Raw genomic sequence first — 72089 nt, 5'->3', positions numbered from 1 at the left:
CTCTAATTCATGCACAAACTTTAAAAGCGGATTATTTCTTGTAGTAACATTGCAATTCACTTATATACCAGATGTTTACATTGAATGGAGAAAAAAAAAAAAGGTGCTGGATGCCTGAAAACGTATCCAAAGGACAGCTGAAGGTCAGTCTGGACAGTCTTTATGTTGCATTAATTTTCAATCATTGCCTTATCTTACATACAGGGTGTATCATAGGAGAAATATTTGACTGTGGGGGATATGTTTTTCTGCATTTGTGATCATTTTGTGACACGCAATTTGTGTGTCAAATATGTGCCATAATAAAAAAAAAAAAACAGAACTTGTAGCTCAAAGGAATGTTGCTAGTAAACATACTCCTTTCTAAAGCCTTCCAGTAAAGATACATAAATCAACAGGAGAAAAAGGGTTTACAAAAGATAGGAATGAGCTCCAAACCATAGGTTTTACTGAGGAAAATATTAGGAAAATAAAATATGATTGTAGTCTTAGAGACAATAATACTGCTTTTTATGTTTCACAACTCTATTTTTAGACAGCCAAAAGCTCTGGTGTGTTAAAAAGCTATTCCTCATGAATTATACATTTGTTCTTTTTCATTTGGCTACAGTGACTTTGTCATATGAGTCCTGAAGATACTGAAGATGTATGTATGTATGGTATGCTGAAATTTTCTGTTGGCAGTATGCACAGTTGTCTGTTCGAGCTTTTTGACTTGCTTTGTATATTTATATGTTAACTAGATTATACAATTCTTTGTGACAGTGATATGTTTTTTAACTGTATTTTCAGATAGATTTAGTGCATTCCTTCTGCCTGGACTTTTTGTGGTTTTTGGGTTTTTTTTTTTTAATTAAGAGTTCAGGAAGGTAGGAATCATACTTTTTAAATTTTTCCTTTAATTTTTAAGGACTGGTAGGACAAAAGTGTTCTTCAATTAGCTTCCTGGCTGCCCTTGAGACTTACAGAGATATAAGAGAAACCATTCAGTTTTTGTCAGGCTAAACCTGTTGATCAGATCGTGTTGTAAAGTATTTTAGGCAACCATCTCAACTCCCAATTTCATGAAAAAGAATACAGCCTGCTTATGCCTGCTGGAAAGAATTCATTTCCCACTTGGTGTTTTGTTCCTGAGATTGTGTTACCGAAGCTGTACATCTTGTCCTGGTATATGAAGATGTGCACTGTAACCTCAGCTGTTCACCAGAGCGAGTACCTTACCCTGCCAGGGACAGCCCCCTCCCCAAACTGTCCTGCATGCTAAGGAGATGTTTGGTGTACTAAAAAAACAAAGAGAGAGGCAAGTAACCTCCAAAGCTGCTGATCTATTTCTCATTATGGTGTATGTAACTGGTGGCATAATTTGCTTTGAAAGGATGGCTTTGCAGCGGTCAGTAACTTAATCTAGGTAGTGGGCTTCAGTTTGTGTTTTACCAGGGATGATTTGTGTCACATCTATCAGTAATTTAGTTGCTCTGTCTTCTCTATCTGCCCTATTTCACTAAATATTCTGGAGGTAAATAGATCATCCTCTAGCATTCAGAGCCCACCTCATGGAATTCAGATAAGGATCAATCAGACATCAATGAATTACATAAAATTATGTTTTCTGCTATTGAGAGGACAAGTGAACATAGTTGTTTCTCATTTTACAGAAGAACATTTATTTTAGTGTTGAAGGGAAGGCACTATCTCACTCAAAGTTCTCCCCCAGCCTCAGCTTCCTTTTTTCCTTAGCTATTTCCGTCTTCCAGATGCCAAAGATTCCTTTTCACAGTCACTTGTCATCTGTAACCCTGAGTATTTTGCATCTGCCTTTCTTGGTCCTGGCAAAGCTACAGATTAGAAATAAAGTCAATTCTCTTGCTTTCCAAGTTCAGTTCATGCTCACTATTTCTGCTTAACCAGGTCAAAAAAGGTGAAGCTCCTCTCAGATGGGGATTGTCTGATTTGGTGGTTTGGGTTTTGGTTTTGGTTTTTTTGGGTTTTTTTTTGGTTTTTTTTTTTTCCTAATTTGATTGTGGCTTTTGTTGGTTTGTTTTGTTGGTTTGTTTGGTGATATGACATAAATTTAAATTGTGAGCTTGTGTAGAATGACTAATATTCAACAAAATGAGTGAATACAAGTTAACAGTCTCATGGATGGGGAAATTTCACCCATGTTACAGTAGTTCTGGTTTCTTCTGTCAAAATATCTGTCTCTGATTTATTGCAATTTTAAACACGCAGGAGCTGTAAATTACTATTACTTTGACATCTTTTTCTTAGCCTTTTTCTTCTTTAATTCAGTGGCTATTTAGAGTAACTAGTCTTTTTTTTTTCTGAACCATACTTCTGTTTGGACTCATATTTGCCATATTGCTAAAATCTGGAGTAGAATTTCTTTGGGTCTTGCATGAGCTTTAGAAGGAAAACGAGCTGAAGTGGAGGGCAGCTGTTCCCCTGCTGCTGGGCTGTGAACTCCGGGACAGGGGACTCCTGGGGGGGTACCACAGGAACAGGAGAGGCTCTGTTCCTCCTCTATTCCTCCTCTTGGCCCCAAGCACCAGGGGACTGAGCCTGGGGTGCAAAATCAAGTGTAACATTGCCAATACAGCTTTCAACTGCACGTGAGCCCCTGCAGGGTGTACCCCGGAGTCCCTGGGAAGGGGAAAAGGACTTTACACCTTCCACTGGCCTCAGGGATCCCTAAGGACCACTAAAATTACTGCCACTCTTAGTAGAAAGAAACTTTATGCATTTTTTATACAGCAGGAGAAGAATGTAAAAGGACAAATTATTCAAGGAGATGGGTAGAAATTCTTGCAGATTCTTACTTTACTGAGCAATTTAAAATTATATATAACATTAGGAAACCATGACCTTCATCTATCTTTATTTTCTTTGTAATAAACTGAGGACAATTTTAATATGTGTTCAGTTACTCATAGCGGTTTTAACATGACAGAAGTTCTGTAATTAAAAAAGTGATAACAGAGCAAACTATAATGATATTTTAGAATGTACTTGTGGCAGCCCCCTGGTAGGCTACAGCTTGTCTAAATATAGGAACTAACAGAAGAGGTTTCCATGCTCTATGTCAATGACATTATTGCACTGCTGATTTCATAAAAATAAATCACAATTGTGCCTCTTTCAAATCCTCAGCACAAATGGCTTGTGTTTATACCACATAGTTTAAATTTTGACTTCTTGTTTTGTTTTTTAAAATAATGTTACCTTTTTTCATTTTTCAGACATGCTTATGCAGTAGAACTTCCCCTAAACTGAAATTTTGAGTGATGTTTTGAATATGTACCAGAGCTAAATTTTTACTTGATACACTATGGTGCTCTGAATTCTGCATTCTGGCCTTTTTTGTATGGCCAAAAATAAAAGGAAAAGGAAAAAAATGTATGAAAATAAGCGGAATATGTCTTTGTCTTACATTGAGAAATTGACCTGCAAAGCCTCCTAACCTGTGACAGGGTAAGGATGATGTAAACTAAGGTATTTTCTTTATGTGCTTTATTTTTAAATACTTAGTGTTCAACTCAAAAAGCTGACTGAAAAGCATTCAGTCCCTGTATTGTATCTTATCGGTAATTTGGTTGAGTTAGAAATAAAATCTAGGTGGTATGTGGACAGTGCTAAGTTAATTCAATAAATTGACTAGAGAGTATTTCCATAAAGTGGGGAAGACATAACTCTGGAGACCAAAAACTTACGAATGTTACTATGTACTTCTGACATTTTATTTTTATCTCAGCGGCTATGATTTTGTTTTCTTCCATGTCCTGAGTTTGACACCATGAATAACTTTGTACATATTTATAGGATTTTTTTAGCCTAAACAGAAGATGCTGGATCTCTTTTCCACCACAAATTGGCAATAGTAGAGGGGCACATGGCTGTCACGGCAGTGTTCAAGCAGCAGTACCAGAAAACTTTCGCTAATTTGTCAGATGTTGTTTGCACCATTAGGGGCTGCAGATCAGGGGTCAGCAGGGAGGAACCTGTCCCTGGGAAAGGACGGGGAGGGAAGGGCAGGTGAGGCCGAGGGGAGGGAGGGCGGCACAGCGCGCTCCGAGATGCTGCCGTGCGGGGCCGTGGCGGTGACACTGACACTGATCCTTCCTGAGGGGCTGGCCGGGCTGCCCTCCCCCACCTCGGGTTATGTGTGAAGCTGTCTGAGAACAGCCCTGGAGAGGAAAAGAACCGCTGAGGGCTCTGTTCCCCCTGCAGTCAGGTTTCAAGCGCCAGTACCCCAGAGTTAGAGGAAGCGCTCTGAGGGCCAGCCGTGCTGCTGCTGGTTTCCTGCAGCTGTGCCAGCCCAGCCACAGGCCGGGCCGGCAGTGCCCTGCCGCTCTCTGTACGTGCGGTAGGAGCCCGCAGTACCGGGAGCTCTGTCCGGGAATGCTGCAGGAACCCCCGCCTGCCGGGCCAGCGCACAAGGGCGCTGCAGTGGGGTGGCTGGAGCAGCTGGGGAAGGCTGACGGTGTTGCAGCGTGCTGCTGCTGCTCTGAGCAGCCATCCCCGGTGTAAGAGCTGTTGCCGAGGCCATCCCTGGCAAGTCATCCCGGGCAAGTCCATTCCCGGCAGGCCATCCCTGGCAGGTCACTGCTGTGGGCAGCGGGACCTGGGAGTGCGCACAGGCTGCTGCAGTGAGCACAACACCACGTTAATTAACTCTAGAAGGCCTTTCTTGCTTTCAACAAGGAAACAGAACAATAAGACAGCAACATTTTTCACCCGCACCTTTTTTTTTTTTTTTTTTTTTTTTTTAAACTTGGGAAAAAATGTCCCAGAAGCTTTCAGACCACTGGAGGTAGTTTTGACAGCTTTACGATACCAGCAGATTGCATTGTATACTTCTTCTAAATAAAAAATGAGGACAGAACACTAGCTATGTTCTAGGCATAGGATTTTAAAATTAACTGTTAAAAAACCCCAAGTTTGGCTGAACTTAGATCTTGTTTTCATTTATCTTTGCTATGGAGAGACCTGAAAATATTTTTTTATTATTATTATTAATGTAAAGAATGCAGTAAATAATATGAAAAAGTCAATGCTGTATAGCTTCCCTAAGAATTTTAGGATGCAGGCTTGACCAAAGTGTTACTGTAGTTTTTTTGCACATAGCTGTACCAATCTATTCTGGCAAGTTTGTATTGCTCTCGCCAGCAGGGTTTGGAAGGGAGCAAATCCCCCTTACAGGGGTGAAGTGGAAGGAAATGCCATTCAAGCCTCCGTGCAATCAACCCAGAATTGTTTGCATGGTGCAAATTGAATTGCTCTTAACCCTGCAATATGCAGGGACTGTGCAAAAAAGGCTTGTCTGTTATGAAAATTAAAAATCCAAAACTTGAAAAGCAGTTTTGCAGTTGGACTTTCAAAGTAACCCAGAAAGTTTCAGACACTATCTGGAAAACTCTTTGAAAGTGTTCTTAGATAAAGCTGGGTTGGGGTTTTTGGGGAGGAGTTTTTTTAAGTGATTTGTTTTGTTTTGCTGCCTTCTTAAAAAAAAAAAAATCAAACCAAAACAAAAAAGTTGACATCGTTAAAAGCAAAGCCATTAGGAAGTGGGTCAGTTATTTGGATAGCATCACTGAAGTGATGTCCCAAGTGCATTGAAGAAGTATTTTTTTCTCATAGACTTTCTGGAAAATAAATGCAGAAGTCACTGAAGGAGATAAAGCTTTTTTATTGCCAAAAAAAAAAAAAAAAAGGAGAGAAATTAGGAGGGACTCACAAAAGAGTCTGAATATAGATTTTTAAGATCATAATAAATCTAAAACTGCAGGATTCATTGACCAAGATACAAGGACATGGTTCCCTCTCATTTTATAAACATGTTATCTGTAATGCCAGAATGATTATTAGCTGAAAGTCAATGTTCTTTCCTTGACCACAGATTGGATTAATGGTTGTTCTGGAATGATCAGTGCTTTGCATTCTGGCACATACTGAGAACAGCAGAATTTTCTAACATTTAAATAAAATTGAGCTGCAGAAATGCAATACTCAGAACAGACAGGTTAGATGGATGTTTGCTACAGCATTTGTTGTTCTGTCCATCTGCTTGAAAATAATCAGCTATATTAAATTTACAGCAGACATGTCTTACTCTCATTCCATGCTGGCTTGCTGGCAATGTGGAAATAATTTATAGAAGTATAGGTAGCATCTTTTGTAATAAAATTATTGCTCATCTACTACTACCTTAGGGAAAATCATGAAAATGGCAGGCTTAAAAATAAACTAAAGTAAATAAAAGGCTAGGTATGAGTTGCATAAGATACATACAAGTTTATTTATACTGCAGAAAAGACTCAGATTTAGTTCTCACTGTTGTAAGCAGTAAGTGAAAATATGACAACACTTGAAATAATGAATTCTCTGTACAGGACTATATTATTTTACCTCATTAACAAAACCCAAACAAACACAAACCCAAAAAAACAAGCCACTATGACCTAAGGTTGTGGCATGCAAATGAAGAGAAAGATGGGGACGGAAATAGGGGATTATCTTTCTGAAAGATTTTTAAATGTTTCTTAGTTTTTAAAAAAAAAAAAACCAAATCCTTTACTTCTGAAACCCATGAAGTGAGTGCAGATGCACTGTCTCTTAAACAGTTTTAAATAAGGATATTAATAATATAAATGAGTGACTCTGAGATGAGAAGAGGACAAAAAGCCAAACATTTATTTCCTCTTTCTTTCATCGCTTTCCTGGAAGGCATTACATCAGCTTTTCTTCCTCACGCTCTCACTTCAATACCTCTGCTGGCAGAAGGCAGCCTGAACTTGCAATGTCTGGGAGGAGAGTGGCCACAGCAGTGTGCGACCCAGCTGCCCCGCTGCCAGCTGCTGTGACACACTGCAGGGTGTGTCCCTGTGTCCCGGTGCCAGGGAGCAGCACAGCGCTGTGCCATGGGATCAGGCCCGTGTGGGGCTGCTGGGCGCAGCGGGAGTGGCAGCTTCTCTGGAGAGCCTCCCAGTGCAGCCTGTGAGTCCAGTGCAGAAACAGCCTCAGTTCTGTAAAATCAGACAGAAAGAGTCGGGTGAGAGCTGTTGAGAGAGAATGTGGTGCTTTTTTGAGGGAAGGAAGACTCTAAGGAGCGTTAAAAGTGATTGTTAAGGCAAAGTAAAATGGGAAGCAGCTTGATAGTACACAGGGGATTGTTTATTGCAACTTGCTAATTCAGGTTGGTATTTAAATATCTTAGAATTGTTGGAGGGGTTAAAAAAATCATAATGGACAGAGCAGCCGAGGCTGTACAATTGCATGAAAACCCAGTTACACCAAGAAGAAGCTGCTCTCAATGCCAAGCCTGCCATAGCCTAATTTGCAGTGCTGGTTAGAAGCTGTGGGGCTGCGGTTTGCATGCCGACTGTCTGGGCATCAGTGATTTTTTCTTATTCTGTGCTGTGATAGCACCTAATAAATGGATTATTTTCTTAGCAGTCTTTAAGTTTGGTTATTGGGATGCTGAAGGCAGACGGTTCTTGGAGGAAATCTGTCAGCCCCAGAATTTGTTTCCCTGTTGGTTTGTCAGAGCTATTCTTTTGACCTTCAAGGTGCAGAATAGGGTTCATCTATTCACTCAAGCTTTTGCCTGAGGAGAGGAGACTGAGGGAAATCAAGCCTGTTCTTGGATCACAGTCTATTTGGCTTGACGTTGTCAGTAAGTGTTATATATCACTGTAAATGTTTACTTAGCCTGTTGGTGAAGCACACTTTATAAGATGAAGGATATATAAAAGCAGTGAGGATATGTGTAAAGAGGGAGACAGTTAAATGGCACTAGGGCAGAACAAAGAAAGGAAATAAATTAAATGCATTGGGGTGGATTACAGTGAAATATATCTGCACTGAGGTGGACATTGGCAATTATTTTCTATGATTTTTGCAGGCTAAAATGCGTCTGCTAAAACAGAAGACTCTAGGTTTTCATTAAATTGTGTTCTACATCTGGATGAAAATATGTATTTTGATTTAAAATAGAACACTGAAAGTTGCATGGTAGGAGTGATATCTACAAAATGTGGATCTGCTAACCCTTGATATGTAGACTGCTTGAAAGGACAAGCTGAGTGTGGAAATGAGGAAAGCCCTAGAGGGACAGTGGGTCTCTGAATTCCAGGCTGTTCATGTTATGTCCATGCTGCTCAGTGGAGCTTCTGAAACCTCTGCATGGCAGGGCTGACTCCAGTTTCCCTGCACAAAGTGCTCCCTCTGCATTCCCCGTGAGACTATTGGGAGCCCAAGATTTTTTGGTTAAGAAGCTGTTATCAACGTTATGTCAGATAAAAAGTCGTCTGCCCCATGGGCATTTATTTGCGTGGATGGATATTCATATTTTAAAAGTTTTAAATAAGTAGCTTTTACAGATCTGGTAGGTGGTCATGTTTATAATTCTCAAATTATCTTCAAATTTCTAGGTGTCTGAAATGTCTTGCCTGAAAAATTTGTGCCAACAAAAGTTGGAGTTTAAATCAAAACCAGTTTTGTCTCTTTTTTTTTTTTTAGATGGGAATTTTCTTTAATTGTGACTTTTGTTCTGTTTCTGCTTGGAAAGGAAATGTTAAAGGGCTAGATCAAAATTAACCAAAAATTTCCTGAGAAAAAAAATTTTTAATACTCCCATTTTTGTTCAGGAGGAGTTGCATTTTTTGGCGAAATTTTCCTACAAATATTTTATAAATCCAAAATTATGTATTGTGGAATTAAAGAAGGAAAATAAGTATTTCCCTGCTGTTACAGAATACATTGAAAAAGTAACGTCTTACTCCATGGTGTTTTCCCTGATCCACGTGCAGCAGGGGCAGAAGAGCCAGGCTGTGCTGCAGCCCCAGCAGCAGCGCTCGGAGCTGCCCAGGGGCTCCGAGCCGTGCCGAGCCCACGGGGCGATGCCTGGGACCACTCCTGGGCTGGGCTGGGCTGGAAAAGCCTTCCTGCACTCTCTGGGCCCTGGAGAACCTCGCCCTGGTCCTGTGCAAGCCCAAGCAGTGGCAGCTGTGTGATCACAGCCAGCAGCGAGCCATGCAAATGCTCCTGTCCTTTTACTGTCCCTCTGTAAAAATAGAGCAGGGCTGGAGCAGCCTCCTGGCTACACCAGCTGAGTGTGCATGAGAGGGAAGGAGAGAAATTTTGTGAGTTTAGGTTTGGTTTTTTAAATAATAATTTCTAAAAACTATGGAAATCAGCTTATATATCAAATTTCAGAGAACTTATTTTTTTTAATAAATCTGATCAATATAAACTTTGTACCCATCCCCCATCTGACACACTTGGTGCAAAACCTCATCTCTGAACATGCCTTCAAATGTTCTGAAAGTGCAGATCTGAGCATCCTGGTTATTGCTAACATATAATGTTGCTTTAAAAAAATAATTTGCCATGAAATTCTGTAGGCAATGTGTTAGGAAAGGAATTAGAAAATACAGTGAGTAAGAAATAGATTAGCTTGGGCTATTATAACCAACCTAAATTTTTTAAATGGCTGTCCAGTTTATCTCTCCTGCAGCTGCATCAAACCTTGTAATGGGATTAGGCTTTTCCTTAAAATATTTTTTTTTTTTTTCCAGAGCCATATATTTCTGGCAGGGAATAGTATTCCAGTTATCTCTCCCAAAGAGATGATGCACTTTAATATAAAAGCAAAGAGGGGGAACCTATAAAAACTGAGTCTGAGTGTGAACTCATTTCAGCATGGTGGGAAATGGTGCACAGTGTCTGCCTTGCACAACAGGGTGGTCCTCATTTTGTTTAGAGACAAACGCTGTTACTGGAATAACTTTGTGGCTTAGTATTGCCCTGGATGAATGCTACAGAAATCCCATCTCCTAACTAAAAGAGGAGAAGGAATTCACTGTCCAAAAAAAAAAAAAAAATCCTGTGCTTTGTCAGCTCTGACCTGAATAAGGACATGAACTGACCACAAATGTCCAGTAAACTGCAAGTGTTAAGATGTTCCCAGAAGGATGGAATTCCTATAGTTCAGCTTTTCAGTGATCTCAGCTGTAAAGTGACTGCCACACTCTATTTGTAAATTTTCCCAGTAAATGGAGCATCCTGATTGCAGAACATCCTGACACAGCTGGCACCCAGAGTCAGGGGATCAGCTGCTAATAAACAACTGCTAACACTAGTAATGAAAAAGCAGAAAGAGGGGTAGGCTCTGTAAGTAAGCAACAGTTGCTGATGCCCTTGAGGGTATCTCCAGAGAGAACTTCTCTATCTAGCATATGGAATATATCTGGGATACAGTCAACTTGGTGTAGTAAGTTAGTTCTTTGAGAAAGTCAACTCGATACATCTGTGATAGCTGTCCATACCATGGTTTGCATCCTGGATCCATAGAAAGCACACAGGACTCTGGGCACTCATCATGCTCCTTTAGTGGATGCAGAGGCCTTTCCTGTACTCCCAAAGGAATCTGCCTGGGTCACATACAGAGCGCTGAGAACACTGCTGTCATTGCTCTTAGTGACTTATTTTGCTCCTGATTTAAGCAGGATTATGAATTGAGGTTAAATTGTACATCTCTTTAATCCCTATTGTGGGTAGTTTCAGGACAGATATGCATGTGTCAGGAATTCTTAGCAGAGTCTGTGTTTAACATGGATGAGAGCAGAGAGGGCTGCGCTGCACAACCTGCTCCAAAGACAAATTGAGAAGGGTCGAGTGAGCTTGTTCTGGCATGACCTGGGTAATCCTCTGTAGGTGTGGCACAGTTTGTCCTGCCAGCCCAGCATGACTTTGGGAGGCCATCCTCAAGTATAATCAGAAAAATCATTTTGCTGTGTTGTGCCATTTCTCAGTGTGTCTGCCCAAAATGTGAGCAGGATTTGAAGCAAATCCTATTAAGAAAGAGGGTTTTAATCCATATCTTACAACGCTTTAAATACATATTAATAATTAATATATGGAATACATATGTGTATGCATCCACACACTGCAATGTGTGTATTTGTCCCTGCTGTTACGGCCACTCCAGTTCCAGGTGTGACATCTGCCGAGGGCCACAGCCTGGCTGTGGCAGCTGGGGTGACTCTAAGTGACTGTGACTGGCACAAGTCAGGGTGGCAGTAGGGCAGGTGTTTTTATGGGGTAGGGTAGCACAAGATCGCAGTGGGCCATAGCAAACAAGGCTACAGTATAATTACCTCTGACTCTAACTCCTTTGTGTTATGTGTTGAAACTAGGCATGGAGTGTGCTTTGGAAATTCTTTTGTTTTTGTTGAACACAGCAATATGCAGGGCCTTATGCATTAAGCATGACAATCTGGTTTTCAAATAGATGCTGTCCTGAATTTGTAAGTCCCAATCATCCTTCATCCCTACACATATGTGTAGAAAACACTGCTATTGAGTAAGGTAGAGCCCCTGATTTATGGCTTATCTTTTTTTTTTTTTTTTTCGTGTTACTTGGCTGATTCCTGTGTAAAATAGTTGCATTGAGTAAACATGATGCTGAGTATGCCCCAGGTCACCTAAACTCTGCTAAGACATCAAACTAAACTTCCGTGAACAACACTTCCATTGGGTTGGGTTGCTTCCAGTAGAAAAAGGACTGATAATGTAGGTTTCCAGTCTCCTGGGAGTTCATTTTATGACCTGTCTTTCTACAAGCTAAGAGGTGTTTGTCTTGTGTCCATATGATTATAAATGAAAAAGCATACTCTGTGCTCTGCTCCAGCCATATAAACAGAAACACAGACACAAGTCTTTATTGAGCTACAGTGAGCTGTTCAGCACAAAATTGAACTCCAGCCAACTCCACCTCTCAACACTGTATTAAAAACAGCTCAGATCCGGTTTTACATTTCCCTATTAGACTTGTGTTGGGATTACACAGGCTAAAAGTAAATGGAAGGGAAAAAAAACTCACCTTGAGGTTCAGACTTTCAGTTAGCCAATAAAAAATTGGGAGGCACCTAGGCAGGGAAAAGACATCCACAGGAATCTCCTGCTGGAAAAAGGTTAAAAACTGAGAGTAAGAGAATTTGAGTGGTCAGTGTGAATAGGAAGCAAATAAAGTACAGTGGATTGCAGAACAGGGAAAATATGATAGTGAAAACTGAAATCCTTCAAGAGTCTCTAAGGAGCTGCTGCCAAAGAGCTACAGGGACTGTGAAGAAAAGAGTAAGTCACATAGACTAAGTCACATGGTTTGCTTGAGCTGTGCCCATTTGCTGCCAAACCTTTCCATCCTCTTGTGCTCCCTGAACAGGCAAGTGCTCCAGGAGAGGAGAAATTTTTGATATGACAACCTCAGTCAATAAACTGTTCAGGAGACAGGACTCAGGGACATGGTTGACTCCCCCATGAGGCTCTCTCCAACTGTTTAATAAATTGTAATGTGTTCTGGCAAGTTCTGGTGGCCTGGACCACAAAGCATGTCACCTTGTTGAGTTGGCTTGTAAAAAATGGTAACCTGGCTTGGATGAAACAGGGCTCTTGACCCATGCTTTGATTTTAAATGGTTTTGCTAGTAGGAGCAAGGTGAGAGGAGAGGAAGGATGGAAACAGCATTTTTAATACTTTTACTTATTTGGGTTTCGTGTTATTTTTCAATTTCCAGTAAATAGATAAAAGTACTAGTTACAAAGAGTAGTGACTGTTCTTGGTTTTTTAGGCCAGAAGGGAAGACATTAGTAAAAATGCAAGAAAGCTCATTCTTGGGAGAGATGTGACATAAATTTTAGGCTTAAGTGCAAGATGTTAAAAAAAAATAGGCAGGTAAATTTTTGAATTCTAATTACCATCCTTACTTTCAAAACAAGTAAGCACCAGGTATTCTCATAGTGATCTGTTGTTTTAAAATTAAGCTACCTGAATAATCAAATTAGAGTCTAACATTAGGTTTTCATATAAAATCAACAAAGAAAGCCTGTTCTGGAGACTCAGTTAAATGTCTGGCTTCTTGAGGGCAATTATCCTAAACAATTTTCCAAGTTATCTGAAACTACACTGCCATAATTTACAGGAATTCAAACATATTTCAGAAATTCTCAGGTATCGTCCAAATGGAATTAATCTCTTACTGGATGAGGGTCTCTGTAAACAAAGTTGTCAAAGCCAAGGACTTTCAAAGGTTCTTTTAGGGAAGCAGGACATGCCAGAAGTTCAAAAGCTGCTCAGGTTAGAGGCTGTATAAAAAAAGAGTTCTTTTCCTGCACTCATTTCTCTATTTATATTTAGAATATACTTGACATCAATAATTAACAAAGGTTAACACAGGATTAAAACAGGATTACTCCTCTTACTGATATTCACAATAGTCCACATTGCATTTGAAAATTTGATTTGGTTTGAATATTGTCAGGGTTCTACACAGAGCTACAGCACAGCTTTGTTCCTTTAAATATCATTAAAGAGCACTTGTTGAGACTGTAATATTTATTAAACAGTTTAAATCCTCCCATTTCCTAAACAAATGCTCTGGCATCCTTTTTCATTTGGGTGTAGAAGCTGCTCGTATGCAATTGTTAATTGAAATCACTTTGCTTAGTGACCCCCAGGCAGCTTTGATGCACTGCATCCCTGATTTCTGATTGTGAGACCAGAAGTCAAAAGCAACAAAAGATAATTATTTTATTTCTAGTCTTTGTTTTAATTTGTAATTTTGAACTTAAGTGCTTCCAAAGTTGCCAGACAACAGTGCTATTTCCTTTTTAATTGCCTAATGTGAGAAATGTTTGCCAATTGCTTTGGTAACAAAAGAAATACTGCAATTTACTGATTATAAAAGCCTTCTGTAATTTAGCTTTATTTACCATGCTGACTTTCAGTCACCCAAGGAAAATGTCCTTTGACATGGCCTCCCTTGCAATCCTCGATCATTTCAACACAGCTATTTATCTGCATTTCAGATCTATTTAGGAACAAATAAATGCTTTAACAACAACAAAAAACATAAAAAAACCCTATATAAGCAATATGCACAAATTCCATGGATCTTCTGCATGACTTGAACTGCCTAATTGTACAGTTAGTTCTAAAAATGGATGACTTACACAAGGGAACACTAGCCTGCAGCCATGGTTGAAAGTGCATATTTTTGTGAAACATTCAAATGTGAACCTCAGTTCCCAGAGTTAAAATGAAGATTTACATATTTGATAAGGTCTGGAATTGCTGTATGTCTTGCAGCAGACCTAGATGTCATATGGGTCACTGGAAAGTACACAGATTACAGCAATAAAATGAATATAATTCAGCAGCAAGAGTAACACAACAAAGACTGTCATTGGAAATCATTCCCCTTTATTTGGGTTTAGTTACAAATGAGGAATGTTCAAAATGTTGAGATCTTTAATTTGGATGAGTCTTTGTAAAGGAGAGCCCTTATAAAAATTTCCTTTTTCTAAAACCAGTTGCAATTGACTTTAAAAGCCATTCTGGTTGGGATGGAAAAGAATGGTCCACTTAATCTGATGTCTGCAATCAAGTTGAACAGGAAATTACTGAAATGATCACTTATGCTTATCCATCACTTTGGTTTCACAGAAAATAACAAATTTTACAGGAAAATGTTTTTGCATGGATGGGTTAACCAAAATCCAGCAAAGCTAATGACCAAATTTTTCAGTGTTTTGGGCAGCTGCAACTGCTGGTGAAATTATTTTAATTCTCATTCTAATAGTTTTTCTAACAAATTTTCAGTAATTTACCTGTTCTGTGCAATTGAGAAAAGGAGGGCAGTTACATACAACAGAAGACTTTTTGAAGGGAACCTGCCTAGGGGGTATGAGAGATTTTATTTTATTTTATTTATTTATGTTCAAAGTATTGGGAGCAAAACTGTTTAAGGCATCGTGATGTGAGAAGCAATTCTTTGTTATGGGTTTGGGTAATAACACGATTTGGAATCTGTCATTGGTGAGCATATGTTCAGATTTGTTTGCTAGTATGTAAATCTGTATGTTCAGAACTTGCTACTTGGCAGAGGGGTCCAAATTCCTCAGTAGCTGGAAAATACATTCCTAAGCATAGATTAGTTGTCCAAGTACTCTTGCTGGCAGCATGCAGAAGGTTTGGGGACCTGTGGCAAGAACCAACATAAATAAAGAGCATGCCTAGAAAAACCTGCCTGTGAGCATAGTATAACATTTGACTGGATGGTCACGGACCTTCAGACACAAACCTCTCTGCCAGAGAATGCTGGAATTTCTTTCAAAATTGTAAATTATAAATATCCATTTCCTGTCATGATAAGCATTTCATCTTCCATGGGAAATCCATAGTAATCCTCATCTTAATGCTTATGTAGGAACTGATCTTGGAACTGAATATTGGTCGTTGTCCTGATTATGAAATGATTAGTTGAGATATATATGAGTATAATAAAATCCCACCTAATACTCATAAATCTGTAATTGATTATGAGTTCAGTCATAAGGGAAAAATATAAATATTGATTATACTTGGGTAGTAGTTGGCAAGATTTTACTTTTCTATCCCTAAACTCAAAACCTCAAATCTAGGAAAGAAAACCTTATACTGATTGAAAAAGAAACATATGGGGTAGGAGGGAAGTATTTAAATCCAGAAGAAGGATAATTCAGCAAGTGAAACTGAAAAAAAGTAGGACTAATAGAAGGTTTATAAGGGAGGAAAAAAACTAGAAAAAGTCTATAGTAATTAGAAAAGGGTAATATATTAAAATTAATAAATCAATTATATACAATTACTAGATGAACAGGTAATGGGAGAAGTAGGTGTTTTCCATAAATATTTCAATTCTATAAGGAGGAAAGCACTAGATTGTATATTAACAGGATAGGTTAATTAAATATTTTCCATTTTTTAAGTTATTCAGGAGAATTTTTAAACAACACCCAAGTCAACATTCAACAGAAATTTCCCCCCAAGTATTTCAGGAGATGTGTCTCATAGAGTATTTTTGACTGCTAGTATTTATTTTCAACAAATCTTGGAAAACTGAAGAAGTTTTAGAAGCCTGGAGGGGGAAAATATCTCACATCCCAGTGTTTAAAATGTTAAATGGGATAAGTCAAGTAATTATAAGTGTTTTTCACCTGACTTCAGGCATGGGAAAAGTCATGGAATGGCCTTTAATACAGGTTGAAACAATGGTACTGTAAATAATATTGCTCAACAGAGGATAAGAGAAGTAAGTTTTTGTCAGATCAGTTTATTTGCAAGACTGTAATAAAAATAGTGCTAATAGTGCTTTATAAAGCTTTCAACTTAGAATGGTGCAAAAGTTTGAGAAATCACGTTGCCATGGCACATACTGAATGAGTTAAAATGAATGACAAAACAGAAGTCTAACCAGGGACTTGTCGCAATGTTTTTCTCCAGCATGCCCCACTGAACATCTGAACTTCAGAGTCCCACTTCCTATTTCATCCAAATCCAGGTATCATGGTTAAAAATATATCAATACATTCTGAATCCGAAAGAAGATTAGGATGTTGCTAAATCTGAAAGGCTCAAAAGGACAAGTTATTCAGTATCAGATGGATTAATTAAGATTCTTATCAATGATGAGTCTTTTCACGTGCCTTCTGGAGGGAGGCTTCCATGAGCATGTAGAGGATTTTTCAAAGTACATCAGCCAGTGTTAGTACACCCACCAGCTGGCCAGCACAGCCCTCAGTCAGCCCTCTTACCTCTCACAGCTTTCACCTGTACAGATGCTAACTCTGAACTCTGTAAATGTCTTGCAAATATCACCACCATCAGGCAATTACTTCACTTTTACTTGGCAGTCCTTAGAACAAGTTTGTATGCCACGCTGCAATAATTAAAAAAAAAAAAAAGATGAATATTATTATGCTGGTCAGGAGCTGACACCTGATTTTTCATTTCAGTGATCAAGCCCAAAACAGCTCTTAAATCCTACTTAAACTGGATAATTTCTAAGAGAGATTTTGTGTAAAACAAATAAAACCCTAACTGTCCATGGCAAGCATGGTGAAGATGATCATGCACCCTGTGGAGGATACTTCTTACATTTTCTTGGACTGATTTATAAAAGGTTGAAACACTCTACAAGGCGTTTAGATCATAGAGATAAAATTATGTAAATATGAGTTGAACTACTTTCTTGCCTTCTTGCCCCTAAGTGATGCAGTGCAGTTTTGAAGACCACAGATTCTAGAACATCTTTCTGTATCTAAAAGTTCAGTGAGAGAAAATTTGAACTTGAATACACTATGCTATAAAAAAACACCACAAAAAAATGGCTTCATGCATAGTAAGCGTTGGAAAGCTTCACAGATATTTTTGTCCTTTCTGTTCCATCTGGGATGTGCTACTTTAGATTGGGTTTATAGTATTGTTACAGTTTCCTTAGTTATGAAAACATAGATACAATAGTATAGTTCTGTGCTTCATATACTGCAGTGTTTGTTAGGAGTTTGTTTATTGACTATGGGAAGTGTAGAAATTAATTCAAGATGGAGAAATGTACAGTAAAAGACACGTTGTCTTGTTACACAAAGGCATTGTAGTCTTAAATCTTGAAAAAAATGCATTCCAACTGAAGTAAGAGTTTTCCTCTTTGTATTTGAGGAGCACAACACAACCAAACCACTCTTGAGCATCGGATTTCATTTGGAGAAAGAACCATGATTCTCTTGTAGATAACTGACATAATTTATATTATATATATTATATAAATATATATAATATAAACAAGCTGCTTTCTTAGAGGCATCTATTTGCCTCAAAATGCTTGTCTCACCTAATAGTTTAGAAATTCCCAGGACAGCGGGCATCATTTTCCAGCTGACTTCAGTTTCTGAACTGAACTCTCTGATCCTTTTTTGAAATATTTAATTTATACTTTCTGTCCATCCATGCATAATGATAGCATTTTGACATGTCTTATATAAAATGCACTTGTAACAAACCCTGCATTCACTGTAATGTTTATGAGCATCACAGATTCTCTGTGGAACAACTTCCAATGAAGCCAGTGCCTAGAGACCACCTAACTGTTCCTGGTCAGGTTTTCCTGGCCTCACTCTGTAGTTCAGCTTAAGAATTGTGCTTTGGTGCAAGGGGTTTTTTTCAGCCTAGAGTGAGCTCTGTTTTTTCCTCTGGAGGAACAAATATGAAATTGGTGACTGGAGCTTGGTGTCTCTGGCTTAGCAACCAGAATAGGTAAACACAGCTTATACTGAAGCTCCAACTGCCTCAGTTCTGACAGACTGGAAGTTGAGCCTGTGTGGTTGAAGCCTCGATCTCGCAGTAACACTCGGGGTTATGGTGCTAGACTCTGCATGCAGCTCTGAGAGCATCACTGAGGCTGCACTACAGCTTGTGCTACACTTCTGTAGCCACCAGCCATGTGCTTGGGAGGGCACAGTAAAGAAAGCATTGCCTTCTAGCATGTCCTAGCACTGCCGGGTACATGCAGGCTTAACCTGCTGAAGCCACCCAGAAAATGTCCCTTGCATTTAACCGGACCAGGGTTTCATCTCGTGCATGCTTTCAGTTTTTTGTGTAAGTACTTATTAGCCATTTTGTCTGGCCTGTAACACATGCCACTAAGGCTGGAGACACATCAAGGCTCTTAGGTTATCCACTCTGTATGTGGATATATATATATCCACATATATATATATATAGGTATGTCTGCAGGTTGTGTGCCTTTCTCAGGTAGTTGCAGGTAAAGGTGTAGCCCACTTACATGTCCTCGTTTGAAACTGTAAAATTGTGTTGTTCTTTGCTCTGAATTTTTAAAATTCCTCATGAAGGATTTGGTGTAAAATAGAGGATTAGACAAAAATAATGTACTTAGTCTCAAAGCAGGAAAATGCAATTTATGCCCCTGCAGTAGTTAGCTTGTCAAATTGAAGATGCTGAATATATGTGACATACGAGTTCTTGTTGCTGTAACACATTTAAAAGATTATGTTGAAATGGAACAAGATACTTTAAAAAATCAGGTTAAACAAGATTTTCAAATGTACATACATTCAGGGCATATGAGTCTAGCTAACAAATAAACCCTATTTATCTAACTACATTTCATCCAAAATTAAATTTTTTCTATAAAGTTTGAAACAACTTCCATATTTGACTGAATTCTTTTTAGTATTTATGTTCCTGGGCAAATTTTGTGCTGTCTAGTACTGCTCATAAAGCTATTATGAGCTGCAGGATTTTGTAGGATTGTGCAGTCCAAATTTGGCTTGCTATAAGCCAGATTCATCAGTTTAATACTGATGTACCACAAGTCATTTATGACTTGTGCTCATGTTGTTCTGAGTGTTTTTCTTAAAGGCAGCAAGTATGATTTTTCCTGCTGCTTTCTGTCTCCTCAGAGGTCAGTTATGTACTACAGTGTGATGTGTAAAATAACCTCAAGCATTTGCACATAAATGCTAATGCCTGCAGACATTATATACTCTAAACTGTTCTCACTAATAATCGCGTTTACTAATAATGATATGGATTTCCATTACAAAAAACCTTGAAGCTGAAACTTTACTATACATTTTGCATTGCAGCTTGAACAGTTGTTATACCTCAGGAAATTCAGAAGTATGAGTTATCTGAATTTTGTCCTTTTCTGTCAGGAGCTTATCACTGTGGTGTGATCTGACATGATCGGTTATTCTGATGTCTGCTCTTGCAGTGCCCTGTAGTTAGAGCTGCTCTATTCCATGACAGGAATTAAGTACTTAAATACTGAGTGCTCAGTGCTGAATGTGTCTGCTTTTTGGCTAGCATGTGACAATTTTATATGTGCAAGATAATTCTTACTCTATGAAGGTTTATAATTGTACAGTCAGGTTGACTGCACTATCTCATGCTGTATTTTACTGTCAGTGCAGTATCAGTATGTACTTCAGGTTTGTGTGCTTCACACATATTCAAAAGAATATGCTAAGATGAAGCCTCTCTTGGAAAAAAAAATGTGCAGGATGGATTTGCTGGTTATGTGTCCAGTATTTTCCTGTAAATTGAATATTTCCTGTGTAGGCGATGCAATGTCGATACAGGTTCTACATTTGCTGGAGTTGTGTCCCTTTCTGTATGGCAAATCCCACATTAAGCTAAAAAGAAAGGAAGAATAGGAATTCAGATATGTAAGTAACTTTTTTTAGTATTTTGCAGTCTTTGGAACAGTTTGGAAAAAAGATTAAATTTAGGCCAATGTCTAGTCAAAAATCCGTGTTTTAATGTGGAATGTTATCCAGCCAGGCTTCAACACCAAAAGTGTTCTACTGACATCACTGGAAAAATCTTGCTAATCTACATGTTTTATAATCTCAACAACTGGCTCTGCCAGTGCAGCCACTTGTGCCAGAAGCCCCAGCTGGACTAATTGTGCAGATGCAGTAGAGCTCTGCACAGGTGTAAGGGGGCTGGAGCAAGGATTTCCTGGCTTCCAGCAGCCCAGACCATAAGATTTCCGAAATTAAAGAGGCCCCAGATTAGGAGAACAGATTAGAGCAGTGATTGCAATGATTACTTTATGATATAGGTGTGGACAAGGAAGTTTGTAACACATGAATGGCATTGATATAAATATAGGAAGAATTACAAGTATTTGTGCTAATCCTTTAATAAAATAACGTAATTGGACCTAATTTAGATTAGGTGATTGAAGTTATTCTTGATTGAAGATTGAAGTCAGCCTGCTAAGAAAAACTAGAAACTTTAGAATTCAGATTGAAATAAATTATTAATTCTGTCAAGAAGCTGTTGCATCTCATAGCTAAAAATAATATTTTGGGAAAAAAAACCACCTTAGACTGCCTTTCCAATAATGTGTTCATATTAGGCTTCAGTTCTACCTCATTGATATCTAATGGGCAGTCACATAGACATTATTGGGAAAATTGTCAGGGTTCTAGTGAAGGTGTTGAGAGAGAATAAAAGCAACTCACTCTCCCTCTTAATGTTTCCTCTGTAGCTTTTACATTACAACACCGTAGCATTAAACACCTCCCAGATGGAGAATGAGAGAACCAAGCTGTCTTTCAGATGACCAAATCACTTAAAGTTGGGCCTATGGGATAAGCATTAACTAACTCCACAGGGAGGAAGTCATTAATTTCTGATTTTAACTTCTGTTACCATGTCTGTTCTGGGCATGCTCAAAATTCCAAGTAACAAAGAGCCAGGTATGCAGAATATGATAATCACAAAACCAGACAAAATCAAAATGAAATTGTAAATGCTCTGTGTGCCCACAATCTTCTCTTCTCATATCCAGGCACTACTAGCCTCTTCTCGAGTAAAAGCTTACTTAGATTAAAAACTACTTGGAGAATCACTTGTAATACTTCATTGGAAGACAGTCTTGAGAATTCTTCTGAAACGCAGAGTGCTTAATAACCTCGACTGTGAATGCTGTCAAATATTTATGCTTCCTTCCTTCCAATGTTTATTCAGAATGCATTTTTGTACAGCTGGGAAGGTTGTTAGGAGCTGATGACTGGGACTGCAGAATGACAGATATTCTTAAAGGGGAAGAAATGAAAACTTTCCATCCAGAAGATGCAGATGTTGATGTAGCCTGTGATGTGTGGCGTGAATTAGTGATGAGTAAAGCAGCATCCAGGCAAGATGAAAGACTAAATCAGAGTGAAGAGGATTCCTCAGTAAATGAATCCCTTGAAAGGAAAGCACCACTTAGCAGCCCAGATTTAACCAACTTGAAACACAGACACAGAAAGAATTAAATTATTAAGTAGCTTATGAAGATGTGGCGTGGAATAAGGGGGAACTTTTGAAAGTACACTGCTAACTTTTTAATGATTTTCTCAATGGATTGAGTACACTTCAGTGACAACTACAGTCAGGTGTCTTTTTTCATGTAAATTGTTCCGATCTGTTCTAACAGACTAAAATAATTTTAATTAGCAAATAGATAAATAGTGTAGATTAATGTAGTTAAAGATGCTCTCCAAAATAATTTTCTTTAGAATTTGTCATTCTCATTTTCTTTAGAGAGGATAAGTCTTTGCTCTCAGCAATTATACTGCATAATTCACAGTACTTCTTATTTTAAATAGCTGTGCAAACATTACGTCATCTCCCAACATGCCTGTGAGCTAGATAATGGAGTCTTTCTCATTTATGGATGGTGTGATCAGGACTTCAGCAGTGAATGCTCTCTGTACACTAACCCAAATCACAGCCAACCCTGCCACTCTGCACCACGTGTTCTCAGCTATTTCGTGTCAGTCAAACAGACACTGCTCTGCATGCCATCCAATTCCAAACAAGTACAGAGGGAAGCCCACGATATTATTTCTATTTCAAAGTGAGACCTTCTCTAATCTACCTCCTGCATGTACTGCATGGTAATTTCAGACTGGCTCAATGAAATAGAAAAATACTTTAGAATCACACTGTAGATCTTGGCAAACATCTCTCCTAAAAATAAATGTTAAAAATTAGGCTGACCTTTAAGTGCATTCATGGTTCAGAAAAGCTGTCCTGCTCTGCACTAGACCAAAACAAAACGACCTTCAGATCCATCAGCCTCTTGCCTTTCTCTTTACCCTTTTTGCAATTTTTTACAGCAGATGAATGAGGGTATATTGTGCATTAGCAAGGTGAACTGAAGGCTGTGCTGCCACCTTCCTAAAGTGCCTCCCCAGCTCACGCCAGTGAGGGTGTGTTTGGCAGAGGCCTTGCAAACTAACAAAGGCCTGACAAAAACAAGGCATCTCATGCCAAAAGGGAAAGCTGAGCTTTTCAAACAGAAAAAAATTAGTAAAATCAGGGGCCTGGAATTTGAGTACCTGTTAGCTGGGAGGAAATTATTTTGAGCAATGAAAATCCAAATGCAAACAGATAATACAATACAAGGAGATTAAAAAATGAGGTATGGCTAGGAGCAAGAATAATCTGGTTTGAACCATTACTGTGGAGAGGTTTCTCTTTACGTTTTCTGTGTGCAGCACAGCTCTGGTTCTCTCTGCACTGAGTATCCCAAGTAGTAAGTGAGTGACACAGTAGAGCATCTCATCTTTTCCTTAATGTAGCACTAAGTCTATCAAGCTTACATAAAATAAATTCAGAGAAAAGTAACAACCCATTTTTTTTACATGTGAGGCCTTAGAATCTTTATTTCATTTTTAGGTATTTCAACATAAAGGCAATCAAGCACCAATATTTTTCACCTAAATCATGTCTGATTTTATTTTAGACCATTTTGTCTTTTACGTTCAAGAGTCTGAAAACATTAAATGTGTTCTTTTGGCTCCACTTATTTAAGTAACAATCATAAAGTAATTTAAGAGATGGATTTTCTGGCTTGGCTGTATACCAGAAGTAGCCTAGCACACATGTTGCACACTTTGCTATATAGTTCCACCTTTGTGTACTTAAGGGGGAAGTCTTACCTCTGCTTTGCAGTGCAGAGGTGACGTAGAGCACTTGATCCTGCCAGATGGCTTTACATGTAGGATGGGACTCAGGCAGGCTCCTGTGGCAGAAGCAATGCCTTCCACGTAGAAGAGCTGAAGTTTTGCATGTGTGAATCTGTATCTGAGTGTTCCTTGCACCTTAATGAGTGTGAGGTGTACAATTTGGCATGCAGCTGGAAGTCTGCTGATCCAAAAATCATCACAACTGTTTGTGTCACCTTTTCTTTGCTGTACTGATGTTGATATAATACTGATGCTTATGCTGATAAGTAGTGTTCAGAATGCCTGCTCATTTTCCTAGGAGGAAATAATTAAATTGTTTTAGGGTAGACTATTTGCTAAATTAGATTTATAAGTTTTAATGTTAGTTTTAAATCCACTGGAAAGTGGCACTGAGCCTAGAAAGGGAAAATAATTCTAAAAAATATTTAAATTATTTACAAGATATTATAGAATTGCACTAGATTGCACTTGCAAAAGGGCCTCTGACCTCGATCACTGGTGATGAATAACCATAAAGGACAAACTGGGAGAAATTCTCTGTTATATAAGAAAGTGAGCTGATGCCATTGTGGTCTGGATTCTATGGATGTCAGGAGAAAAAGAAAAAAAAAAGATCCCAAACAGATAAATCCTTAATGCAAAAGTGGCCCAGGAAAATGATAAAATTACTAAAAACTGTAAACTTACATTATACCTTTTTGAAATCAGACAGAAAATTGTTCTTGCACAGCAGGAAAAAAACAGATTCTCAACTAACTGGCAATGTGATTTTTGGAAGAACAGCTTTTAAGTTAAAGTAAAATCCCTTCTTGACGCTGGTAAAATTTCACGTTATTTACCTTTGCCTGCAATGAAATTTATTATAAATCATTTTATACAAATCATACAATCACTGAAAAAGAATATGTGATTTAGATTATAACTTTTCCAGCAGTTGGATGTGCACATGAGGACTGTGACACTATGAGTCCAGCTAGAATCCTCACCACTGCAGGCATCTTGGGAGAAAATATGGATTCTTAAAGTGAACATCCTTACCCTCCAGTGAAATTACAGCAACACTGGGGCCTTGTCATCCAGTGCAGCACCGGTACCACTATAGCTCCTGTGAGTGCACATGTGGTGCATCTCACATGGAGTGTTAAGGTGGGGTATGAGCTTGTCTTAAAAATAGCAGAGGCACAGTAAATAGAAAGTGTCAGGGGTTGTGTAATATGCAAAATCCAGGTACGATTTTTTTTTTTTTTTTTTTTTTGGTTTGCAACTATAAAGAAAACAGACATGCTGAAAACCCTCAGTGAGGCACTTGCCTTAATCTTTCTCATGCCCTTAGCTTCCCCTTATTTCAGTACACCCCTCCTCCCACAGCACATTAAACAGCCTTCATGGACCACGAGGGGAACAACAGGGGAAACAATAGCTCATACTGCAGTGGTCTGAATTCAAACCCTTCTGAATACTCTGAGGAGCACTAGTGGCACTGGTGACCTCTTGCTCTGCAGTTTCCCACTCCTACTGCCTTGCACAGCTGCAGAGTATGACGGCAAATTTCAGAGGAGCATCGAGGCCTAGCTCTTGTTTTCACTAACTTCGTTTTGCACCACTGTAGAAAAATAAATACTCCTACAATATATAGCCCCCTGGAGAATTAGAGAGTGAAGTTTGTGGGCGTGGAGGGTTTAGTATCCAAGAATTTCTGAAACTCTAACTCTACATGTGTGTTGTGTGTGTATATTGGTATAAGCAGTGCTGGTAAGGAAAAATTTTGACTAGTATTTCTGGTGAATTAGATAACTAAGAAGGGGTGGATCTTGGCAGTCTCAAAATGGACGTATCATTGCAGTTTTGCTGCTGCTTATTTTCATAGAATCAAATTGCTTTTTGGCAGTTCTTTTAGTTTCATTCTCTCTGTCATTCTTTAAAGCTGAGATGTTTGATCTGCAGCAGTAGAAAGAGCTGACTTTCTCAATGTCCAAAAAAAGTCTTTTTTTTTTTTTTTTTCTTCTGTCATGGCATTGGAATGTGATCTTCTGATGTCAGACTCCTCCTTAATTAGCTGAGAACTCAGTCCTGTAACTGGCTATATTTTTTAACGTGGTTGGGTTTGGGATTTTATTTGATTCCTCATTCTAACACTCAGATTCCTTTCAAAAGTATTTCCAAATACTTTTGGAATGAGAAGTAAAGGAATTTATTTTCACATTTGAATGCAGTATTTGTTTCTATAGCAGGAACCCTTCTGGGGAAGAAATTGCTGCTTTCATTCATTTCTAAATTCATTCATTTCATTACTAAAGTAATTAAATGATGGTTTGATCTTTTATGATAATCTCCTGCCTTTAGTGGATAGTTTTACTCCATCTTGTTCTCTGATTCAGACTTTGCTGTTATTATTTCTTAGTCACTATGTTGATAACAGAGCTTAATTTCTGTGTGCTCTACAGAAAGCAATTAATGCCAAGTTCTAATGAAGCATGAGCTGTGAGCTTTCACCATGTCTGACAACTGATTCACTGTCCACCACAGTAGAATTCCCTTTCAGTAAGGCTTGGCAGGAAACACCATCCATCTCTGGAGAAGATTGCCTTCCTCAGCACCTCCCAAAGATGGTAGCATTCGGGGACTGGGACGAGCAGAATTTCTTCTCTGTCCACTCCCTTCATGGGTCTCATGGATCACCACCAACACATACAACAATTGCTGTTCAACTTCTTCTCTGAGGAGGGAGGAGTAGGAAGGGGAGCCCCGGGCAGCCTCAGGGCTCCTCCCCTCCCAGCTGCGGTGTCGGAGAGGCAGCACTGCCCCAGCTGTGGTGAAGGCAAAGCCACACTCCTGCTTCCAGCTTACATTGCCCTTGAGACGTGGTAAATGCTCCCTGGCTGAAAAACCTCCTGCCAAAAGGAACCAGTTAGCCAGGAACCTTTCTTCCTACCAAAAGGAGATGTCTGAAATGTTCGTGGCTCATCTGCTTCTCCCAAGAATGTTCATCTAAGAGAATTCCTCTAAAATTGATCTTTTTACTTTTAAAAAAGATTCAAACCTGCTGCATGTTTTCTGGTTTGATAGTTAGGTTATTCTGCCTGCCTGTTGTTTGAAGGTCTGGGCAGTGTTTCTGCATCAAAGTGTTTGCTGCTTGCAATGCAAGCATCCTGAAAGGCCTATGAATACATTACAGCCTCTGTTCTCACCCCCCAGAACTTCCCTGTGTGAGCTGTATACAGGGCCATGCCATTAGAAACAGACATTCTAAAAATGTATGTTATACCATGAGATTACTGTGCAGGAAAAGTGGGGGAACCTAAAACAAAAAGAAATTTGAGTTCCCAGCAAAAGGTGATTGTTCTTTTCACCTTTGAAGAAAATCAGTGGAGGGAGAAAGGGAAAAGATGAGTTTCTTGTAAGGCTATCTTTTACCCAAAAAACGACAGGCACCTGTGTTCTGTGAACAACATGAACCAGCAAATAAGACAAGGGCTGGCAGAGATCACATCACTATGAATTTATGAAAGCTAAACAGAGCAAAAGAAAGGGAGGAGGAGGAGGTGTACATCCTCATACAACTCCTCCCCCTCCCAGCCCACCGCAGTGAGCGCGCTGCATGGAAAGCTCTTCAGCAGTACTCTGCCTTGGGTAGCCTGCCCTACAGTCAGGTTGCATTTCCAGAGAAATAAGAGTGTACCAAGTGGGGTGAATTAAAGTCACTGCATTCCCGCTCAGATTCAGTGCTTTATTTTTAAGTTATTTAGCTTAACACACATTGGCTAGTTTTGTCTGAGGTATGTTGATTTCATGCTTAAATAATTCAGCAAACTCTTTTTGTTGTTGTTGCAAATTGTACTGTTGCCAAAACCTTGTGGAACTCAGCTGTTAGTGCCCACGTGGGAAACCTATAATGCTGCTCTGAATGGTCTGCAATTCATTCTGCTCCATTCATTGGGGTTTCACGTTTCTTTTAGCACAGACCCCAATTCTCTACGCTCTTTTACATTCTGTGTTTAGTCTAGTACTATTCCTTGCTCGCTGGCGGTTGTACTGGAAAAAGATTGTTGATATTATTCTGGCATATGTAAGCAGTAAGGATTACACCATAGTCACTTTGTTGCTTTTAACTCACGTTTGAGCTTCTTGATGGAATCTTGTACTCTTTTTTTCATATGTGGATACACTGAACTTGGCTGGCTCTCAGTACAAAAGCTGTAGCAGGCCCAGCAGAAGGTGCAGTGTCCATTCAGGAGGTGTGCTAGTGTTGACTGCACCGCAATGTGCAATCATCCCTCTGGAGCATTGCAGTCGTCCTCTAGGGGGAGGAATTCAAGTGGTTAAAAAAGTAATGCCTGTTTCTTTCAATTCGTAGATGTCTGGATTTTGAGAGTCCTGGTTTTTACATTTGCAATTCAGTTAAATGATAATTATTATCCTGACTAGAACATTATCTCTCTTGATTAGGATTGCAGACATTTATAGTAATGAGCCATTCCTGTGGCTCCAAATGTTAAATTCTGCTCTTAGCATGGGTCTGTCTCTGAAACATAGGGTCTAAATGTTCAAACAAATTCAGCTACCTATATCCATCAACTGAAATAACCATTTTAGTTACTGTTCTGCAAGAAACTTGCCTGATGCAAGTGAAAACTGTTTTCCACTTTGGATTGTATCACTTTTCATGCAAGTGAAATTAATATAATTTGTCCTCTCAAGATTCAACTCAACATAGGACGCAAACACATGTATAATCCAACTGGAACTATTTTCATGTACACTAAGATTCTTTTCTCCTGCAAGAGTGTTATTAAAAAGTCTGTAATGAAAATTAGAATCTTTCACTTTAAAATGCCTTGCTAAATCAGAGTTACAGATAAAAACCAGATCACAGACCTTTAATCTTAAAAAAAACATAAAACAGAAATATCATTTCATATTAAACTTCCTAAGTTTTTACACTGTTATAACTACTTCAGCTGACTTTGACCTACTATGGTTTTATTTACATTTGAATTAAATCACTTTTGTTAAGGCACAAATTATTTCCTATCAGAAGATATACCATTACCTGAACTTTTAGTAGCTTGGATAGCAGATATTGGACCTATTTATTGAAAAAGAATTAAAAATTAGAATTTGAAACCAGGGGACTTCATTGAAGTTGCAGCTAAATGGACTAAAATAGTAACTAGAGACCATAATGAATTATCTGCATAAATAAAAACAACATATAAAAGCAGTAAAAAGAAATATTTTATTGAAAAGAAAAAAACACTTAAATTTACTAGCATCTGTTTGTGTTGTCAACAGAATAGTGACTAAAGGAACTGTTTGGTTTAGGCAATTTTTGCTTTCTTAGTGCTTTTTTTCAAACTCTCTCAGAAGGAGTGGTAGAGTATCTGTGTATTCAAGGGTTTAGAGGTAAATCATTGGCATAGAGATTGGTAAAGTGGTAGAAAATAAACCAGAAAAATTGGTAAAATTCCAAAATGGCAAAGAATTAACTGAGGACCGCCCATAATAAGACCAGTTGTTTAATAGTGTCTGGAAGTGAGGGAGAACATTTGCAAATTAGAATTTGCATATGGCACAGAAATTGTTAGGTTAGCCAAGACTAGAGAACTCTTGAGGGACCAATACAATTTAGGCACTTGGGCAGCACAATGGCAGATGGGATTAAATGCTGACAAATACATATTGGAAAGGATAATTGGGTTAAAATATGATTACATCAGCTCCCTTAGCTGTTTAACAGTCTCATTTTTAAACACGTCCTTTGAAGTAGCTGGCAAACACCCATTTGTTTCAGTTAGAGAAGACCCAGATCTCAGGTCTGAAATCTGAGTGCAGCTCTATAGCTTGTTTGGGAAAATTATACAGGTAACAGACTCTGCCGCTGCATTTTCTTTCAACCAGATGCAGATATTTTGCATATTTTATTTGCTGTGTGCTACCACAATTCTCCTCCTCTTCAGTCCCTGCGATATTATTATTGGGTTGCATCGCAGAGCCACCCAGCCTTTCCTCATACAAACAGGCTCTGAACGCGGCGCAGTCCCGGCGAGCTGCGGAGTCCTTGTGCCGCTGCTGCCGTTCTGCCTGGTGCCAGCTGCTGTGCGCAGCCGTGCCCTGCTGCCCGTGCTGAGCCTGAGCCCGGCTCTGCGGGGCTTTGGGCAGCGCCTGCCTGGCCAGCACACACCAAATGATGCTCCAGAGGGCCGCGTCTGGGCAGCCTCTGTGCGCCAGGCACACCGCATGCTGAGTGTGTGATTGAAGGTAACTTGGGAGCTCACCCTGCAGGAGGAGAAAGAAAGCAGTGTTGAGCTTATTTCAGTTCTTCCCTCCTTCAGGTGTTAGTGGTTTATTCGTCTTTTTGGGCTGTAGCAGTGAATCTGAATGCTGATGAAACCCAAACAGGCCTGGTTGTGGGCAGTCAATTTGTGTTAATGTTTTGGATGCTGTCCCTGGACCACAAGTTTTGTTGTTGTTTCCAGCTTAGACAAATCAGCCAGTTATTAATTTTGATATACTGTGATCTTCAAGGGTGTCCGAATCAGCTAACTACTGCAATATTTGTGTCTCCAAAGCTGGGATGCTGAACCAAAAAATATCTAGGAAACTTCTTCAAAATAGCTATTTCTATAAATGAAAACAATTTCAGGTACCCTGCCATGCCCCTGCAGCTCCACTGACTGCGTATTCCCTAGTACAGTGCTTTGTCTGGGCATCTCCAAGGTTTGGAACCTCTGAAGAAATGGCTGTTCATAGAATCACTGCAAGGGGGACCAAGGGACCCTGGATGGACGTACAGACAGAGGAATGAGACACTGGAGAGCAGCACTGTGGAAAGGGCCCTGGGGGTCCTGGTCAGTGGCGAGTTGAACACGAGCCAGCAGTGCCCTGGCAGCCAGGAGGGACATCCCTGTCCTGGGGGCACCAGGGACAGCACAGCCAGCCGGGCAAGGGAGGGGATTGTCCCGCTCTGCTCTGCGCTGGGACAGCCTCACCTCAAGGTGGTCCTGTGAAGTGCCTGGAGTTAGACTTAGATGATCCTTGTGGATCCCTTCTGACTCAGGATCTTATGATATTATCTTTTGGATCCTGAAATTATTTATTCACACTGTATAGTTCAGAAAGCATCCTCCTATTCATGGACAAAGTCACAATATTTTTAGTCCATTTCCTCTTTCTATTCCAGGAATTTGTATGCTCATCTTGATGCATTTTCTTCCTTAGTTGTTACAGCTTCCTATAAATTAGCTTCCTGTAATTTTTTTTTTTACTAGGATAATTTTCTTTATCAGGTTTTCTTCTAGTCCAGCACTGCAATTCCTCCAGTCCCCACCAGTTTTTAGACAGCCTCTGAAGGAGCCATGTCTGCCCACACACTGCAGCAGAGGCAATGAGCACAGGCCTCTTCACCCTGAGCAGTGTCCCCTCATCCTGCCCCACAGGAAGGGCTGGGGTTGCACCCTGGGGACTCCCACTCCCCAGCACATGGCTGTAAAGCTGTTCCAACACCGGCCCTCACCTCCTCAGCCCAATCCATATTCTTCCCCCCACCGCAGGCACTGAGTCCAGACTGGCCCCACCGCACCAGTCCTCTCTCCCTTCTTCAGGAGCTTGGGAAGGATTAAGAGTGAGCAGCAGGCTCACAGGAGGGAGGAAGGGGCCACTCCTGCTCACATATAAGCTGGAAGCAGAGACTGAGAAGTACAGGTAGTGAAGACGGAGAGAGGGAGCAGTGGCTGCATCTGCTGTGCTCCATGGCTCTCTTTTGGCCCATTTCCACCCAGACCAGCCTGATGTCATCCTGCTTGCCTCTAGATCCTCCTGAGACTCCTCTGCTCTCTCCATCATGCTAACCTTGGAGATCCTTCCTGCCCTAGAACCTGTTCCTGCTCTGTTCCTCACTTTTGCTTGAATCCAGATGACTCCTTCAAGTCCTCTTCCCCTCTGGCCCCCTAAACTTCTAAACTCCCTTTGCCAGAAAATTGGACTGAGCCTCCATGGCTGAGACATTCTGAGCCAGCTCTGCACTTCTCAAGTCCTTCCCCAGTGAGTCTGGTAATATCAAACAGATGTTTGAAGGAACTGGGAACTTTGCCCATTCCTGAGGGAAGCCAAGCCCGGGCTTTTACATGAGTAATGTCCTTGGTGTCCAAAACTCAACTTGTCCCAGGCTCTGGCTATTCACCAGAATCATCTTCCTTTTCTCTAATGACCATTTCACATCTTGTGACTCACAGACGTTTTTGTCAGGTGGAATAGGTGCCTGCCTTTACGATGTGTTTCCTCTGGCCACGGGGTGTGTGAGGAATCCAGATAAAGTCAGGCAGATAAAGTCAGGCAGCAGGTAGGCTTTGCTGCCACGAAGTGACTGCAGGGCAATAGCAAGTGCAGTGTCAAACCATGCCCAGCCATGCTTTCTGCTAAGAAACAAATAATTCTGCATGTTCACTAGAATTCAATGGGACTTCTGAAAATAATGTATGAAGTCCCAAGATTATGATAGTGTCACTCTGATTTTGCTTCTCTTCAAATTTCATTCTCTGTTGTTAACCACCTTCTGTTTAAAGGATAAAGACACTATTTACAGTATTTACACATCCACTATAGCTGTGTTCATCACATTTATTCTTGATTTCTAACTCATTCCATTCAGATTTGCAGTAGGTTTGTCTCAATATGCATGAATGAGTTCAACTGAACTAACTGACTAGAAGCTTCACCCAGATATTTGGGAGGTTTAAGGGTGTCTAGAGAAGATTTTTCTCTCCAATTTTCATGTTCACAGTGTTTCTTTTCTCTGATTCTTGCTCAAATTTGTGAAAACATGCACAAGAAAATGTGCATATTTAGCCTACATTTTAAAATTGCATATATAAATATGCAAATTTATACAAATAAAAATTTGGAGACTTCTCATTTCTGTGAGGAGTGAAAGTGGACCAAGGAACTGAGAGAAACATTTAGAAGTTTGGATAACTGAAATAAAGACCAAATGTTACAAATGTAATCCATTTTGGGCCTTCAAAAATTTTGCTGAAAGGAAAAACATATGCAGCATGACTGCTGGTTATGGGTACAAAATTTCTACATTTACTATTTTTCATTTTTGCATTCCATTGTTTTGTATTTTGGTTGCCCTTGCTGCTGGGGTTCCTATATCTGAGCAGTTACTCATTCATTTCCATTGACATTTAATGTAGCAAACTCTTTTCTTTAAGGGGTTGTTGTCAATCAAGCTGATACTTTATGTAAAAAATAGAAAATGCTGACCTGTCTATGAAGATTACTACAAAGGAAACAAATTAAAAATACTTTCCTTTGGATCTATCCCTCTCCTGTTTGTTTTCTGTATTTCACAAAGCCCAGGCTGTGACACTGGAAAACACTGAGCCTGACTTCTTCCCACTTCCACTTTTATTTTCTTTTATTCTATGTATCCCTGCATAACAGTACTGTTAGTCTTAATGCTTGAGATAGAAGTTTATCTTAAAAGACATAAAACTACTGATCTGAGTTTTAATTTATATTTTGGATTTCATCTTAAGTTTTGTAAAACCCTCCTTGCAGTTTGGGGGCCCCAGTCTAAGGGACAGTGGCCCTTTAACAATGGTGGAAGTTTCACAGACTTCCAACTTGGCTGCCTTACAGTTTATTCTCAATATAAATATACCACCTGGGAATGCTTGATTCAATGTTTCCCACATAATTGCTTTCTCATGTCAATGCTCCATTCTTTTCCTGAGTGCAGTAGCCTTTTACTGCGCTATTTTGGGGGACAACGAAAGCGGCCACCAGTACCTCAGACACTGAATCAGATGAAAATAATGGTAGCAGCATGAAATGTTCATGGTTTGCAGCAATTGTCAGTAAGATCAGTAGCCTTGGGAGAAAAAGGAACTCACTGTGTGCAGAAAAAGGAAACAAATATCAGAAAAGGCATTGAGAGAATGCCCATTATTATGGGTATACATGAATAGTTGGAACTTAATGGAATTTAAACTTATGTGTAAAGTGTGTGTGTACTTGTATTCTAAAACTGAAGTTTCTTGCAGGTTGTTTCAAACAGGAGTTCCGTAAATTCACATAAGAAATATTGAAGCAAGTTACACAAAACTGGTAGAAATTAGTTTTAACCTACATTTGAAACTAATACGTTCAAAGACTGAACTTCTTTCTTGTTTTTTCTATGACTTATTTTTCTCCCATGTGACTAAAAAGTAGATTTTGTCACTAAGGTGATATAGCAAAAGTGCAAGTTTCTGTTTCTAATCAATCAATAAACAGACTTTTGACACAAAAATAAACCCAGTAACATTTCAGTTGGTCATGCTGAGGTACATAATAAATGAAAAAGTAATATTTAACATTTTGTAAAAGGACAGATGCCACACTTAACATTTGGATTATTTATCTTTAATTAGTAGCTAAATTTGTTCACTTAAGAACACCCTTCTCTGTCGAGGCCTCTGGTAGCTCGTGTCCATACTGAGGGCTCTGCTGCCTTTCATCAAACCTTCTCATAAATACCAGTGACATTTGTGTTGTCTTTTTTTTAAATTATCCATGTATAATGTAGACAGGTGAGTTTTATTATTCAGTTTGTATGTTAGTGCCATGTCCCTAGGCCTGTAAACAGCTTGTGAGGCAATACTGGGCCCTGCCTAAATCAATGGAGTACTGGGCTAGAGCTTAAGACTTCAATTAAACTAGAAAGTACATAACAAGTAATTGCACAATAGATCATGGACAAGGACTTCTCTTATAAATTATTTTTTTTAAGTATACAAATCATGTAGGTCTTCCAGTACACTTGAAAAATTCCTGTACAAATCCATCTGTATTTTTAGGCATACAATAATCTTTAAAAATCTCTCAAAAGTACCAGAAAAAGACTTTCCACTGACTTTCACATTGGGTAACTTGTTTTCATTAGAATAGACACATACTTTGGTGCTTAGATTTTGAATATTTATCTTCTTTTTGATATGCAATATTTAAATAAATACAGATTTTGCATCTAGAGGGACCATGACTTTGAAAAGGTTCTTAAGATATTTGGATAGCTGTCAAAAATTATGTTGACTTATTAATAACTAACACGTGGCTTAAGTATTTCTTTTTAGTCACATTCACATCATGCTTTCTACCTAATTGTTATTAATCTAAACATTATTCAGCATAATAAAGCTTAATAAATTCTATCTCATACCCTGTAGTTTTTCCATTTTAATACAACTGTTTGTCAGAGAGGAGAAACTTCAAATACACTTTTATAGCTTGCTTTCATAAGAAAGCCCTCCAGTGCTTTTAAATACATTGCAAAATCTTTAATCCAATAAGAGAAATAATAAAATGTGCTACGCTGCTCCATGTCCACAGAAATAACCTTAACAATAAGGCATTTCTTAATGCCAGTGAAGGGATTCAGTGAAGAATTGGGACAGATTGCTAAACATTGTAATATGGTGCTAATTCAGGTTTGCCTGTGTTCCATCCCTTTAGAAAACTGTAGATATACACCATCCTTTTTTTGTGTGGTGTAGGAGTCACTTTGGCAAAGAGCATCAGTGTGTTGTGTCTGGACAGTTGGCTTTAAGAACTGCTACGTTTGGAGCATGGGGATGAAAGGAGTTAAATAAGGAAGGATTCATCAAACAATGTGAGAAATATCAACTGGTGGACCCTCTGCTGAATTTTTAGACAAACCATCTTTCAATTTTATTCTATTTATGTATTAAGACTAATATTTATCATATTTTAAAATTCTAAGCCAACATTTTTTGCAGATGACATAATGAAGTCTATCCTCTATTTGCATGTTTCATTTCCCCCTTTCACTCCTCCTCCAAACTATTTAAAATCAATGCTATTTATTCTGTTTTGCCAAAGAAACAGAAATACAACGGCACATTAGGGTCATAAGTAAGCACTAAGAGCTAGTGATAATCAATCCTTTAAGATCTCAGAAGTGTCATTGTCTTGGGTTTAAACAAAATATGACCCATAAAAGCTTGTTTGGTTATTGAGTTGTCTGTTTGATGAACTGAATGTTGCCCAGAACTCCAAGCATCTCCCATCCTCCCGTCTGCCTTGAGCAAAACCAAGCCCATCAGGAGCCATTCCACACGAGTGTTTGCACATGCTGTGAGCATGTAGGCTCCCTCCACAGACACTGCTTCAGGAAGTCCTGTCACCTCTCTTACAATAAAGACATACACTCTCTGTCCTGTCTTCCTTCAAAGGTACCATCTTTGCCTAAGGAGTCAATTGTGGTAAAAGCTCAAGTAGGCTGGGAGATTTAAGACAGAAAGTACAGGAAATTGATCTAAGAAATCTGCAGATTATATGTTGTTTGCATTGCAATGTTTAAATCTACTTTTTAAAATGAATAATTCATGTATCCAACAATTTTGTTCGAGTCTGAATGAATTGTAAAAGATGAAATTGTTGTAAGGAGTACTAAAAATTTCCTAAACAACCTAAGCAACAATTTTTCCCAAAAGGTTCATGTGTTAAAAATATTATGACATATTTTCAAGGCTTTGGTTAGAGACATTAATGCTTCTTGAATGTTTTCTTGAGGCTGTAGAAGTTATGGTGACAGAAAGGTATTCTTAGACATCCCAAATGGAGTAGCAGGAGCAGAAGTCACTCCAATATGATGCCCTTTTTAAATCTCTAGGCAGCGTTCTGACTCCTTCATATGTGTGTGACAGCAGAATGGTAAAAGGCTTCCTTATACTGTTATCTGTGGCTGTTATGATTTATTTTGATTTCTGTATTAGTGTTCATCAGCTGGTTTAAGAAGTTTCTGTTTATGACAAGGCTCTGTTCTTCATTCAGAGTCCTGCAGGAAGGCTCTGTGCTCTTGTGGGTTTGCTAACCACAGGCAATAGAGTGAGGCAGTCAGCATTCCCTGGATCATGCCGACATGAGCTCCCTGCTGCTTCACCTTGACTTTCCACTCCCTATCCCATTATCCATCTCGATGTTCTTGGCTTCAGCATTAGGGTGCCTCAGTTCCTGCACTGAGAATGGGGAGCTGCTTTCCTAGCAAGAGCAAACACTAATGAAATGGGCACATGTGGGAACAACTGTTCACTGCCTGCCAGAGCCTCTGCTCTCATGCCTGATCACACAGGGCTTGGCCAGAGCCTGCAGAAGGCAGCAGCACTTCACCTGTGATTAATAAGCACTAGAGGCCATGGTGCTATCAGGGCATCCTTGTCTGGGTTTTCACGTAGATCACTCGATGGAAGGGCAGGTGCCCTGCCCCAAGGCAGCTGTCTCTATCCTGTGGTCAGAAAACTGTGTGCCTGTCTGTCTCAAGAGAAAAGGGAGTAAAGGCTGAAGTGGGCGCAAACAGGAAAACAAAGTATCTGTCCTTTAACTTCAGAGCTCATTTTTTGTGGTCTTTTACCTGATTGTGTAGAAAATTGGGCACAGAACTCCGTTTGCAAGCCAGAAAACAAAGGATTTTCTGTAAACTAACAAGGTTACTTTTCAGAGCACTTTCTAGCTCTGAAGTATGGGGAATCCAGTCTCGCACAATGCCATGAAGGGAGTCTTATTTTTGTTATGTAGGCTTATAAATCAGTCCAGCCATAAACAAAGAAATTAAATGTTAGGAATTATCCCTGACCTAGAAACCTGATCCTTCACCTTAAATCCCTGGCTTACCCCATGGACCACACCTGTTTCTCTTTGTCTTCCAATAAACACAGGTATAACAAATTATTCACTACAGCTGCACAGCAGTTATCACTGCTGATGTTTCTATTACATAGGAGTACATGAGTTTTTACTTTACATTTAATTAAATGTTTTTATGGTTTTATTATGAGGTGATTATTCTGTCAGAAATCAACCTGAAATTGTGTATGAAATCTTGGCAATGTATTAGCTTTGCTCAAGGACTATTTACATTTTATTTATAGCCTTTAATTTTATAGGCAATAACTATCTTCTTTAACAGTGAATTCATTTGGGACAGAGTTGTGTTATCAGATACACTATTAACTTCTTTTCACCTACTGTTTACTGTCTTCGTTTCTTTCTCACAATGACAATAAGCAGTTTGTCTGTTTAAGCAGCTAGACTAATTATTTTCAGCTGCACATTAGATTGGTTTAATTCTTCCCAAATGGCCCAAAATTTACCAGAAATACGTTCTGTACTATCTCTCCTATTTGTTTCATTATGCTTCACAAGTGCTGCTTTTAAATCTGGAGAGCAAGTCCTTTTCTTCTCACCAGTTGTGTGAAGGCAAGTGCTAGTTTTTGTGGTCTAGAACTTTAACTAGTGAGAGCATAAATGAGAGATTTAATCCCCTGGGTTGTGGATCCTTCATCTCTTTCAGACACAGAATTCACTACTATTCTGCTCTCAAATATTTAACCACATCAACAAGTAACAGGAAATTTTATGTTAAACTGGGCCAAATTTAGCTTTGGACTAACTAATCCAGAAGAAAAGGTTGTGTTATACCTGAGCTGACCTTATTACTCTGTCATTAATCTGCTTTGTTATGCCTGAAGAAGCATGGGGGTCTCAGAACTGCTGGTAATCTTCTCTGCCATATGTGTGGTAATATCTGAACAGAGCAGGATGAATTAAGACTAGTCCCATCTTTGCTTTATTACTTGTAAATCAGCCCATTAATATTATCTGAATGCAGTTTGTTAGGATTAACATAGATGATATTTGAATTGCCACAGTGATTGCTTCTTAAAAACTCTACTAACATGAATTTTGAAACTTAGAAATAAATTAGTACTGGAAGTCAAAAAACCCTTCAAATGAAGCAAAAGGAAGATTAAAGAGTTATATCAATAGGAAGAAACAACTTGAAGCCAATAATATGGAAAACATCTTTTGCTATAGTATATTTCAATCCCAAAAGACAATCCCAAGTATTCACTTGGGGGTTAGAGTACTTCTCAGTGAGGCAGCAGAGCAAATAAATCACTGCTCAGTTTAAATTAGCAGAGTAAATTAATATTATGCTGCCTTTCCTTATTTTTTTTTAATAAACATGTGTTTTGTCTGATTTACAAAAAAACATTTTACAGTACTCGCCACCATGCTCTGATCTGGTTTATCCCCTGCATCTGTTTTCTACTGTGGGATTTCAGTCAGCTGCTTTTGAATTTGAGAGATGATTAAATTTTTTCTGATTTTTACAGAAGAAATCCTATGACTGTCATAAAAGATCATGAGCAAAGATGACCCAGGGTGATCAGTGATTGCTCATGGGCACAGACAGAGTCATAAAAAGATGCCTCCTCTGCAAAGGCAGCAACTTCTTTCTCTTGTAAAGATATGCCAAAGAAGCTATATACAAACAATATGTCTGTAATGTGATGAAAACTAAACAGAAAACTCCATCTGTTACATCATTAGAGCGACTGCATAGCATTAACATTTTTATTTGCCAAGGGCCTGCCAAAATTTTTGGGTTTATTGAGCGTTGCATGTAAAAGTTTCTCAAACTTTATCCCTGTGATTGATTTTGTTACATTAATAAAAAGCAGCGCTTTGGCACTGTGCAGGTTGATGGCTCTCTTTGCTTTTTTAATTGTGTCCTTGTTCACAGGAACGGGGCAGAGCCTTTGTAGGGCGTGCTGTGAGAGCCCAGGGCTGAGGAGGTGGAGAGGAGGGGGGAGCACCCTGTGACAGCCACCCTGCCCTGCCCAGGGAGGGCACTCCTCCTGCCCTGCCCAGCCTTGCTGGCCAAGGGGTTCATGTCCTCCTGCCTGCTTTGACCTGGAAGTCTCTCTAAAGCCTTGGCCAAGCATGAGAGGAATCTTAAGGCAGCTACTGTTATAGAGTACTTGTAATTACCCATAGTTTCTCAGCCTGTCTTGAAGCCCTTGTAGGCATAGTTTGGAAGGTCCCTCTATTAAAATATGTCTTTAATTTAAATGTTGAAGATATTTTTAAGCAGTTTGCAGCAATCAGTGAGTTTCAATATCTATAACAGTGCCTCAGATTTTTTTTTAATACCTCCAGAGATTTTCTTAGAATTCAGATGGGATAGAAAAAGTGTGAAAGTAAAAAAGGGCACAAAAATGGATGATCCTTTTTGCAGAGGGTCTTGCCTTGTAGAAAAGGCCCTGCCCTTCCATAGCCAGTTCAGCAGTCATCAACAGACAGGAAAGCATCTTGTTATTAACTCCTGCAATGATGCACCCTGCGAACAAAAGCTGTGAGAAATTTCATTTCAGAACAGAGCCATACTGTACCTTCACATTTTATTTTGTTTGCTTTTTTTGTGTTAAAAATAGCAGGCTCCCAGTTGGAAAGCTACCAATGTCATGGTACTTGCAATCAGATCTTAGCATTTGTTTTATGTTCTTCCTAAAGATGGCAGTTTGTTATAGCAGCATGTTATATCACACCTTATCTTGGGGTGATTTGGGGATATTCATATAGGAATGAGTGTTCAAACAGCTTGTTATCTTTTGTACCAGTGCATGAAGAATGCAGTTGCTGGTAATCTCTGCAAGTATTAATCCAGCCTTATCCAGTTTAGTTTGTAATATCCAAAAGCAGCACAGAAAATATAGCAAGATACACTAAAAGAGCTTTGTATTCACATTGATGGAAGGTAATATTTATTTTAATGTACTCATGGATTATTAGAACCATGTATTTGCTATCATGTCATCCTATAATATGTCAGAGAAAAAATGCTTCCAAGAGCAAGATGGCAGATTGTCAACTACTGATGACGGTATTTCAGAGATGTAGCATTTTTTTATGGATAGAATTACAAAAGAACAGCATTTATTGCCCGTGGCAAGGAGCTCTGTTAGGTATTGACAGCATAGTAAGTTAAACTGAAATCCTTGGGCTCTTACTAGAAACAGGAACATTAAGTTTAAAATCACCCATTAGCAAGACTACTGTTACAAGTAGGCTCTGGGCAGAGGGTTACATTGCTTGTTGTTCAGGACTATAAATTAAAAGAACACCAAAAAGGATGATTCGGCTATTAAATACTAAATAGAAAGTGTTACTCTGTTTCACTTACCCTACAGTGGGGCCTGCAGTTGGATCTGTGGTAGGAAAGGCCAGTGTACTCAGCTGAAGAAAAGGCTCAGGCCAAGCTCAGAGCAGCCATACCCGACTTGAACAGGAGCTACAAAGACAACAGGGTCAGGCTCTTTGTTGTGGTGGCAAATGCTGTAACCAGGGCAGCTTGGGAGATTTTGGTTCTATTTTCTGCCTTTTACATAAGTGTTCAACAAAAAATAAGAAATGCAACTCAGACACAACCTCTTTGTACCAAAAAACCAGAAGAGAAATTCTTTCAACTGCTGTAAACCAGCACTTTTTACTGGTGTTATGAAAATATTACAGTCACACATGCTGGGTTTTCAAGTGGGACCAATATCGCTGTCAAGATATTGACAATCTGTTGTTTGAGGTGGACTGTCTCCTGACAGAGGTACAGACATAGCAGCTTGGAGCAATGAGGAGATAATTTATTTTTAAAAAGATCAGACAGGAGGTTGCATAAGAAAGTGTCACTGCTTGCATGGATATCAGTCTTCTATAAACCAGAAATTAAGATTTTTATAGTACTTTCTATAGTAAGAGAGATTCTGTCTGTTCCTTTTATCATTTGGTTGATGATTACAAGAGATTTTATCTGTCATAATTTTTTGAGACATTTGGTGTGTTTTCCCCACTGCAAGTATCTACAAAACTTAAAATAGATATAGGTATTAATCTTGAAGTGCAGAGTGCCTGCAGCTCTCAGAATTGTCACTCCTTATGACAGTTGCCAGACCTATGTGTGCAGTTTATTGCTTTTGCATTGTTGGATGGATCCACAGAGCTTAGACTTAAATCCAGGATTCACAGGCCCACCATTTCATTCTTCATGTGCTCAATTCTGTGCTGTGGTGCTCACATCTTAGAAATTCTTGATATATATGGTACATTTTAGTCTACATGCTGCTGTCATTTATGAGCACAAAATAATCTTAAATATTCTCAAATGAACCAGTCAAAGTTAATAGAAGACAGCAAAACACAAGAAAACTTCTGAATAATATGAATTTGAGGAATTCTTATGGATTTTTTTTTCCATCCAGCACCTTGTCCTCTGTTTTCACATGACTTTGCCTCATTGAGACTAATAAGCAGAACCTGTCTTACTGCCTTCTTCATAATATAATTAAATATATTTTTCTAAGTTTATGTGCCAGTCCCCCTAGCTCAGAGCAGACCCTTCCAGGTCAGGTTCTCAGTGCTACACAGCCACCAGTTCTGCCTGTCCCCAAGAATGGAGATTCTTCAGGAAATCCCTTCCACCATTTGACATCTGTCATGGTAAAGATTTATTTTCCTAGTACCTGAAGAGGATTCATCTGCTGTCAGTTGTGTCCATGTGTTGCTGGTTGTTCTATCATCCAGCACCTGTGAGGAGAGTCTGGTTCCATCTTTACTGCATCCTACCCTGGGGAGCTGCAGCCAATGGTAGGGTCCTCCCAGAGTCTTCTCTTCTTTGAGCTGAACAAACCAAATTTTCAGCCTCTCCTGCCTCATCACTTTTTCCAGCTCCTCACCATCTCTCCACTGGACTTTCACTGGCATGCAAATCTCTCCTTTACCAGGCGAACCACCTCTGGATGCCACTCACCAGATATGGTTTCCCAAGTGCCAGGGAGAGGGGAATAATCACTTTCCTTCCCCTTCTGATTTCGCTGTTGTTAATATGGGTCCTATGTGGCCACTCCCCTTCACTGGCAGGGTGTGCTGATATGCAGCCATCAGCTCTAACTGAGTGTAAAATCATGAGTGTGGATAACATAGGTTCTTTCTGAGCTGAGCAACTGCTGAACAAGGAGGGTTGCGTGGAATTTAGAAGTAAATACATTTTGAATCCACATGGCAAAGTGCTTGTTCATTTCCCAAGAAATATAAATTGGCAAAGGTTTTCTGGACAGTGTTTTGGAGGGAAAGGACCCAAAGGTGGTGCAGAAAACAACCAAAGCCTTGTTGTAGATTGGAGGTAAGATATCTTTACCCAAATCCTCTACATAAGAAAATGCAGAGCATCAGTGCCAATGTCCTAACTGAAATCCTATCTGAAGCATGTTGTGTACTAAAATATTCTTATTTGGTGAAAAAAAAGAAATAAAAATCCCCAAACAGTTTTCCTTATCGTTTGGTTCCATGAAACAGGCTCATCACTTGCAAAATAAATTGTCCTGCATTCATTTAATGACCAAAAACAAATATAAGGGTAAAGCATCATATGTTTTTTTCATTCACTCCACTCTTATCCCAACAGAATTCTGCACTTGGAACTTGGCAGACAAATGTCGATTATTCTGCTTGCCCTCTTATGCCACCATTTAAATCACTGATGTCTTGGTCCAGAAGCTTTTATGCAAGCTGTTCCTAAGAACACTAGAATGCCAATTTAGGTAGCTGAGTGTGGGGTGCCCCAGGCTGACCCCAGCTGCCACTGCAGCTGAGCATGCGTTGGCCGGGAGTTCTGCCAGTCCTGGGCAGGGCCTTGGTGAGTCACAGTCCCAGGCTCAGAGTACATTTGTCTTCAGCTCTCAAAAGGTTAATTTACTGAAAGCTTGAACTGGAAGCATTTGCTAATGTGTAGCCATTACAGCATGTCTGCTCTAAAATATAAGGAAAAAAAAAAACAAAAAAACCCAAAGAGAATTGAAAAGCCACAATTGTGTCAATCACAGTATAAAAATAAGGTCAGTAATTTGAGTAACTGAACTGCCTAAAACAAAAGACAGTAAAGAGAAAAGTAAGCCGACAAATCTTCTGATATTTGGGTTATTCTGCATAAAAATCCCGATGTAAAAAGGGCATTATCTTCTATAAATGGTATAACACATATCCACAATTTTATGCCTTGTTAAGAAAAATGTTTCTATGATATTTATATATGAACTCATAATATATTATGTATTTTATGCTTTCCCATTAGAAGAGACCCAATGTCATTAAAAGAAATTTGCATCTCTGTCTCATGAGTTGACCTAATTGTAGGCGGAATTTTTTTGGGGTTATACACCAAAGTTTTGGTCTCCAGTCCCACCAACCTCCCACCGAAACAACTACTGAAAATGCCAAAAACAAACCAAGCAAACAAGATAATGATGTGCTATGTTCTATTTAGGCTGAATACCTCCTGATGAGGTGAATATGAATATGTTCCTCCCACCTCTTCTTTTGTCTGTACCCTGAGGTTCTTTTGAAGAGCAATTTTCTCTCCACAGTAAGATAGTGAGGATGAAGTTAAGATTTGTGTTCAAGGCGTCTACAGCTCTCAAGTAGCAAGATTGAAGTATTGATGATTCAAAAGCCTCTTCTCAATATATAATTTTCAAATTTAGATTTTTTTAAATTGAATATCTGTTTTGTGTACTGGGTATTTGGATTGAATTTGTTGTTGGTTTCATTTAAAAGCCATTATACAATATTCCAGCATTTGTAAAAAGAAAAGAATCTATATTCTCTGTTGCATACTCATAATTTTTAAAAAGATAGTCTAACGACTCTATAAATGGATACATCTCATATAAAGGCAAGTTCTTTTTATTTCCAGAGTACACAAATAAAGGGTTAAATGAGAGTGCCATTATTTGACATGCATATACTGCAGTTTTGGAGTCTCTGACAAGGTTGGTAACATCATTTGCTCTGTGCCGCCATGTGCTTTCTAGTTCATCGGAACCATTTTAGCAATTAGAGCACGATTTACTCTCTAACAAATGTGTGACATCCATTGTTAATGTCCCTTAGAGAACTTATTTCTAAATTATCAAAACTGCAAAATTATTTTAGCTATTGGCCAATTTATTACATTGCAGGTTTCTGCGTTACTCCATCATGCCTTTATAAAGATTATTCTATCTATATTTTTGGCTAAACTTGTTTACATATGTTCTTGGATCACACCAAAACACTCATCTTTGTCAATATTCATTCATGCTGTTCAGCTGAGAAACCTACTCTTCTTCAGTGGAATTTTTTTTTTTAAGGTATGATAAAGAATTGCAGAAAGAAAAGCCTTCCATACAGGAGACAAAACTCTTGAAAAGTTTGAAAAATGCTTTAAGTGCCAATATATATATGTGTATATTTATCTGAAGATTATAATGATGGCAGTCCATCTGTGCAAAGTGCTTTCACTGGGGATAATCAGAAGGGGAAAATTTATATTTCTCATCTGGCTTGATGAGATTTTTATGTTATTCAGTGAAGTTTATATGTGGCATTTCTTTCACCTAGAGACTTGTTGATAATTGGTTTATAAAAGTTGTGTTAATCTCTTGTATATAAAAAAAATGGATTGGGATTTAAGTGCAAAGGAAGTAAAATTGGGCTTATGGATGGTGATTTGGGCTAAGGTAGAAGGTGCTTTCTTATTTTCACTTTCTATGAGAAGACTTGGTGCTTTGTTAAATTAGGTGGCTAAAGGAGAATGAATGGAGTGATTTGTGTTGAGTTTTACAGTAGATAATCTTCAGAGTTAGAGAGAAGGTATTCAGTTTAATATTTATTAAAATGCAGGAGTTGCATTTCACAGCACGAATCTAAAAATAACTGTAAGATCTTGAAGTGTGTGATAGTTTCTTTGTAAATTATAATTAATACATAATAGATTCCAATTAAAAATATGCATACAGTTCAGGCAAAGACTTTTAAATTGCTTTACATAGGCATATAAATACTGCTACAGTGGAGAAATTCAAAGAAAGGTGACTGAAGGATAGTTCTAAAGATACAGTTTGGCTCCTACTCTTTCAAACCTCTCAGTTCTTAAACTAAAATTTAAACACAGGTCTCCTAAAGCTCTTATCTTCCACCACAAGAATATATTGTCTCCTTTGAGATATAAATCCACAGAGGACAGAAATTATTACACTGAAGGGTTTGTGAGTTGATATTTATTAGTCTTTCAATGAAGTCACATCATTATTCAGGAGGGGATGTATAAATAAATTAATTTCATGGCCACAGACCTGACCTCATTTTGAATATTTAATTTAGACTAAAAAGACGAATTGCCATTTGTCCTAGGGTGGCTTTATGATGCTTGTATCCCCAGTGGTCTGTTCTGTTTATGCTGGATATTACGTTGTGCACTGGTTTAAGAGTAGTTCCGAGAGCGAAGGGGGGAGAAGAAGCGCGTGGTTTGTCTGCAGAAGCTGCACTCGCTCCCTGCATTCCCCCTCCCAGCCTGTGCTGTCTGCAGCACGGACAGCAGGACAGAGCTCTCCTTTGCTTTCTGTTAGTTTTTTTAGCCAGCTGAGGCAGAGAAGTTCCCCAGACTGTGGCTTTTCCTTTCTTTGGAACTGATCAGCCCTGCTCTGGACTGAAAACCAGAAAAACACTGGGAGCTCATGCCTGTAGCCCACCAGGGCCCAGGACATGGCATTTTCCAGCACAGGAGGGACTGATAAGAGACTGGGTGAGCTGAGCTACACCCCTCGAAAAGGACTCGCTCTGAATTTGCCCTCTCTTCAGAACAATGAGAGGTTCCATTGTTTGTTCTTCATTTTTCCATGTTTGTGAGTACTTTACTTGTTAAAGAAACAGTTTTTTCCACTTCTCTCAAAGTAGGTTTATGTCTCCTGAACTGGTGAGGGGAGGAGCCAGTTTGAATTTGCTTTCTAGAGGGACCCCATCTGGAGGTTTCCTCCCAAATTTGCTCTAAACCAGGACACCAATACATAATGAGTTTATTAATTTTAGAAAACAAATGTAATATATGCCCTAAACCATTAAGAACTTATGAGCTCTTTTCCTCCAAGATGCATATCTCCTATAAAATGATGAACAAGTATTAGTTAGTACTTTGCAAGTTAGTACTTTACTAGTTTACTTTGCTAGTTAGTACTTACCCTTTGCAAAGCTGAATGCAAACATTGGTTTGTAATAGGTCTTAAAGGTATATAAATTGAATGGACTGGTTTTTTCTATGTTTTGGATTGTTATTTACAACATATAATGCTAATATAACATTCTTCTTTTTAGTGGATAGATTATCTGCTTAAAAGAAAAATAAAACTCAGGCATACTCACCCAACTAATAATAGAATTTACCAAATTTGCTAAAATGTGTGTGCATTTCAGAGCTCAAACCACGAAAATTTTGAGTGCTCTGTATTCCTATAGCACAGTAGGAGGCTGGGGAGCCCATTGTCTTGTGAGATGCAAGATTAGATATTGGAATAATCTCCCACCCCCTCAATATTTACATCCCAATATTTCATCATCCTCCCAAGTCCTTAGCCTCTCCAGTATACATGGAGACAGATGGCTCATAAGATTACAAGCTATGGAGATTTGGTGCTACAGACAGGTCCCCTGGTATTCTAAGAAAATTAACAATTTATTTAAACAGCTCTGTCAGATGCAATCCTCTTTGCCTCATTTTGTCTCCTGCTGGCTCTGTCTCATGGAGGATTGCCTGCATGTAGATTCTCTGGTTACAGACTCATCATGTAGGAAAGAAAAGGAACTTAGTCATGAGCTATATGACCCGTGGGCACGCTGGACAAGCATGTGAGCGTAACCGGAATAGCAGTCAAAAAATATTACACTTCTTATTGTTGTACCATCTTTATGAAAGAACTCTCTCTTTCATGGAACTGAAGCAGATTCTTGCCTGTTGAGCAGCTCTAAATTAAGTCAGAGGATTATCTGTATCACAGTAGTCCCAAGCAACACCAGATTTCAGATAAGGAGGTCACCAGCCTGCCAAACCACTGCTGCTGCTGCCCACAGCTCTGTCCGTGTGGCCAACAGAGCTGCTCACTGACTGCTGGGCAGTGGGTACCCAGCAGCAGGCACACGGTCAGCAGGTGATGGTTTTGCACAGAAAATCTCACACTTCACTGATTACTGCTGCACTGAGCAGTTTGTTGAGCTGGCCAGTGGAAACAGGTAGCCAAATTAGGGATCTGGCTCTTGTGGGAACTGTAGCTCTGAACTGATGAGGGGCCACTTACAGGATGGAGTCATTAGCACATGTCTTGGTGTCACAGATGGGGAACGAGTTCTCCTTTTTCATTTCCTTGTCACAGTCAGGACATGCAGGTCCATCCAGCCAGAAGGCAGTCCCTGAACTGCTGAGCCTGGTTCCCCACAGTTTCAGCAATTCTTGTCTGTCACATATTTTAACATAGCTTTTCTGAGTGAACTATCATTGTACATGCTACACAATTTGTCAACAAATGAGTTGTATTTACTCATCACTGGAAATACTGCACCTAGGACATTAGGACTGCATTTGCCTTTTTCACAAATTAGGGATACAGGGGATGTATAACTATCCTGTGATCCTCCCATACTCTGTCCTTTTCCACTCCAACACCCTGGGAAATGTTCTTTGTTAAAACTATCATTTCCTTTGAACTTTCTATTATTGAGATTCTCACTGTTCTTAGTTCTTCTCCTTTCTCCTGAAGGTCTTCTCAGTAACTGCTTTTCATCCTAGGATGTCTGAAGCCATTTCTTATCAGGTTCTTTTTTCTTCACTGGGGAAACAGGGTCCAAATAATTTTTTCAACCTTGACAGGAATAAATTTAGGTGTCTGCTCAGGGCAATCTATGGCATCCATCTTCTCTCCTACTCTGGCTATGAAGACACACACTGTCTTAGGAAAACAAATAAGTCTTTGCTCTCCAATTGGCATTACAGAAGGCAAAAGTGGTTTTTCTGCAAGTGTATACTCATATATTTTCTCATATGGTTTTCCACACACAGTTTGAAAAAGCTCATTCAAAGGAAACAACTTCCCTCAACTCTTCTTTATTTCAACCCATAATATACTGAGAGCTTTTCTGTTTCTTTCACCTGTAGCAGAAAAATTCCATAATAAGGTATTTTTAGGGTGAAGTAAAATCATTAGCAATTCTGTTAATCTAAGATCCACAGGCATAAACTATTTTATATTATTGCTATTTTGGTAGTTGCCCCAGTATACGGCTATAATAGGTATATATAATAAGTAATAAATAATAAGTATATACTATAAATAAGTAATTTATCATGGTAAATATTTCAGTTCTTGGCTGCTTTACACCATGTGCAGTCCTTTGTACTTTTACAAAGGAACTTTAACTGGAGATGTCCACAAACTCACAGTGGCCCACCCACTTTTCTCACCAGTCTTTGTGATATCAGCTCCAAGGCTACAGAGAGTCAGACACAGAGTCTCATTTTAGGCTCACAAAAAATAGAATCCAAACAGTATGAGTCAATGCATTATTTCAATAAAGTAAATAAAATAATATCTTAAAAAAAAAAAAACAACCAAAAACAAATGTAGATGTCATTCCAGTGCAGTAACATCCTAAACTGAACAGTATAAAAGCAAACTCAACCCTGGAAAAGCAGGTGTGGAGGAGAAGAGACAGTGTCAAGCCATTTCTTCACCCTTTTCTGACAAAGACAAGAGGTTGTGGGAAATCTTTGGCTACAGTAGCAATAAATCTTGCATCAAACATAAGCTTTCTGGACTTAATTTTCACTTAACAGGGATGTCTTCTTTCCACAGGAGAGTGCTAAAATGTGTAAGTCTTATATTCTCCTAAATATTTTTTTGAAATAAGCAGCATAGAAAAGTCTTCATGAAATCAAGGAATTTTGCTTTTTATATTTCTCTTCACTCCAAACCTAGAAAAAACAAACTTCTCATGACTCCTTATTGACTGTATAAAGATATTCTCAGTCTGACATACAAGATGTCCTGATTTCCCTTAGTCTGTCAGTGAGCCCTGGCTGTAATTTGGCAGCTCTCGGTGATCTCTGCAATGTAATTCAGCTGTTGACTGCAACAGCCACCTTCCCATGTGAAAACATTTCCAAACACAAAAAGATGTGGCTATAATTACTTAAAGAAAAATACTTGCTTAAGGAAAAATCCATCAACCAAGACCAAAAAAAGTGAAAATACAGTTACAATCACAGAATATGCCCCATTTCTCTCCCCTATTTATCCCTAAGGAGGAGAATACAGGTAAACTGAGCACAACAGCTGATCTCCTTGGAGTAAAATCTGTTGAAAATACAAGAGCTCATTTATCATTTTTCTAAAGACCATTGCATTGTAAGTGAGGAGAGTTCAACAGCTATCAGTGTTCAGGTGAACATTTGTTTAGTGAAAGATCACTAGGATCACATCCAGAGATGGTGTGACATGAGTAGATCTCACACATTTCCTGCAGAAGTACATTCCAGTTGTAGGAAAATCTCCAGAATAAAATGGGTCATTTTTAAAATATTATAATAAGAAAATGTCCCAATGAAGAGAACAAAAGAACCCCCTTCCCCAAAAGTATTTTTTGTTCTCAAGACTATCCTTTCCTCAAAGCTATGTGGTGCTTTGGGCTCCAAAGCTTTAGGATAAGAATGACAGAGAGAAAACAGAGTAATTCCTGCTCAGAAAAAGGCAAAAAGCATATGGGATACATACGTCTGTTAATTCAAGCTTGTCTGTCTCTTCTGCTTTGTTTTCCCTCTCATATTGATAGTAGCAGCTACATGAGTGATTAGCATTATAATCCCTGAAGCACCTGCATACAGCTAAAGATTTTCTAGCTTACCTACAGGATTAGCAGGCCTAGTGCTGAAGTTTATGGAATTGGGTATTAAAATCACAGAGGGAGTTTTGAAAATCACAAGAAGGGTGATCAGCACTTACCAAGGCTGCTTTTAACTTAGGCAAGTTTCTTAGAGGATAGTGAGCATATTACTCTCCTGAAAATCCTGCTTACCAGTCATATATTGGATCCCATTCAGCAGTAGCCTGCTTGGGACAGTTTATTTTTAATTCTTAGTACAACTGTCACTAATAAACTTTAATTTCTATGCTTAACACATTTTTCTGAGGGGAAGAATCAAAGCACATCTTCTTTGATACATAGCCAGAATGTACAGATTTGAGTTGCTCAATTGTACTAATGTTTTTTTCATGAATGTATAACAAGTGGTTGGATAAGAATAAAATACAAGAAGTGTGGATATTTTGGTTCAAGTTTGTAGGTAGTGAAGAGAATAAGTAAAGTGCGAGGCGTAATTCCGACATGGAGAGGTGCAATTCCACTGAGATTGTTAATGACTGCAAAGCTCAGAGAAATCTAATTAGTGCCCTGGAATAGAAGGTCAGATAAGGTCAAATATAAATAGTGTGTAAAAAAATAAAAGATATCATGCACACTTAAAAGTCAGTGTGTCTGGGACCAGTCAGGTGGGATACTCAGAATCTGTTCACAGATATTTTGACTTTTCTGAAGTCTAAAATTTGTGGACTTAAATTTAAAATTATTAGTGTCCCAGAAATGCAAATCTAAAGCAGGGCTGTTTCCAGCAAGCCTGGAACCCCCTTAAACTATTCTTTAGATAGGTCTTCCACTTCAAAATGAATGTCAACTTCCCCACCAACTTTTGATCAAAGAATTTTGGCATCCTCCCTTACTGGTAAATGAAGGGGCAAACGTGTGTCAGTGAGGAATTTCATTTTTTATGGAGAAGTTTAGGGCAATATTGGGCAGAGGTTTCACATTAATACCTGTCATAAGCCAAAGGTAAGGTTGAAGAAAAGACATGTTTAGTTTCCCCCAAGGCTCACACTCTCATCAACAGTGGCTGACCCACAACATGGGAAGCAGGATGAGCAGTGGGAATTCCACACTTCGAACTCCTCCTGCAGGATTTGGTAACTGAGTCTCTGCTGTGGGAACACATTGGTAGCAGGAGTCTTTGTGGATGTTACCACGCCTTATGTGAAATCATGGAATGCATGGCTGCAATCTTGCAAGTGTAAGAACCTGTGGGCTGGCCGTCCTTTCCCTCTCCTGCCAGTCTGGTCTCTGTGTAAGAAGTGGGTGGGAATCACTAAAGATTGCTTGGCACAAGAGGGCATAGGAACTTACTGACTCCAGCGGCAAATGAAGTCAGTTACATGAACTTCTTTGTGGAAGCTGTTATGTACATATCCATTGCTACGTTTAGTTCTTCCACTTGTGCTTCTAAACATTAGTCTTAAAAATAAGAAGTGTATTATTGAGAACAAGATGCTGGAAATTGCCATAGTTTATGCCAGTATTAGTACACTAGAGATGTTGTATTGCAGAAAGTACATAAAGAAACATTTAAAGAAGTGACAGACTTTGATATTAAGTAATTCATCTTCTTCCCTTGGAGCCACAGAGAATTGACACATTCATTTCAGACATTTTAATAAGAGCATTAGTGAAACTGGTTTCTCAGCAAAAGAAGTTGCTGTAATCTCTACTTTTCCATTAAATATACTGTATTTCTTCACTTTACCATCTTTATACAGAGAAATACATTGTAGTATAATAATTATGACAACAAATACCTTTGAACACTGTGGCCTTTAGGAGCTAGAACTAAACAAACCCCAAGAATTTAACTACCTACCTATCTCTCAGTGTTACTTTGCCCATGAGCAGTAAGGGTGCAGATCTGTGATGTTGTTTAATAATGCTCCCAGAATCTCCTGTGAGCACCAGTTTTGCTTCTGGAGCCCCCCAGCTCTGTGACAGTCCTCACCTCACATCCCACGGGACTTTGATATATATTTGCATTTTATCGTCTATAAGGAGATAAACCTGCAGGAGTTCTAACAAAAATCTTCAGAAGTGTGGAGCAGGATTGTGAGCGCTGAGAAATTCATGGTCCAAAGGGCACTGTCCCCAAACCTGGGGGGACCCATGACCATGCTGCTCAAGAGATTGTTACCCATTTGAGCAAAAAGTATTATGGCAGTGAGCAGAGCAGAAGAATAAGAGGATAGAGAGCATATTCCAATGTAATTATAATAATTTATAACTCAGGGTTGTTCTCCTGTTAAAATCTCAAAAGCAGAATATTTTTACTTTCTTATAAATTATTCACAGTCATTTGCTTTGCTTCGTGACAAGTAACTTCTTTTCTTCAGACAGGATTTTCAACCTGAAAGAATGAAAGTGTTGACCCAGTTATGCCTAACAAACAAAACGTGAAAAGAACTAAAATTAGAAATGGATAAAATAATCTTAGAAGGAGCAAGAAATAAAGCGCTTTTTCCCTTCCTGTTCCATCTGAATTTAAAATTGGTAAAGTTATTTTACTAAAAAAAAAAAAAAAAATAGACTTCATAATGAAACTGCTCAGAGAAGGATGAGGTAACATTTATGGAAATGCCATACATTATTTAACAAAAAAATGTTTCAAAAATGGCCTAAGCCAGAATTTAGTCCCTTTCCAGTTCTGCAAAATGATCCTGATGTCTTGCCAGACTCCCATGCCCCATCTGCAGCCTCTCTCCTGCAGACTGAGACCCTTGTCATACACGGCATGAATTTCTGAGATGGGATTGAGGGCAATGTACAGGAATTGAAAAAGTATATGCCATGTGATATTTAAGGGGTTACAAATGCTTTCGTGGCATCAGTCTCCAAACTAGAATAGTAGATCTAGGACTGGATCCACTGACTCCCAGATTTAGGAAAATTCTGAAAAGGAAAAATTAAAAAGGCTTAATGGAAAACCTGTTCCCCTTTTAACCTCCTGCTAAATTCAGTGCTAATGCATGGGATGTTATTAATGTATTGATTGCATATTCCATTAAAAGAGTCTGAAATAGTTAACATAGGTCAAAAAATTACGTCCCATTTAAGACATAGAAACCAAGACATTAAAAATTATGAGACTTTCTTAAAATTCCTAAAGCCATAGTTAAAACATTTAATGGGTAACAGTATTTTTTAACTTAACTTATTTTTACACTTAAAATTCCCACTAGGATCAAGGATTTAGTCTTTATTATCTGAAGTGCTTCAGAAACTGGTAGTAAACAACACTTAATTAAACAGATTAAATAAGAAAATGTTTGTTTACATTATTCTATAAAGGAAAGAATCTCACAAGTTTTGTAATGTGAACTATGTTTGCTCTTCGAAGGAGTTAACAGAAACAGAGAGCCAAGCAGTTTCTTGTCTACTCGCTGGCGACAGTTATGATCATGTTCAAGATAAGAGAGGAGTTGTATATATTTAAATGACTTGCAGTCCTTGCTTGTACATTTTAAATTGGCCAAATGCATCTACTTTTCATTTTTCCTCAACCACTCTTCACAGTATTTGAAATCTGTATTAGTTCATAACTCAGCTCCCAACATATTTGGACTACTATGGAAAGGCAACATAAGATGGGAGTTTATTCTCTCTGTGAGCTATCAAAATGGAGCAGATCTCCTTGTGCATATACATTTCCTTCTTGGCTAAGTATTTTGCTGATTTTGTCCTATTTATAGTAGTTTTCAGGGTTTCAGTAATATCCAGTTAAAATATCCAAGCAATCTTTTTTGAATTGGGAGCTGTGGACTATTAGAGGTCTTCCAGCTTGCAGTACTTTGTGTGTACCTTATTTACTTTGGATATCAGACCTAAACTTGGCTGTATTTATGAATACTTTCTTAGGTGTTTAGAAAAGTAGTTGTTGGACAGCAGGGAACCATTTCACTTGCAGCTGTTTATTTAGTATTTATCATTTTAACAGTTCAGGAAAAAGAACATTTTCCAACCTCAATTTTTACAAGAATTTCCACTCACTACAAGCTATCAATACCTTCACCAAGTCAGCAATATAAAGCTGGCCACATTGTCCTTACCTTATAATTTATAATGATGTTTTGGTAGCTGGTAGCCCCAGCATGTTCAGTGGAGTCAGTAAAGAGACTCATGTACACAATTAGTAATGTACATAGTGGCTCTGAAAGCGATTACAACATCAGGATTCTCAACTGTATTTTGAAAATATAATTTCTATGTAAAGAACCTCAAACTTTCAAAGAAAGAAAGCAAGCCAGCTGCATGGCAGGCAGTGATAAGCACAACTGAAAATCAGGCTGTGCCAATATAGAATTGTAAGCCTTTTATCTGCATTTTAAACCTTAGGAAATTTCCTCAAAAAGAGGAAGGCATAAATATCTTCTTCATTTAAATGACTGCTACTTGATATCCTGATGAAGGTTTTGGTTTGGACTTCTGTTTAGCTTGGGTTTTAATTTCTTTTATTTCTTGCAGTCCTTGACTGCTGTGTTCACACTGGCTCAGATGTTGTGCTTTTCCTGTGAGAAACCTGCACAGGTTTCCTGAATGTAGGAGATTACTACTGCTTAGGGAACAACATCACAGATGCAGTGAAGATAAGTGGATCTGTGATTGAATGATCCCCCTTCTTCCATATTCTTCTCCTTTCAGCAAGTGGAAGAGAAGCTTTCTGGATAAAATTAAAGTGGAAAGAGGAAGAGCTGAAATAATTTTCAAAAAACTGATCCAAGCTAGGGCTTAATCATCGATGTCACCAAACAACATGTAAATTCCCGAATTATTACATCCTTGCCAAAGAATGTGATTTTTTCACCTTCTTCAGTTTCCTTACTTAGATTTACAGTGAATACTTGTATAATTCATGCCCTGTTGATGAGGGAAATGGTTGCCATTGATTGCAGTCGTCGGAGATTGGAACTTTTGATCCCTTTTAAAGAAAAACTAATTACTGCTGTGCCATAATGCAGTATCTGAGCAGATGAGATGGGTAAAAAAGGCAGTTACCATGATAGACAGGACTCAGAGGTGACTAACAGGGTGTCAGAATCTGGTCAGTGGAGTAGCCACCAAAGTTTTGGAAACTCAGCACTAGTTCATATTTGGGAGACTTCTGCATTTACTCCTGCATTTTACTTGTAAGAGCCATACGTGTCCTTTCGGGGGTCTGTGACTCCAGCATATCAAAGATTGTTCACAGACCTAACACTAGGCATAGGCTTAACTTGCTGATTCAAGGTTATGATCAAAGTTTTCTTCCTGAAAAAAAAAAAAAAATTGCTTCTTCTGTAGCATGTAGTCAGAGATGCATTTAATCTCACCTTGACTGATGTGTGCCATCTCTAGCACGTAAAGGAAATGCTTACATAGTCATAGCTACCTTTATTTTAGAGACATGACTATGGCACTTGCTGCACTAATTCCCCAGGATATTTATTTATAAAAAAACTACTTCCAGAGCCTTTTAGTGCATTGACCTTGTTTCAGGATTTAGCTGGGAGGAGGGAGAGCTGAGTTTTTTTCTTAAGCACTGCAGGGGATTTCTGTCAGGTTGCTTTAACACTTCCTTTCAGATTCTTGCCAGGCTTTCAGGCTAAAGAATTTTAAGATGTAGTTAGCCATCATCACATAGGTTTTTGCATAGTCTCTGTTGTTTTATGAATCTAAAATTCGATTGTTTTTCAAGCAAAGACAAAACAACAGCATGCATATATAAAGCTATCAGATCAGAATCATAAATGCATGGAAAAAAGATAACTTCTAATGTGTCAGATCTGTATGATACAGTGACCACTGCATGGACTGGCTTCATGCATTATATCAATTACCTGTCCAAAGATTTGGAAAGGCATTTTACCTCCATAGAATAGGAAAAGGAAGAAAGTGAAATGTATTGAATACTGTTGTATTGTGAAATGTGTTGAATACTGTTGAGTTTTCTTTGAAAAACTAGAGTGTTCTTAAGTAGCAAGACACCAATTTTAGGAATAATGAAAATATTTTTATGCTCTACAGCTGTGATAGTCTTAGCCATCCTTACCATACCCAACCGAGACCCAAGTGGGTTAGTGCTGCAACTGCTATTAGCCACACCTTTTTGTTTCTTCCTGTTTTCATGTACAAACTGACAGATATATGGGAAATGCATACAGGTAATTCCTGACCCTCCTTCTCTGACTGTAGAGAATGCATCTACCGTAGAGTAGCATAAGATGCATAGGGGGTTTTGTAGTGGGGATTACCAAATTTAAACCTCCTTCATTTCCCCAAAATAACTGGTTACATCCAGGCCCTAAGGAAGTCCATTACATATTCCCAGATAACCATGCTACAGCAGTGATTCAGGATTAATGTTAAAGAAAGCCTACTGATATGGCAACATCGTCCCTCATCTGGCAGTGTAACAGGTATAACTGTGCATTCTGTGTGGTTACTGCCTGATCCTTGAACTCCATCTCTCCCCTCCCTGTCACTGCTCCTCATTTTCACACAGGGCTGCCACATCCGGAAAGTGGATATACAGCCCTGGTCACAGATGGGGCTTAGGCAAAGTGTTCAGCTTCATGGCATTTCTGTGCTAATCCCTGAAGGCCTTCGGATGTACCCTTGCAGCAATGCACTTACACAGACTAGTGCACTGCTAACCCTGCTTGGCCAGACAGAAGCTTAGATGTCCAGGGTTAAATACCAAGAAGATTTCAGTGGTAGCTAACTAGGTGTAGGCAGGTGAAAATGTACAGCACTGCAAAATCTAATTCCACTGCCTCTTGCTTTTATTAGTGCCTTAGAGAAGGGCTGGGCTGTTCTAATTGCAGTGTTCATGCATCAGTGTAAAGTCTAACTAAAATAAGAGGCGTTTGGAGAAATCCTCCATTACTTATACTTTTCAGGGAAAAAAAAAGCAATTGCATCATTCTTAGCAGAGAATGGAAAGAAAGCAATAAATAACACAGCTGTTCAGTGGTAACTAGAAAAGAACAGTCAGACTCAAAGCTTGCTGTGTCTATTCACAGTGAAGGATTTAGGAGAGAAAAGATCATCACGACCCTGTATGTGCATATTCTAAGGACAATATTGCTGGTAAAGTTGGAGGGTTCTCTCTTAAAATGGATAATTGCTAACCATGTTAACTAGACTCAATTTTATCATTCTATGTCTATATGCAGTGTGGTGCTATGTGCAATTTCAGGCACTCATTCCATCTTAAAGTGGATGTTATCTGGATTGCTGTCATATCCCAAACTGTCTGCACTTTCATTAAAAGAATTACTGTTCCCATCATCAGCTTGGGAAGAACAGCACCAGGAAATAAGCTACCTCTAAATGAAGAGATGAATTCTATTGTTCACAAAGCTGGTAAAATATTAGTCAAACATACAGCAGATAGGCTGTTTGGAAATGGAAGTTAGTGCCCTTGATTCCAAAATGCTGCCTGGCATTTCTGATGGTGCACTCACATCCTGTTTGCTCTAAGATCTTATGAAGGTCATTCAACCTCTCTATACCTCAGTTTCTTCATCAGTAAAATTATGACAATTGTTTTCTACTGAAGTTTCCAAGTGGTAGACTTAGTTGTCACACACTGCAAAACACTTAAAGATCTCAAATTGAAACATAGTTCAGAAGTACAAAGTATTATTGCTGTTAGAAGTCCATTACAGCTCTGGTTTTTTGTCCAAACTGGTACTTTGGTACGTGCAGCTAGACAGCTTCTAATGTTATCTCGATTCACAAAGCACTTTTTGTGTGAGGTTTGACTCACAGTGAAATGCCAGTTAGAATTTTTTCCTCAGGAACTCACTGGAGCTTGGCTTACAAAATCTGAAAATTAAATCAACCAAAATAGGTCAAACACAAAACTATATGTCCTTATGTGTCCTCTTGTCCTCTTTTAGCAGTACAGAAGATAGTTCTTGTTTTCTTTTCTCTAAAATTTGGCCTTGTGTTTCTCAGTTGGCTATGGTAACTGTATCACAGTTACATTTTGAATACCTGCTCATGCAAGTTTTCATTCCCTATTAAATATAGTTTAAAATGATAGGCTCATCTGTTAGTCGTCCAGAAATAACGTGCTGGATATACAAGCAGCTGATGCCACTGAACGTGACAGAGAGTGGATCACTGTGTTGCTGCTTGTTGGTAGCCATCACTACAGAGATGTTTTCAAACCTTAAAAAAGGAACAAAGCATCTTAAATATAATCATGTTAATATAAGATGCAGTTTTGCATTTACTTTCCCCCTGTAGCTAATTCATTCCTATTCACATAATCCTTTAAGTTGATATGTTTATTCTCTACCTAGTTTACAATTTCTATTCATTCCTATGTCAAGTACGTGAAGGTGCTGCTTAAATCAGTACTTCAGTATTATACATTTCTGAATTGGTTGTTCAGTGCAGTTAAAATGCAGTGAATACATTTGTTAATATTTGAGGTGAGAAAGGAGGTAAACAGGGAAACCATCTATACCAGTCAGAGTCTAGCTTTCTTGTTATAACATATTATAATTTATTTAAACTCGATCAATACTTAATCTGGAGTTTAAATTCTGCTAAATATCTGTGGCATGGCTAAAAGCAGCTGGTGCCAGGGAATAAAATTTTCTTCAGGCTGTGATTCTGATGAATTTATAATGCGCTCTAAGGGTGATGCATTGACCTAAATTCACAAAAGCACTGCTATTCCTATTTATTATTATGAAAGATATCCTACCCACAGTTTTGGTCTTTCAAATGTTGTGTGGCTACATGGAAAAGATGACAGGTTGCAGTGAGGATGGCTGGAGAGGAAGGAGCTGCATGCACATCCCTGGCACGTACTGGCTGCCTAGGCTAGCAGCCCTGGGGTTTGGAGGGCACTGCCAGGCAGGAGGGCAAATCCCTGGCAAGGGGTAGGGAGGCACAGGACAGCTGGAGCCTCCTTCCACCCTTGCTTCACCAGGGAAGCACCCAGCATTCTCTTCAATGTCTGTGCAGCCTGTAACCACAGACAGGGCGGTGCCTCACTGTAATTCCATGATTTGATGCCGGAACAATTTCAGCACTGTAAAAACCCAGCAAATGTTTGAAGCCAGCAGTGAGGGCAGACTTCCTGAGAGGTGTGTGTTTGTGGTGATCCCTTGGATTTGTTTTGTTGGCAACAAGAATGATGTTGTTAAGGCAGGAAGAGGACAGTTTTGTTGAAAATTGCTTCTCCTATTTTATTTTGTTTTGTTTTTCTCCTGTAACCTTAACAAGGCATGTAGAGTTAGGTCTAGGGTTTGGTTTTCTGTTTGTGGTTCTTTAGAATCCCTCAGGTCCAACCATCACAGGACAGCACCTATGAGCGACTCACACTGAAGTGGCTGGGAAATGCACACACTGATCTCTTGTCATGATCTGGCCACTTAATTTTTCCATTGCATTTGGCAAGCTTTTCCTCTGCATCATCCAAGGGCTTTTCATATTAAGCAGTGCCTTCCCAGTGACCAGCATCCTTATCCAAGCATTCTTTGTTACCTTTAGAGTTTGCAATCATATTTGTCTATTTCTGTGAAATGCCACATGTTTTAGCAGATTCATAAACACGGGAAACTTGTAGGTTTTTTAAAAGCAGAGTGAATAAGGGAAATATGTAATAAATGAAGCTGACAACCCTCCCCACTTCTTTCATTATTGTGATATGGATGCCTCTTGTGTAAAAACCATGAGAGCACAATTATATTTCTTTATTGATACTTGACCACTTCTCAGTTGTTGCTTTTCCAGGCAGAATGTCCAAAGAGGACTCTCAGTTCTGCATTGTTTGTCTCCTGTGCTCTCCTGTGCCTCCCTTTGGGGCACAATATCAGACACTGTCTTCAGCCTGTCTGTTCTCATTGTATTCTGTGCCCACCTCTTCCCATATTGCTGCTGTAGTCAAATGGCTGTTGTGATTTATGCCAGAACAACTGTGGGATAGAATAAATCCAGACTTTAAAGGCATTAGCCTGCTTTTACTGCAGCACCACCGACAGCTGTACCTAGCACTGCGACCTTATCCCACCTCCATGAGGCAGCATCCCAAGCCATGCTGCTTGGGAAGAGCAGTGCTCCTCGGGGCCAGCCCAGAGGATGGCAACAGCATGCAAACACAGCCTCTCAGCTGGAGCAACTGTTTGTTTCAGCTCTAGCCTGTACTTAAAATGTGAAGCTATTAAACAGAAATACAAAGACTTGGAGCTCAAACTCATACCTAACTAGCTGGGAGAGCTGGGTTTGTAGGTCCAACTGTGTTTTGCAGTCTGGCAGCAAGAAAGTCTGGATTTCCACTTCAGTTTGTTTTCTTCTAATGGTCAAACAGAATACTCCAAAATCCAGATGCAAGGGTGCAGAAATACTTACCTGCTGTAAAGATTATTTATAGAGGTCTCAGACCTCCCCTCTCCCCAACATAACAGTCTGATCCACATCACAGCTTTGAACTCTGTCAAGCACAACTCCAGATCACAGGGGATCATTGGCAAAGTAATCTCCAAAAACTGTGTTCTGCCTGGCAGAGTAATAGATTGGGAACATCTGCAATTAAATATCTGGAAGAAATAATTTATATAGAGAAAGACAACTGGAACTTCAAACAAAGGACTAAAGTTGTATCCCACTCTCATGGTGGTTTGGCCAGCTGAATCTTCCTAATTTATCTTTAATGATTGCTTATGTATTTTTTTCTATAATTTTATTACAATTTATGATCTATCTTGCTTTCTCACAGGATAAAAATTATAACCTTCACATTTATGCTTTAGTTAATGTTCTTGGCATTTCTATTGCAGCCAGGGAAAAGTGGACTGAAGCTCATTCATGTACGTGCCTAGAGAAAAGCATATTCCTTGCCCCACAGAATGCCAGCTGATGGTTGTTAAGACATGAATAAGATAAAAGTGGAATATAGGTTGGACGAGACAAACTGCCAAAAACCAAGTGTATTCATTGTTTTTAGGTAATCAAGAGTAGCAGTAGTACTTTGCTTATTTGCCTGATCATGATTAGGTGCCAGTTTTCTGTTCTTTTAACAGAAGAGGTAAATTTCAAGCCTATGAATTGAAGGAGGCTGATGGAAGTGACAGTGTTTTCATAAAGTTTTACCAGGCAGGCCTACAGACCAATTTCTGTCTGTAGTTCACCAAAGTGTACAGTAATGTTTTTTTCTTCCCACAGTGCCATGCAAAAACTTCTGGCTTCAGTTCATGTGTGAAACCTTTTGCACAACAAAAGTAGTTTATTGTGGCCAGTAAGACTAAATGTTCTAAGCATTCCAGGAAGTGTATAAATGGATTGGTACCCTTCCTAGGTTTACAGAGCCTTATTTCTTTCTTTTTTCTCTCATTCTTTTTTTCTCATTTATGCTCTCTTCATCTATGCAAAGTCCAGGCAGAGTAGTTTGAAAATCCTATCATTTTCCCTTTTTCTTGGGCTTTCCTTAGTTATATTTTATGAAAAGAAGTTGTTTCAGTAAATGCAACCTAGTAAATTATCTTAAATTACTTCTTACAGTCCAGGCTAGTATTATAACATGAAAATTGTTACTTAGAGTCTCCCCCGCCCCCAGCTGCTGCAGACCTATGTCTCCAGGCTGGGGAGAAGCTGAGCACAGCTCTTCCCCAGCAGAGTCTGCAGGCCAATCCACAATGCGGAAAGCAGAGTTTGCAAAAAGAAGATTTCTCATCCTTCCTTCACAATCCTGCCAGATTCTGTTGTAGTGATGGTCAAAACCAACTGAAATGGTGATTTTATACTGATGGGTAGGCATGTGTCTATGTGGAAACCAGATGAGAAACTGTTCAGGCCAAAAACATTAAATCTCAGCTCATCTCAGGATGCTAGAAAACAGCCATCCCATTTCTTTGATCTATGATATTTGACTCTCAATGTGTGTTAATAAGACATATATGTTGGGCATTGGCATTTTCTCCTGTTGAACAAGGGTAAACATTGCATTTGTCTCTGTAAAAATATACTTCAATAGCTGGGAGAAAAGTGGAGATTTGTTATTTTTGCAGTTGTAGAAGACATTTAGCAGCTGTGTTTATGCTGGCAGACAATTTGGATATTAGGTGGCAGGACAGAGAATTGCAGATGTACAATATTGTGCAGACATTGTGCACTTACAGTCCATTTCCAGGGAAACATGTTATTTTACATTTCCCTTGGTTTCATTAATCACATTTCATGATGTATCTCACTATTTCAACCCATTCCCCTAGATTAATTCTTTTTTGGCCTGTTTGTAGTAGTTATTGATCTCTCTTTCAAGAAATTCCATCTCAACTGTAGATAATTAAGGTTTTTTTTGCTCCAAGAAAGAAAATTAAGATGGCCCTATACTGATTACTGAGACTACCTGTACCAACTGGCATGTCTACCACATCAGAAAGATATTTAGCCTGCTTTTGGTCAGAAAAGGATTCATACTCTTCCTTGGTATTTAGAAATTAAACTCATTTCCTGAAAGTAAAAATATGTTTCTCATCTTGACCTACAAAGGGAAACAGCTGCTCTTTTCTCTGTTCTTGAAGTTCTCTAATCCCTTAACAGGCTTTGTTTTGGCTTCACAGGTGAATCCCTTAAACTATAGCAATGATGCCCATCTGCTGGGAGAAATATGCTGATATAAACAGTGAGGAACCCCCTGTTAGAGGGTTGAGAGCCTGAGGAACCTCGGTGTATGGGATGTATCCCCAGGATTTTTTTGGCGTTTGCTCATCATTTAAATAATGGCATTAAGGGTTCCTGAGTAAATCTGGCTTGTAAGTGCTGCTCTGTGTGCCCTTTGAGCCACCTCAGCCTGGAAGGGTCACCTGGAGTCATTGTGCTTCTCCTGTAGCTCCCTCACCCATGAGCAACAGTCCTGCTGCACTGTCTGGGGACAGACCACGTATCTGTTTCCTATATGGCTGTCTGGGTGTGCTGGAGAGAAGTTAAAAAGGGGAAGAGCTTGTGCCAAACTTTTGATCTTCTTTGTCTGAAGAACTGGCTGTGCAGGAGCTCTGGTCTGGGAGGTGGGAACAAAAGACCTGCCGCCACACTTTGTTCTGGCTGAGTCTGGGTGTCATGCTAGGTAAGGTTTTTTGTCTTGGGGAACAGAGAAAAGGAGTTCTACTGACCTCTAAATAGAAACAAACCCAAAGAATTCACTACACAGAGAATTAATGAGTTATCCAAGATGGTATGATCAGCAGATTGCTTTAAAAACCACAAGCCCCGCCCAGTGCCTCTTCTCATGACTGGCTCAGAATGCTAAATATAACCTGGCAGTATTTTTCTTAGGGATAAATGAAAAGCAGACAAAAATGAGATCTGTTTACGCTATATGACTTAGGCACACCTAAGGAAATGCAACTTGTTTTCAACCTTTTTGTTTAGAAGATATCTGTGAGGAGGCTCTGTCCACCACAATGAAAGTAGCAAAGTGTTGTATAAGCACTGTCCTCACGTTGCTGTGAGTTGTATGGAAAGAGATGGCCCCGGGTACCAGAGGAGAAGACAGGGTAGATTTTGAGCAGTCCTCAGCAATTTTCAGAATACTGAAATCTCAAAAAGAGCTTTACTTCCAGGAAGGTCATGAGTTTGGATTTGGGAGGAGAGGACTCTGATGATCACATTTTTAATTCTAGAAACCAGTAACATATATTTTATATATTCTCAAAGAGTAAGTGGTTTGCAAAAGTACATTGGAAACTGGAGACAGAACTGGAAAATTAATACAGCTCTGGGAAAACTGATACAAGTGCCTTAGTCTAAAAGCCATTTTTACAAAGAAAATAAAATGTCACTATCATTCATGCTCTTGTGGACCCTGTGATTTTGCTTTCTCTAAAATGCTTGCTCTTTCCTCTGATCTTCTTCCCTGTCCCACTCTCTCTCTTTCTACAACATTCAGGTGCATTTTTTCTTATGTGATGATGCTTATACAACTCATCCTTAACACAACCAATTAGAAGCTGTCTCTGAGCAAATAACACAGGCAGAAGACTGGAACTATGACCATTTGCCAACCTACTCCCCACATATACAGTATGAGGTTAGTTGTATAAAGTATAATTTACTGGTGTTAAATAACCTCTAAAGGTCTAGTCCAAGTCTGTATAAACAAATTAATGAAATATACATTAAAAGATCTATCAATATATACTGCAATTCCCACTCCTTCCAAATATGTTGATTCCAAATTTTTTTCACTTAATTCCTGTTTTCTTTCTATTTCTTCATCTGGAAACACCTTCTTTTCTACTGCAAATAACTCAACAATTGGTAGAAACTCAGGTTTCTACTGATTCCACTCCTCTAGTATGAACAGGCTTCTCTGGTTTTTTGCTCTACTTTTACACTGAAGACCTCTACCAATGGTCGCTGTTGCCGAGCCATCATTGTCACACAGCTGAGCATGACCAAGGAGGTTCAGGGAAAGGAAAGAGTTGTGGCTTGCCCTGCCCTGATTTGCTTAATGTTCCTTACAGCTCTTCTCTAACATACCCTTTTTTGCTCTCTTCATGTGCATACCCCTGTCCTCCAAGGCTTTGCAGTGCTCTCCCCTCAACATGACCTGTGTCCCTTGCTGGTGCCTGCAGTCCCTGCTCCAGTCCCCTGGTTTGCCCTCCCTCACAGAGCCAGAGCCGCTCCTGATAACAGCATGTGAAAAGAGGTGCAGCAGGCTGAACATGTGTTGTACTGGTGCTATGTGAAGTCACTTTCTCAGCTACCAGTTGTGCAGGTCTCATCCACTTCAGAGCTGCGCTTCTCCTGCAGGTAGCTCAGCCACCAATGCCTCACAGAAGAAGAGTAAATTAAATCTCTTACAAAAGATTTAACATGTGCCTAACTGACCGATCACTGAACGCCACACATGGAATCATTTAAATTTTAGCATTTCTAGGTGTGTGTTTTATTTTTCCTTTTAAAATAAGCCTAGGAAGTGGCTAGGTTAATGCACATGACCTTAGCCTAAAGGATAAACAGCCAAGCCAATAAATATAATGTGCAGGCTCCTGCCTATTCCTGTCTATACAGGCAACCATCTATAGCACCTGTATCCTCTCTTTTAGAGGTTTTATGACCAACACATTAAAGTGCAGAGAAACAGAAATGCTTGTTGAGTACAATGTATCCAAGTTAATTTTCCCATAGGAACTGAAATATTTAGTTGCTGATTGTCTGTACAATCACGTTTTTCTTTTTAAATGCAGCATTGATATATTGCATTTGTCTGGTTAAATTTTAATTATCATAAAGCTTAGTCTGAATACAAGGGACTTTCTTTGCTTCAAGTACTGAGGAGGAGGGAAGGTTCAAGGAAAGCTGTTTCAGTAAAGCTGACCAGATCAGCTACTCACATTCTCTGGTTGCCAAAAGTCTCCAAGAGGATCCTGTAGCAGTGGTGCCAAGAGGAGTTAAGGCTCAGGCAATAGGCTGGTACCCTTTACACCGCAGTGACTATGGACCTAGCCACCTACAGGGATCTTCTGAACAGAGCAAGGAGTCAGAGCAAGTGTCCAGTCTGGTCCCACAGCTATTGATTTCTCTTTGCTGTCATTTAGTCAATAAAAAAGAACCTAAAATTCCAGCTGTTAGCAACTTCAGGGTCTATGTAAGCAGCAGAAAAATTAGAAACATTTGCATTTCCATCCCGGTTTCAAGCAAATACACACTACCAAGAGAGGGCAAGGAAACACAAGGATATAGCTCTGGTTTATTTTACTTGATGTGATCAGACCTGGAATGGTGAGAAGGAAATCCAAACCCCATTCCTACCCCCACACCCTCCAAGACACAAATATTTTCCTTTTGCATGATTCTCTTAGAACAACATAGCTCCCAGTGGACTCTGTGCTATGGCTTGGTATGCCTAAAAGGCACGCATGGAAAAATGTGGATTTTGTACTTAAAAATCAAAGTGCATCTTCTGACAGGCACTATTCTAGCTGTGAGATGAGAAATTAATTCTATGTGTTCATTACTTCATAATAGAGTGCAAATATGCTCTTTGATATTTTTCATCCATAGTTCAAAAAATGACAGTGGTGCTATATTGTTGAATTGCAGTGCTTATCACTGAGATCTGTTATTGTTACATCCATGAGTATCTCCTGTATGTTTATTAATGTATATTTAACCCCACTAAAGCAAGATGGCAGAACCAGTCCCTCTTTATATCCAAAAGAGATTGCCAAGTGTGGTATTTGCTCTAATTGGCTTCTGGGGATGTGCCTCAATAATCTCCAATTGCAGGTTACATAGAGTATCTATATTATTTTACTGAAACAGAAAGAAACTGATAGGAAATGCTATTCTGTAGTTTAGAGGAATTCTGCTGAGTTTAACAGAGGATGATTGAATCTGATAAAAGCAGAATTTTGAACACTCCAGTGATCCAAAATAAGGAAAACAGGGAGCTGCACAGCATGGTCTTAGTTTAACTAAGTACATTTTTACATCTTTTGTGTGAATCGCCTCTGACAGCATGGCCATGGAGAGAGAGGGGCAGCAGAAGGCAGCAGAGTTGGGCAATGGAAAGGGAGCTGTGGTTAAGGCAGTGGCTTTGGAGACCATCTGACTGGATTTGTTTGTTTTCTGTCCCTGCCTAAGAAAGTCATTTAGGAGATGTCTGTGGCACAGTGCCAGTCTGCATTTAGTTTGGCTCCTAAAAGCAGCTGCTTCTGCTGCACTCACTAGGAGCAGAAGTGGACAGTTTCTCCCACTGGCTCTGCATTGTCTGTCTGTGAATGGGAGGAATAATGTTTCTTTCCCCTGACCCTGCTCAGTGCATGCCACCCCTGTCTCAGTGTGTTGATATGAACAGGAGGCCAAGTTTGCAGATCCCGGTCTTCCTTGGCCCCTCTTGGCAGTAAATGCTTTTGCACCAGAAACAACTGGTATTGGAATCACCAGGATCTAGTTCCCAGAGCCACAGGATTTTTGTTTTGCTTCTGGAAGTTGAATTCTGCTCTCCTATGGAGTCAGTGTGTAGCTGATCTACCAATTAATTTCATGCCTGATTGCAAAGTTTCTTGTAACTTTTACAATCCCTTTGATCACCGTGACCAGATCCTTGTTTATCTGTAACCCTGTAAGAGGAAACAGCATCCAGCCACAGCTTTCTTGCTATCTAGTCAAAAGGGATAGAGACAAAGACTTGTCTTGAATAATATATGAAATCCGATTTAATATTAATTCTGTTGTAATATTCAATTCCAGAAGCATATATGGAAGCAAATATTAATCCATTAGATTCTTTGTAATTATTTGAACTATTTTTATTAAGCATATTAGAACTATAAAGTATTATGCTTTAAATTTAATACAGATATTCTTAAAAATTAATGTTACTCTATTATTAAAGTTATACTCATGCATTCAAAACTAAATCATTTTCACCTACTGGCCCTACAGATTTCTTTAGCAGAATGTAGGAAACTAGGGGGAAAAGAGTTAAATACTTTTGTATCAATTAGATCAGCTACCCCAATTAGAAGTATCTCATCAAGTGAGGAAAAAGGTCTTGCCAGATTTTAGTTATCTTTTTCACCTAGTCTTGAACTGATGCAACAGCTGAATATGGTTGCTCTGAAAATTGGAGAAACTTTAAAAAAAAGGAGATGTCTAAACATGCCCAATGCAAATATTGTCAATGGAATGCAATGCTAGTAAAAAAATAGTAGTTGGGCTTTTTTCCCTTGTCCTTCTACTTTTGAACATGTAGTGAGAGGAAAAAATGTCTTCAGATGTAGGAAAACCTATGCAAGAAAAAAAAAAAAGCCACACCACATTTTCCCTTTAACATTTTGGAAGACAAATTTACAATTATGGTTTCAGTTAAAGATGTAAGAAAGGACTTTTCATCTTTTCAAGCTGTGAAGCCCTGTCCTCAGTGTTGGTGCTTATGACTTTTTTATTTCTCCAAGTACTGAATGGGATTTGCAGAAAGGAAACTAAGACAGATAGGAGGAAGCAAGAAGGAATATGGCTCTAGGGTTTACTGTTCAAACCACTCACCTACAAAGAGGAAAGAGAGGAGAAAAATGTTGTATACTGGTCTCTCTTTCAGAGAATACCTCTGCCTTCTACCACAAAGGCACTAGATTAAAACTATGGGGTTAACTACATAGTATGATTATTTGGTTCTTATTTTGTTTTGATGTAGTGGGTTTATTTCATTGTCTGCTGCTACCATCACAATGACATTCATGTGACAATATTCAGATTACAAACCATTTAGTTGTTTCACAGTGCTTCGCACAAACTTCAATCACTGTTACCTTTCTTTCCTACTCTAGATCTATTTTGATCAGATGCTGCTTCTGTTTAATGTTAGTGTTAAGCCAGTCATTTGTCTTTGGGTTTTGGGGTTGGCAGTTTTTGGGGGTTTGTTTTGTTCTGTTTTGTTTTGTTTTTACTTTCTTTATTTTGTGTTTGTTCAAGAAACAAGACCATTAGCATTTTACACTAGCCTTTTGGTAGGCCATCTGCTTCTGTGAGAACTGTGCTGGAGTCCTGGATCTGCTCAAGATGAGGGATACGTAGAGGAAACATAAGCTAGACAGTGTTGCAGGGTTTAGAGCCTGAAATGCTGTGCTCCAAGAGGGCAGAAAGGGCAGGACTGTGTGAAGACACGCAAGGGGTACTGCCTTATTAAAACTATCAATATGAAAATAGCTTACAGAAAGCTTGAGCCACCCATCCATGTTTCATCAGCTGGGCAGAATGTCCCCCCAGGGCGCAGCACGCTCCCGCAGCCTTGCAGGTGCAGCTTTGCAAGGGGAGCTGCGTGGCCACCTCTGTGGCTCTGAGAGCCAGAGACGCAGGGTGCCCGATCTTCAGCTGCCTTCACCTGCTATCCATTCGCAGCCTCTGACCATGCACAAAAGCCCCAATTAGGCTATGGACGGTCATTAATTGGTGAAGTCGCATTCCTTAGCGTCTGTCAATATTGGTGTTTACCCTGATTTCAGGTCTTCAGTTTTTTATGCCATTAATTATTTCTTCCATGTGGATGATACACAAAAATGAATAAGAATGACTGTACTTTCTAGTTTGAATTTTGGGACATTCTTTTTTGTTTAGAAGCTTTATTTCATTACATTAAAACCTTTAGTTTGGAAAACATTTAGTTCAGTTTTCCATCTTGTGGTATTTCCCCATTACGATATTGCTCAGCTGAAGTAACATGGTTTAATAACTTCTCTAGCAGGATCAAAAAGGCAAGCCCCAGCTTTACTGATGATGATTAAGGGTGGGAGTCACGCTGTGAAAGAGTGACTAAGTGCTGCTATTGAGATCTGACAATTTTCCTGGAAGATGGATTTGATAACTCTATAACAAGCATATTTCAGTGAAATGACCCAATTTTAGAAGATTAGTGTATTTTCCTAAATTCAGTAAGCCTTTATAAAAATCTCACATCTAGAAATCTGTAGGAGTTCTCTGAAAGGAATTCTAAAAAAGGGAAACTGTAATACCTACCTACAGTCTCAGGGAACTGTGGTACAGAGGGGCATCCCATAGGAGCACTGTCATTTTATGTTCTGGGTCTGTGAAGGAGTGTAAGATTAGTTGATGCTGAAGGCAGTAGGAAATCACAGTGGAAAAAAAGGATCCTGAGAGTTCAGCACTTGACAACATTCTTCTTGGAAAAGTGAATGCCTAACAAAGCCCCCAGCTGGTCTTACTCTTGTAAGTAATTAATATGGCCATTATAAGTAATGGTTTTTATGAGCTGGGAGAACTATCTCACTTGAACAAATTAATTACACAATATTTTGCAATTCTTACGCTGATACAGATTAATAGTTAGGCATAACAAGGATACAGGTTATAACAAGAATATAAATGAGAGTTGCAATACAACTGAACAGTAGATAGCCATAGGCCTTATGAATGTGGAAGAAAACAGAAGTCTTTTTAATAGCTATGAGGTATCTTACATATTTTTAAACATTTGTAGTTTCAAGCATGAAAATGCTTTGCCTGAAACAAGTAGTTTGGAATTCCCTCTTTTGCAGCTAATTGAGGCTCAGTTTCAGCCTTGTGTACTGAAAAGATTCAGCTCCTCCTTTGTCCCTTCCCTCGCACTGTGGGATCCTTTCCACATTTGTAATGGGACTTTTATCAGTAAATCAGGTTTCTATTCAATATGACAAACTCGGGCAGGGCTAGCTTGTGGCCCAAAACTTGAATCCAGTAGGTAAGGTGCTTCCACTGACTCTGCATTTATTCCTGGAGGAGGGAAGGAGCAGTTTTCAGGGAGTAAAAGATCCCAGGCTATGTCTTAGGGAGGAGGGAAGGCTTCATGCCCATCCATGGCCCTGCAGAATCCTTGGCTGCTGATAATGTGCCTGCATCAGTAGGGAGGGCAAGACATGAACAGTGACACAATTACACCAGGCTGTCACTCTCAGGAAGCAGTAAGGAAATTGCCCTCAGTCCCAACTGGCTCCTGAGCGGAGTTCTCTCTTGTGGCTGCTGAGTGAAGACCACCCAAACACACTGCTAGTGAGTGTCCCAATCAAATCCCTACTTCTTTATCTTTTAAATCAAACAAATAAACAACAATAAAAAACAAAACAAGCAAACAAAAAACAAACAGGCCCCCCCCCCCCAAAAAAGAAAACCCTCCCACCCGTAAGTAAATAAAAGGTGCATCCTGAGGTTGTTTCAACAGCATTTTCATCTTTTTTTCTGGCTAATAGAGTCATCACCTAATTGATTATTCCAGCAGTGGGCCAAATTCTGTGCTGGTAAAAATGGGTGCAGCCCTGTTAGGAGTAGTTCCTACCTAACTCAATCCTACTGGCCTTTAAAAATTGATTCAAAAGTTGAAAGGAAAAAACTTGTTTATTGCCTTGGCCTCAGGTTAACAGAGCAACTGAAAATTCATCATGGAACCTAATAAACAAAGAACGTCATGTTTGTCCTCCAAGCTAACACAGGTGAATTAATGCTTTCCATCCTTTTCAATTACTCCCCCAATTTTTTCCAACCAATATAATTTTTATTATATTTTTCATAATGTTTCATTTATTTAAGAATGTTCTTTCCAGTGGTATTTGTATTATTCTCACTATAGACAGTCATGTATTTGAAGATTCCTTCTGTAGCAGGACAGTTTTTTTCAGTCTGACATTTGAAAATGTAGTGCTAGAAAGTTGTGAGTTCTGAACTTTTTCATTTTGCTGCTAAGAACTGCTTACAATTCCAGAGATGTCTGTGGTTCTTAGGTACTGGAATTTCATCATTCTAGGTTCTGTCTGCTAGTCCACATTTTCAAGTGGTAAAATAACTCCCTGTATGAAACACAATACTCAGTGTAATCTGAGTTTCTCCTAATCAGGCTTTACGGAAATCCTTTTACGGCCATTTCAGTTTTTCCTGTCATTTTCTTCATTATGTTGCTGCATATGTGCTTGACTCATCAGTCCTTCTGGTCTGAATCATGCTCTTTAATATGTGCTTTTGTATCTGTGTGCTGGGTTTGGCTGGGATAGAGTTAATTTTTCTCCTAGAGGATGAGCGGCTGTGTGGTGCTTAGCTGCCTTCTGGGGTTAAACCACCACACTCAGAAATATTTTTACAACTCTAAATATGTCTGGAAAACGCAGAAGACAGTTGCTCTGGAAAAATAATTTTAGGAGATCCAGGAAAATTGTCAAGAACCTAGACAGCTGCCTTTGCATTTTATTTTTCTGAAATTCTTAGTCTTTGGATTGGGAATTTTATGCTAGTTTCAGAATATCTTTGGGTAAAATAGTGTGTGTAATGGTGACAGAATCATTGCCAGATTTAAAAATAACCTCAGCAGCAACAGCAAAATGCTGTCCCTTGCAATTTGTCTCCCTGCACCAACATTCCTTCTATATTTTCAGTTATCATCATTCACAATTAAATAGCTATAAACTGAATTTTATGGGAACTTAAAGTGCTTCTGAATGCACCAAAAACCATGTGTTGTATATCACATACACAGCTTGCTGAACTAAGGAGAGAAATTATCCAGAAATAAGTTATGTGGAAGCTTTCCACAGTCTCCTTATGTGACCCTGTACAAGGCCACGAATGTTTGAGGTCAGAGGGAACATAAATACTCATTTCTACATGACTCATTCTGAATAC

Source organism: Pyrgilauda ruficollis, unplaced genomic scaffold (assembly GCF_017590135.1).
Source record: "Pyrgilauda ruficollis isolate IOZ18807 unplaced genomic scaffold, ASM1759013v1 scaffold49, whole genome shotgun sequence".
Classification (NCBI taxonomy): domain Eukaryota; kingdom Metazoa; phylum Chordata; class Aves; order Passeriformes; family Passeridae; genus Pyrgilauda; species Pyrgilauda ruficollis.
The sequence above is the reverse complement of the archived record's forward strand: the minus strand, read 5'-3'. Positions refer to the sequence as shown.